The 72,089-nt window shown below is 42.0% G+C and overlaps 1 protein-coding gene across 1 annotated transcript; it reads left to right on the top strand.

Moving 5' to 3' along the window:
- Nucleotides 1-35,796: 35,796 nt before the first annotated feature.
- Kcnmb2 (potassium calcium-activated channel subfamily M regulatory beta subunit 2) lies at nucleotides 35,797-68,202 on the top strand. The gene is made up of 4 exons (XM_027391820.2): nucleotides 35,797-35,852; nucleotides 46,883-47,053; nucleotides 49,824-50,019; nucleotides 67,918-68,202. Exons 1-4 carry the CDS (start codon nucleotides 35,797-35,799, stop codon nucleotides 68,200-68,202), a joined length of 708 nt encoding a protein of 235 aa, XP_027247621.1.
- Nucleotides 68,203-72,089: the final 3,887 nt, after the last annotated feature.

Here is a 72,089-nt window from a genome sequence, read left to right as displayed (position 1 = left end):
CTGCCTTGCTTTTTCATTTTTCTTCTGTTTCCTTCCCCCCTCATCCCTTACTCTCTCTGCATTCTGCACATCTGTTTCTTTGAATGTCTCTTCCAGTTTTATTTGGGGATCTTCTCATTGAGCAGCTACTCTTGAGGACTCATTTCACTATACCAGTGAAGAGTAAGCAAGCATTAAAACGATAAAACAGCACCATCATCAAGCCACACTTAAGATCAGCTGAAGGTCACCTGTAACTTGCAGTGATCAACGAGACCCTTGTAGAAAATACACTGTGGTGTTGATGATTATTATGCTACTGTGAAAATAGCAAATAAATAATATGAAAGAAGGGACTGGGGATACTAGAAAAATAAGGCTAATAAATGAAAAGAGAAAGGAATGAATAATGTTATTGAGAAGGAAGGCAAGGTGTTAGAAAAAAGTAACAAAAAGCTTCTCAGCAATGACTCAGGCAAATTTTTAAAAGGTGGACTAAAAACTAAAAGCAGTATTAATGTCTTTTCCTGAAATCTGTCTTGCCTTCAAAGAGGCCGAACTTTTTCCAGTCCTTGCAGCCATGCAAGGTATGCCTACATGCTTAACCTGCTGTCCTACTGTGGCTTGGCCTATTTAAACTTAAGTTGACATTAAGAAAACAATGCAATCAACCTTATTATGCCTTGAATTTCTCACTTGCTTTTACATCAGAAGCTAAATGTGTTAACAACCCTTAAACTATGTGTCCATTCATGCCCAGACCCAGAATAATGTACCTCTGTGAATATGCTATGATAATCGTGTGTTAAAAGCAACCAACAAGTTGCAAGCAACCTTAAACAACAATTATCCCATAAATGTTGACAGCATTTACATAGATTGGTAACATCTATGTGCAGTTCTGAGTTCTATGATGATTTGAATAGGAATGGCTCCCATAGACTCATGAGTTTGAATGCTTGGCGCATAGGGAGTGGCGCTATTAGGAGATGAGGCCATGTTGGCATAGTTCTGGCCTTGCTGGAGGAAGTGTGGGGGCTGGCTTTAAGCTACTCCCAGTACAGAGTCTCTCTGCTGTCTGTGGATCAAAATGTAGAACTCTTAGCTCCTTCTCCAACACCATGTCTGCCTGCGCACTACCAAGCTTCCCTCCATGATGATAATGAACCAAACCTCTGAAACTGTAAGCTAGCCTCAATTAAATGTTTTTCTTTATAAGAGTTGCTGTGCTCATGGTGTCTCTTCACGGCAATAGAAACACTAAGACACCTACCATGGTGATTTTCTGAATTTTTTTTTCTTTCCATCCTGTGACTCTTCTACCAGCCAGCCCCTAACTGCTCAGACCCTGCCCCAGTGACTTATAATGCCTATATAAACAATTAGACTCTAATTCCTAATGCACTCTGACTCCTCATCCCAAATTTACAACACTGGATGGTAATCTTGAACTCATGAGATCTATTCTTATAAGACTTAACACCAATGGCCCTGTCGACAAGGCCAGGTAACTTCTCTTAACTACTACAAAGAATCCCATCTCTCTCTGGAGCAATTTTCCCTCTAAGAATTCACCTGCTGTGTTTCTGTCCATCATGCCTCTCACCTAAAATTCTTACAGCATGATTTTGACTGCCACACTGTAGGCTCATCATTCTCATTGGGACACTAAGGCTTATGCTGTGTTGATATGTATTGGACAAGGATCTGATGGCTACCAGGTCTGTCTTCACTAGTAGCTTCCCTTCTTGCATGTGAGGGGCCTCTGCTGGCCATACTTAGCTTTGCCATCTGTGGGCTAGCAAATTCTCTTCCTTTCCAAGACTAAGGAGCTTATACTCTTTGAGGTTGTGAGTAGTTGTAGCTGGGGTTTGACTGTTAAGTCTGGGAAGCAACCACAGCACTAAGTCTGGGAGGGAGGCAGATGACCTACCTGTCTTCAAAGCTTTGGGGCTGTCTGAAGTGTTAATCACCCCCTATGAAGGCATGGACTTCCCAGTTCTCCAGCTCTAAGGCAGAGAACAGCAGCCAGGTGGCTCCAGAGGTTGATTCACCCACCGACTTTAGGTTCAAGGCTATCAAATGCCAGTGTTATTCTTAGTCAAGGAGATCTGTTCCAGTCATCAAGGGCAAAGTCACACATTTGCTGCCAGAGCAGAGCCTCATGCAGCTTGTTTTCTTTCAGGCTTATCGGAGTCCAGGCTTCCTGTTCTCTGTATCTGTCTCCAGGGCCGTGTCTTAACCTGGGGGCTGCAGCAGATTAAACTCAGACTCCCTAACCATGATCTCAGGCCACAGGAACAGTTCAGTTTCTGACAATGCATTCCTCCTCAAGAGGGAGCCTGCCCACTGCCCTCCAAGTCAGAGAGAGTGGTAAACTGGGATTCCCCTCCATTGCTGAGCCATCCGCTGAGGAATCCACTGGCTCACCAAACACAGCCACATTGGTCTTGTCCTGAAGGGAGGATACCAGACTCTTCATGAGAGCAAGCCAGCTTGCCTTTGGATGAGGACTTTGCTTTCCCTCCAGCACCAGGCAGCCATGAAGCTAGAGCTTTGTCACACTTGGAATCACTCTTTTCAGGGCATCCTGTGTCTTTTTCTCTGCACTGTTAGGAACCTCATCCCTACTGTCTTAGTTAGGGTTTCTGTGCCTGTGAAGAGACACCATGACCACAGCAACTCATATAAAGGAAAACATTTAATGGGGGTGGCTCACCTACAGTTTCAGTGGTCCAGTCCATTATCATCATGGCATGGAGCATGGTGGCCTGCAGACAGACATGGTGCTGGAGCTCAGAGTGCTACATCTTGCAGGAAACAGGAAGAAACCACTAGCCACACTGAGGGAAGCTTAAGCAAAGGAGACCCCAAAACTCACCCCTACAGTGACATGCTTCCTCCAAGAAGGTCACACCTCCTAATAGTAAGAAATGACCCCTTTGGTGTCATTTTCTTACAAACCACCACACCTACCATGGCGATTTCTGTCCTCCTTATACTATGACTCTTCCTCTGTGCCCAGTCATGTGGGCAGTGTCTGACCCACCATCTTACCTGAAAGTCAGGTTGATTCTTCCTCCCAGCTCTTGTGCATTGTGCTGTAATGCACAATGAAATGGCAGCTTCTCCTTGACACACGGCTTATAATTCATCTTTTTGTTGTTATTGTTTCCAAACAAAACCTCAAAATTTGGTGAAATCTTGGTAGCAAGTCCCATCCCGTCCTCTCCACCACTTCTGAAATACTTAGAATAGTGCCTGGGATTAAGCAGGCATATCTAATAACTGGTGTCTGTGTGTGTGTGTGTGTGTGTGTGTGTGTGTGTGTGTGTGTGTGTGTGCGCGCGCGTGTGCGCACGCGCGCACGCGCGCACGCGCGTGTGCGCACATGCGTGCACATGCACACGAGATTTTTTGTTTGTAGTTTTTTTTGTTTGTTTGTTTGTTTGTTTGAGACAGGGTTTCTCTATATTGCTTTGGAGGTTGTCCTGGAACTCTCACTGTCGATCAGGCTGGCCTCAAATTTACAGAGATCTGCTTGCCTCTGCTTCCCGAGTACTGGGATTAAAGGGGTGCACCACCAACACCCAACATCCCTAATAACTGTTTGCTAATATGGTTATCATGGGTCCAAACAGTGGCATTAATAAAGCCATGAAGTTCAAAGGGTTAGATTCAGCTGGGGAGTCAGAGATCTGAATCTCTGAAATCAGTGAGTATGGATGCTATGTCATGTGTCTAGAGTCAGAGAGAGAATTTACACGTGACTTTTGGCTATGAGAAAGTGGAGTGACTTTTCAAGGTCATATGACTTGTAGCAATGTCAGTACGATAGAGAGGAGTGCACCCAGCTCTATCCGGCTGGAACTGCTTAGTCCCTACAGCTTCAAAGACAGCCTGTTTATCATGCTTGGCCTTTTCTGGGTTGCAGTCTGTAAAAAGGATAACTAAAGCTGCTCTCCCATTTATGCATCACACACCCACCTTCCCAACAAAGAGCAGATGGGCCATGTCCCAGTTATCAGGCCAGCAGCAGGGAAGGGAGGCATGACCAGCACCTCACAGGGTGCCTTCTCTTCATTGGGCCTGTCAGCAACACTGCCATCTGGGGTGCAGCCACAGGACTCAAGCCTCAGCACCCACATAGCATGGGCCCCTGTAACCCTCCATGAAACACCTGGTGAGTTCAGAGCAGTCACTGTGAGAAAGCAGCATAGTGCGAGATGCCCATGCTTTCATTACAGCTTAGCATTACCTTTATTTTCTATTACATATTGGAGGGAAACATTCTAAAAGTTGAATGCTCAATCTTGTTTAAAGTTTAATATAGAACGTACTTCTAGTTAGGTTTGAGGGCTTTTCCTGGTTTTTGTTGTTGTTTCCTTTTTTGAGACAGGGTCTCATGTAGCCCAGGTTGATCTCAAATTCACTATAAGAGCAGAGGATGACCTTGAACTTCTGATACTCCTGCCTCCACCTCCCGAGTGACAGGTGTCAGGTATATACTGCCATGCCTGGTTTAATATGTTGTTGGGATCGTTCATGCTAGGCAAGCACTTTACCAAATGACTACATCCCTAGCCCACAGATAAAATCATTTGAAGACCAAGATTTAATCCCAAAGTGATTCTAGCATGTTTTTTTTTGTTTGTTTTGTTTTTCTTTTGTCAACAAGCAGAAAAGCAAGATGTCAATTATACTATTATGGTATTTTGAGGTTTACACAAACTGTTTTGAAAGTAACTAACTAGGGGTAGGAAATAAGACTAAGTGGGATGGGCTTGATATTCTCCAGGCTCCTACAGGAGCCTCTCTGCACCACCAATCCTTCCCCTTTGTCAGCCTTTAGGAGTTGGGAGATTTGGAAATCTAACTCCTGGACTTTGCTACACCATCTACAATATCCCCTAATTCTGAATCCCACCTAACACTATCATCAAAGCTAATGGCAAGTCTCAAAATTATCTTCATTCCTAAATGGTTTCAGGTTCCTCAAGGCGGGAATGGGGAAAGAATATTCACCAAAGACAGACTTGGAAACACAATAAGGAAGCATAAAATCCAGTATCAAGACAATATTCTACCAGGCTCTAGCACTGAGAACACAAAGTTTCTCACTTAGAATTTGAGGCAGTCAATCAACACAGAATCTAAGTTTTTAAATAATTTTTTTATTTTAAAAAATTTTGCATATATGAGTGTGCCTGTGTGTAAGTGTGGGCATGTGAGCTCAATGCTGGAGGAGGCTATAGGAGGGCATCCAATCTCCTAGAGCTGGAGTTACAGGGCTGTGATCCACCTAATGTGGGCAAGGCCTACGGAATGAACTCAGGTCCTTTGGAAAAGCTGTAAGCACACTTACCTGCTGAGCCATGTCTGCAACACTGAACCTTGTTCAATATCTAAAAATTGGTCCAACATTTTCTTGGTCATGGGTAATGAATGAAAACCTCTTCAGTTCTCAACAGCAAGGCAGTACTGTCCACACATTTTTCTTCCTTTTAATTGGTTGTCATCTCACAAATTCAACCACACTCCCAAACTGTTCATAATGTCATCGCAGACCACAGGTGACCTTTTAACCCTTCCTGTGTTGGTCATTTTAGTCACTTCTCTAAGTATGACAAATGACTAAAGAAGCAACTTAAGGCAGAGAAGACTCACAGTTTCAGAGCATTTTGAGCTCTGTGTGGCAGGGCAGGCATGGTCCCAGGAGCAGCTCTGCCTATTGTGGGAGAAGTAGAAGATGGTAGCTTGTTCACTTGGTATAGATCAGAAATAAAAAAAAAAAAAGGCTACCATTGGGAGCAACAAAATCATACCTTATGTGCCTGCTTCTGCCACAGAGGCCCCAACTCCTAAAACACTGCACCACAACCTGGGACAGTGCATTCCAAACCTGACTCTGTGGGGGAACATCTCAGATTCAGGCCATAACACTAACATGGAGTTTACAACCAACACCACTGTGACCTTTGCCTGAGTGGAGCTTTTGTAGCTTCTAGGTAACTACTCATTGGGGATGCTGCCCTTATAAAGGATTGATGTAGTTCCCAAGAGAGGGGTTGTGGTTGCTTCCCCGCTCTCTCTGGCATCCTGCCTGATCATGGGACCACTTCCTCCTACATGCATTGCCACCACAATGTCATCCGCCAAGAGGAGCACTCACCAAAGCATAACATACCTCACAATCACATTCTTGAGCTTCCCAATCTGTAATTCAAGTAAACCTCGCTCCTTTATATGTTGTGTTTTCTAGCAATGAAAAATGCCTAACAACACACTAACACTTGTGTTTACTCTGTGTTATGTCACCACTATACCTTCTGTGTGTGGGGTGTGCGGAATATTTGAGAAGGTATTGTACTATGTAACTCAAGGTAGTCTCACATTCAGAATCCACCTGCATCAGCCCCTCATGTGCTGGGATTATAGGGATGTATCACCAGGCTCTACCATCACAATCTTCAGAAGTAAGCAGCACTGAGTCATATCAAGATTTTTTTTACCAGCCCCCAAATCATAACACAGAGATTTACTATTATGAAAGTTTGGTCTTATCTTTGGCTTGTTTCTAACTAGCTCTTATAACTTAAAATTCCCCATTTCTATTAATTCACGGGCTGCCATGTGGCTCATGGTTTTTACCTCTCCTTCTGCATGTCCTGCTTCCTCTGCATCCAGCTGATGACTCTGCCTTTCTTCTTCCCTGAAACCTCTCTGACCTCAGAAGTCCTGCCTAACCTCTTCCTGCCTAGCTATTGGCCATTCAGTTCTTTATTAAACCATTCACAGTAATAGATCTTGGCACAGTGTAAAGGAATATTCTGCAACACTGAGTAGCATAACAGCACTATACTTGAAGGCCATGTGAAATAGTGAAATCACCCATAAAAAAAAACAAACAAAAAATGTAGCATTAAATAGATCACAAAAAAACTTTTGGATATAGAAATAATTTTAACTGCAATTTATTTTTAGGAGTAACTTTTTGCTTAACTTTTGTAACTTTCAGTATTTGCTAACTTTCCTTTTTCCATAAATCAATTTAATAAAAAGAAAAATAATAACACCGGGTAGGAGCCATACAGAAGTTACTCAACGATAGCTATTGTGAGATCAGACTTTGAAAATCAGCTCAAAAATCAGATTTAAATAACTAAATAGATACTCTGACTAAAAATTTCACAAATCTATCATTTCCTTATAGACACATAACATGTAGAAAAGATACACAAGTACTACCCATTCAAAGAAACATCACAGAAAGCATAGTTAAAGTTTACTTTATCACTATGCGAAGTGTTTCCTGATTCTAAGAGGAGCTGGGGCAACAGCTCAGCCAATGGAGAATGTGTCCTTCAAGCCTAAGAATCTGATTTTAATTCCCAGATCTATATGAATTCCCAGATCTATATGAAAAATCCAATATGGTGGCATACACTTGCAATCTTGGTTCTGGGAGGCAGAGACAAAAGGATTCTGATAGTTCATTGGTTAGCTAGTCTAGACAAATTGACAAACTCTAAATTTTAATCAGTGATAAATAAGGTGAAGAGCTACTGAGGAAGACACTTGAGGGTGACCTCTGACCTCTGAACACACACACATAATTATATAAATGCACACACAAAGAGCATACAGGAACTTAAGTTATAATGAGGATGTGCACCTGTTTGGATTCTGCCCGAGTGGCTCTGCATTAAGAAATCAGATGATTCCTTTAATCCCTTGGGTTCAGTACAAAAAGAAGATGCCAGGCCCTCAATGGGAATCCGTAACTGCTGACAGGCTTAGATGTAGACATAGGTCTGCATTAACTCTCATTGGAATAAGCTGTAATGTAAAGAAAATCTCCAAGTGTAAAAAAACAATCTAGAAAAAGCTCATACTGAACTGAACACTGGCTTCTATCCCTTGCTTCATGATGTGCATGTTTGAAGACCACTCCTCATGGCCCCAGAACCATAGCGCTATTGCATATTCTGCTCAGGACATCATCAAGAATAAGCAGTAGAAATACAATGTTGTTTCTGCAAACACAGAAGGAATGAAATTATATTAATCTTATGTAATGCCATTTCCTCATAAATCTCTCTAAACAGATACTAGTTATCTGAGTCAATATTTCCTGTGTTCCACCTACAGTCTGCCCTATTAGTTCTAATTCTGATTCTATGAAACAAAAGACAAATCTTCACGTGGAATAAATGTGGTTGTATAGAAATTTCATCTTTGGCCAGTTTTTAGGTCAATGGCAGAAAGCAGTCATATTCTTTGTGAAAATATCACAAAGTCTCTAGGCCACTTACTAATAGTCTCCTCTGAAGACTTTGAGCTGGGCTGCTATAGTTCAAATCACTCTCAGCTTCCATGCTCCTGCTGGTATGACCCATCAAACCCTGCTTAAAGCATTCAACTGCTTTCCTAATCCAAAGTCCACATTCCACCAACAAACAGCATGGTCAAGCCTGTCACAGCAATACCCACTCCTGGTACCACAGGCAGCAGGAAGAGAGAGACCCTGAGTTTAGAGTGAGATTTTGAAACCCCAAACCCACCCACAGTGATGTGCCTCCTCCAACAAGGCCACACCTCTTAATCCTTTCAAATAGTTCCACTCCCTGGTGACCAAGTATTCAAATCTATGAGCCTCTAGGGGCCATTCTCATTCAAACTACCACAAGCAGCAAAGGTTGGTAGTGGGAGAGTAGTAGACAGCTAAAGAAGATACGTCTTTAAAAGATGGAAGGAGCCACTTATTGTGCCACACACCTGTAATTCCCACACTGGAGAGGTCACAGCAGGAAGACTGTATGCTCGAGACCAACCTAGCCTATAGGCTACATAGCCAGACCCTATCTTTAAAAACTCAGAAATAAATAATAAAAAGATGAGAAAGAACAGAATCTTGAGTGAGGCTAAGAGAAAGCAGTTGATCAAGCAGGGGTGCACATTTCATGAGGAAAACACAGGAGAGATGAGGGAGGCCAGCAGCTGTGCAGATGTGGGGGAAGGCAAGATCTCACACTAGGGATCAGGGAGTTCTGAGAGTAACAACTAGAAGTGAGTGCTTAAACTGCTCCAAAGGGAAAGACACTGAAGCCACCAGTGACCTCAGAATGAGTGCTGCAACTTACAGTCATTCTTTAATATAAACTACTGCAGTAATCAGGGTTGTGACTCCCTTCTGTGCCATGACTACTACTATAGAAGCAAGAGAGAGAGCTGTTTTCACACAAGGTCAGTTAGTCAGATGAGGATAATGAAGAGAAAAATGAAGGCAAGGGGTTAAAGGGTGTATTTGAGGGGCGAAAGACTATGAAATGAATTCAGGAGAGCAGCAAATACAGGAAGCAGAAGCTCACAGATCTTTTTTAAAAAAGCAGTGTGATTGAGTAGGAGAAGTTGCATCTTAATCTTCAATGACTGCCTTTAAGAAAATGAAGCCAAGTACATCACTTTGGAGTGGTAGGTCAATTACTCAAGTTGGAAATCAAAAGTCATTGGTCATGTTATATAGACTTCTGCATCATCCAAGGAGTGTATTTTGGAAAACCCTTTAGTGTATGTTTCACTGCCTTATAAAAGAGGGATCCCTGATAAGGAGGGCAATGGTCACAAGATGATGGTCATTTTTCAGGCAGGATGATGTGAATTCAACAAATTCACTTCCAAGTAGGAAACCACAGGAAAATGCAAGCTCTGATAAACACTACTTTATAGGGAAGGACACAAGGCTCAAGAAAACTGAGTGGCCAAGGTAAGCTAGAGAGTGATGAAGCTGGAATTAAATGATTTATTAACAGCCTGTTCTTTCCATCACTACCAATTTATCATTTTCCCAAACAAACAGAAAATCTACATCCTATTTGTCAGAAACACATGACTTTGCATATTTCCATCTTTGCAAAATAAACTCAAGGATCATGGCAGCACACTTAATTATCAACTGATTTGTTACAAATGAAGCAGTTATTCTTAATCTATTATGAAATAAGATTTATTGAGTCAAAGAATGGAGTTTGAAGACTGGCAGCGTAGCTCAGTTGGTGGGATGCTTGCCTTGCATGTACAGAACCCCATGTTTGGTATGAAGTACTATATAAACTAAGCACAGTGGTACACATGTGTAATTCCAGCATGTAGAAGGTAGAAGTAGGGGGATTCTTAGTCACATAGCTGGGATTCATGAGACTCTGTCTTTAAAACACCATCGACAAAAAGATTGGCTATCAGGATGACTCTGCCTTGAGTATAAATGTCCATATGAATCCTCTGACACTGGTGTAGCTGCAAAAGCAATCCATGCTGTGAATGCTGGGAGTTCTGCATCATTCTACCTAACTCAAAGTGACATTTTCATGTATTAATACTACCAAAGGAGAATGCTTCTGTCTGCCCCAGACCATGTGTTCAAGACAAGAGAAGGCAGAGATAGAAGCAAAGGTTTCAATAGTCATTAACTTGGGTGGATAACTGTGCCAACACCAGCAAGCTGTAGCACTCCATGTGACCTTAGGAAAAGCAAATCAATAAGAGCAATATTAAATTTAGGACAACAAGAAAAGGAGGAATTATATGTTTATCTTTCCCCATTCACATCTTGAGTAGAAATGTAGTGGGGGAATGGCTGACTGAATTAGTGTTAAGACACTCTACCTAAATTGCACTCTGCTATTCACAAATTATGCTATACTAATCAGGTAATGGCAATTGTATTGTCCTCTTGTGAAATGACAACATCATGGACAGTAACACCCAGAACTCACTGTCCTTTCTAGGGGCATTGCTGCTGCCACTAGGCACTTTCTACTGGTTATCGCTCTACTGTTATGGACTAGCCACGCTAGCTCTTCTCTGCTATAGGAGGGCTGAATGATTGAGGGGAAACTTCTCCCAGCCTTGTTCATTTTCTCTTTTATAAAGTGAAACCACCTCCTATCTCTCTATGGCTTTCCTGTTCTCTCCTTTTCCTTTATTTTCCTAAGAGAGCCTAAGAGGAGACAAACAGGGGCCATTCCCCGCAGCAAATGTGATTCAACTTGCCTCCTACACAATCTGTCATGGAGTCACCTCCCAAAACCCCACCCAAATACTCAGACAGTGGCCAAGGCCATCTTTTCATCAGCTTCTAGAATGTGTGTTGGGGGGGGGGGCTCTGAGTGTGTCTATATATGGGTATAATTCTCTCTGAATGTGTCTGTGTAATCTGTATGTGTGTACCTGCATGTGAGTGGTGGGGGAGGTGTAAAGGTCTCAAAGCTATTTTGGCTCATGGTTTGAGAGGATACAGACATGGCGGCAGGACAGTGGAGCAGCTGGTCACATTGTGTCCACATTAGGAGGCAGAGAGGGATAGATGCTGAGGATAAGTGGTCTCCTCCCACCCCACCTCCACCTGCCTCTTTTTCATTCAGTTCAAGACCTGAGCCCAATGGGATGATGCCACCCACACTGAGGACAAGTCTTCCCTGCTCATAACATTGAAGCTTTTTACCTTCTCTGTCTTCACCTACAAAGTCTCATTCAGTATCAACTAGGCAACAACAGTATGAGCCCAGAGAGACATAAACAGTGTCATGACCCTTGCTCTGTGAGATGGTACATCACCTATCTACATATACCCTCTACATCATACCAATTCATTGCACAGGATATGGTCAACGTGCTTTCTCCTTTAGTCTAGTCACTTGCAAACATCATGCAGCATCTGCATTTACCTGGCTGTTATCCAGACAAGCTCCTTCTGAGTCTGTTTTCCCAGAAATATCTTCACTCATTTCCCATGGCAAGGAGGTGGAAATTTAATCATGGGTATATGCACTAGAGAAATTTATTCAAAGATTCCTGCAGTAACCACTAAGCATTGTTCCTGGTGTTCAAATCTTGATACCTGGATTACCTGCTACAACATCTCCTCTAAGCTGTTCCCGTGCTGTTCTATTTCCACTCTTACTTCACAAACCCCAGGATACTGAACTCTTCACTTCATGCCCACCCCAGCTCAGTCCAGCACACCCAGCATCGTAGTTTGCATCTTGCAAATTATGTCAAAAACTGCAAAATCTTGACAGCAATGTGAAGATGGCAGTCTGCATTCTAAATGCTGGTTTTCAATCAAACAAACGACTTGGGGATGAGATGTAAATGCTGTATGTTTTTTTGTTTTCTGTGCTGTGGATTTTAGAAAGAAAATTTCAACATCTTGGCTGGCAAAAAATAGAATGAACAGCACAGTGGGAGGTATGGATTTTCAAAGGTCAAGAAGCCTTGCTATCAGGACACCAGCTTTGCCATTTCACTTCCCTAGAGGGGCCCTGCCTGTCCTGTGGAGAGACAATGAGTCTCCTCAGGCAGCAGCTCTGCACTTTCTCTTCACATATCCCAGTGACCTGTGTCTTACTTCCCCTCACATAACACTAAGAGTAATGGAAGAGCAGTGCTACTGTCTCACAGAGCAAAGGAAAGGGGAGCCTACTCATCCATTTGGAGCTTCTAATTTTTCATGTACGGCCTTTTTGCATGAGTAAAACCAAACAAACAGAAACAGATGCCCCACCCAAAAAAGGGAGGAAAGGAAGAATGGTTGTCAATGATGCCCTGACATAGTATGCACGGCTACCCAGGAACTAGTTCAACAAAACAAATCCAATGAACACTCCCAAGCTGCTTACGTTTCTGCCACTGTGCACCTGCCAGCCAGCCTCAGAATGATGCTGAGAGTTAACCTTCCATTTGTAGTGCAAGACATTGTCAGTTTTCCAAACCAGCCTGCCCCAGTGACCTTATCAATATGCTTTCCACTCCTGCTGTGTATACAGTCCCTGATCTATCTAGAGCTCGATAGAACCATTCCTATGCTGGCCAATATTTTCCCATTAAGGTGTACATGAAATAATGTACTTTCAGGTTCAGTGAGAGTCCTAAAAGCTCATGTGACCTCATGAAAGTACATTTTGTAATTCCCAGTGGCTTATAATATGAGACAAGTTTTTGTACCATGAGAAGGTAAAATGGAAAACAGCCACACCTGTCTGCTTGGTGAGGCCTGACCCAGCTAAAAGCACCGAGAGATGAGATGTCTCCCTAAGTCAAACACCAGGTAAGAATGCGTGAAAGTGTTGCAGAGGACTGCCAGTCATTTCAAGAATGCCCTATGTGGTTTACTCATGCTGAAATTTGCATAAAACCTTTGTTGCTAGGCACCTGTCATGCATCATCTCCTTTTACCACAGCCACACTCCAAGTACTTAGCTGGCTTCCTCTCTACCAGTGGAAACTGGGGCTTCCAGAAACTGCAAGTGCATCATAGCACCACAGAGCCCACCCTGGAACCTCAGTTTGTATGTCTTTGCTGGCACTGGGATAACACTGTGGTCAAATACAGATACTTGCAGACACAGGAGAAGTCTAACAGACACCCATAAAAATAATTGCATAAAACCCAGTCCACTCTGCTTCCATTTTAAAGCATGTATCTAATTACTCACTCATGATTGTCCATGTCTACTTGCTGCATTAGCTATTGTCCTCATGGCTGTGACAAAATACCTGGTAGAAGCAACTTAAGGAAAGAAAGGTTATTTAGGACAGATCAAGGATCCTGTCCACTATATTGGGGAAGCCATGGTGTCAAGGAGCTGCCCATGCACATCCATGGTTAGGAAGCAGAGATGAGCACTGATGTTCAGCTCCCGTCCTTTTTATTCAGTTCAGGAACCATCCCAAGTGATTTAGGGCAGGTCATCCTGCCTCAGTTAACCTTATCTATATTGTTCCTCAAAGACATGGCTCCAGCCTCATCTCCTTGGTGACCCTAGGCACTGTCAGGCTGGCTGCCAGGATTACCCACCACACCTGCTAACAACAGAGTCATCTTCCTTTCTGCTTTATCTCATATACCCTGCAGTCACTTCTCAGTAAATCCCATCAGCTGACCTTCAAGGTGAAGGTGGTGCCTCCATTGTTCTCTGCTGCCTGAGCCTGGCCATCTCTTGATTGTGTCAGCAGTCTTAGAAAAGGATTCTTGCTCCCAACCTTTTCCCATCTAGTCATTCTCCACACACCAGCCACGGGCGTCCACTGCAGGCAATACCCACAGCGTCCTTCTGATGCTCAAGATCCTCCCTAGAAATCCTGGCACTGGTCTGCTGTCTTTTGTCACCTCACTTCCTGTAATGCTTGAACCCTTCTAGCAACTTCCACATGAGTCCCTTTGCTCCAGCCATATTAGCCTCTGTGCTGTTCCTCAAAAATAACAGGTAAAATTTCACTTCGGTTTTCAGATTAACTGACCTGCCTTAACAAGGATTCCTGCTCTTCATCATTTCATAGCTGAACTCTCCCTCCCTCCCTATACCCTCCTTCCTTCCTTATGGATAAATCTTCCCACTCCCCTTCCTCTGGCTAAATCCTCCATCCCTTCTCCTGACTAAACCCTCTCTCCTTGTAGCTAAGCCCTCTCTCCCTCTCTCTGGCTAAGTCTCCCTCCCTCTGACTAAGTCCTCATTCTGACTAATCCTCCCTCCCTCTAACTAACCCTCTGTGGTAGTTTGAATGTAATTGGCCCCCATAAGCTCACAGGTAGTGGAATTATTAGTTGTGCCCTTGCTGGAGGAATTGTGTCACGGTGTGAGTGGGCTCAAGCTATGGTCAGTGTACAGACAGCTCACTTTCTGTTGGTTGCACATCAAGATGTAGAACTCTCAGCTCCTCTCCAGCACCATATCTGCCTGCATGATGACGATGGAATAAATCTCTGAACTGTAAGCCAGCTCCTGTTAACTGTTTTCCTTTATGAGTAGCTGTGGTCATGGTGTCTCTGCACAGCAATAGAAACCCTAACTGAGACACCCTCCTTCCCTCCCTCTCTTTGTCCCTCCTTCTAGCTAAGTTCCTCCTTCTTTCTTTTCTCTTTTCCCTTCTTTGCTTCCTTCAGGTTCTTAAAAAAATGTCAGTTTATTAGCGAGGCCACTAGTACATCAACTATCCACAATCCCAACACTTGAGTAATATTTTCCAAATCACAGTGGCCAGTTGACAAGATAGACTTACAGGTTTTGCCTTCTCTTTATCTCTCTCCCTATTTAAACGTACTAGGTTGAGCCATACAAAACTTCTATTAAGTAAGTCAAAGCCACCAAATGTCTACAATTCCGAGTTGTTTGGTAGCTCTCTGAGGATCTGTGATTTTCTCTGCTGTATGTCCTATCCAGGTAATAAATGCTCCATATACCACATGAGTTTGATGTGGGCTTGATAACACCAGTGTTGAGGCATGTCTTAATGAACTGTGCATAGAGCATTGAGGAGGTACCTTACCTGCTGGACAGTAATCACTTTCCCTCTGGACCTAATTTAACCTAGCTACCCAGGTTTTACTCAGGACTAGGAATTAGCCAGCCTGTACTATCCTTGAGGTTTCCTGAGACTCAAAGCCAACTGTGTTCATAATTCTTATTTCTGGCACTTCGAAGACTTCAAGCCTTTGCACTTCATTGACAGTTTCAGAAGAGAAAGTATTGATGGCTTTATGCTTGTAAATCCCTTAGATACTCCACACCGGGCTGGGAAATCTGTGGACCAAGCCTGTTGAGATGCCACACAGGCTCTTTGCAGAGTGAGGAGTAGGAAGAAAGAGAGGGAACCTGCATCTGTCCTGCAACTGCCTCAGAGAGACCTAACCAATCTCAGAACATATTGGATATATTTTATTTCCCATTTATTATTCTCTTGTAATTTTATGCTTTTGATGCTTTCTTGGTGATCAATACGATGATTTATGTATTTGCAGAAAATTATTTCTTTACTGGAGTAAATGCTCAATGATTTCATGCTTGTTTTCTCTGAATCTGGGTCCAGTATAACAAAGAGGATGAACCCCTTTGTTCAGAGCAATGGATTTTTAACAGAGTGGGTTACTCACCACAGGGACACAGTCACTTCTTCCCCCACTCCTCCTGCAACCATTACCAGATCCACATTGCTCTGGCACCCTAGGAGTTCACTGGGGCATTCTTTCAGAGGGTTACAACAGCTTGCTGTTCTCTTCCTGATCATCTACCAAGCTGCATAAAGTTAGGAATTCCATTCTCTGGTTCTCATCTGCAGACTGGAAGCCATAATATCTCCATTTCACCAATGAGTTCACATTCAGAAGTATCAATTCAGGGTCAGCAAGATAGCTCAGCAGGTAGAGGTGCCTGCTGCCAACCCTGGAGACCTGAGTTCACTCCCTGGTACTCATATGGTGAAGGGTGAAAGCTAACCCCCCAGTTGTCCTCTGGCATCCATGTGCATACTCACACACATAGACACAGGTAGAGAACTGTAATATTTCACATTTGTGTACTGATTCAAGGTCATTGCAGTACAGGGCTTTCTGTTTCTTTTGCTGCCTTAGTCTGTTCCTAGTACTACAACAAAATGTCACATGCTGGGTGGTTTACAAAGAGGAGTTTACTTTCTCACTGCCCTGGAGCTGAGAAGCCCATGGTTCAGATGCTAAACTGGCGTCAGATGAGGGTGGGTTTCCCATGGATGGCATCTTCTCAGGGCCTGGCATGTTACAGGAAACTCTCTGGCTTCCTCAGGTCTCTGCAGCAACCTCTGTTCTTGAGCTTTTCAAATTCAGATGGGACACACAGTGGAAGTGTGAGCAGTCAAGAGTTAGAGCAAGCCAAGCAGCAACAGCCCCAGTCCTCACAGGAGTGGGCTTGTATTTCTCTTCATCCTGTTGCCCTTTCCTTGTGCATAGGATTGTGAAGTGGGATTTAGGTTCCCTGAAGGCTGAAAGATCACTAGGGGAAAGAGTACTAGCACTCTGCTCATGCTTCCCTGGCCAGGTGTTAGGAAGACAGTCTAAACTGACCCAGGTTCAAGCACCACCACCCATTGTTCTTCATTTCCCACTTCATGCCCCCACTAATTTTCTTCATATCTCATCTTTGAGGCCTCAAGCAGCCCCATCTAAAGAGACCACTGCCATCTGTTGTTCTTTGTGTCCTGTTTCAGGTGGCCCCTTGGTCCATCTTTCACAGAGCCAACCTCCTCCTGTTTAACGGGGGGGGGGGGGGGATAAAAGCCCAGAATAGGCTAAAACTGTGGTGCCCCCTTATGGCAGCGTTAATCTTGTTCATAAAATCTCTGCTCTAGGACTGGGCCGTCCTGTGAAGCCCCACCTCTAAAGTTCCCATGAATTTGAAATGACATTCAGACCACAGCTGAGGATGTAGCTCAGAGAGAATGCTTGCCTGTCATGCATGAAGCCCTGGTTTCCACCCCAGACTGTATGAACCAGTGTGGTAGTGCACACCTGTAATCCTAGGACCAAGGAAAACTAAACAGGGAGATCAGAAGCTCTAGGTCATCCTAGGCTACATATTAAATTTGAGGCCTATCTGCGAAAGAAGGGTGAGAGCAGAGAGAAATAACCTAATGCTTATACACTAAATAAAATGGATTTTTAATAATTATTTTTGCACTAGAAAACATTAGGTTCTTAAATTGGAAATAACTTTCTTGACAGATAATCACCTGCCATCATCAGACATATTAAGCAAAACATGAACATTTTGTAGCAAACAAGCACACGGCAGAGAATGTGGGCAATGTGACTCTTGTCAGGCAGGCTGTTCCTGACATAAACACAAATTCATTTACAAATGACAAGACAAAAAATAAAATTAGACCATTTGGCTTGAGTTTTGACACAGGAAAACATCAAAGACAGCTCAAGGACTATCCTTCCAGACCAGGCTCCAAGGAACATAAGACAAACTGTAGCGTGGTGTGTAGAGCCAGAGGAAGATGTGGTAAAGTCATGACCTTCCCTCCACCAGGAATCCTCCAAGCATCACTTGATACTTTTCTCCAGTGTGCTCAGTATAAGCACATTTGCCCTTCTCAGCACACACAAATACCTGAAAAATTCTTCCATGTGCACAAGAGAGTCTGGCCTGCTGGAACTTCCTTCTCAGTCCCAGCAGGCATCTGTGACCTGCAGCACTCTCTGTACAATGCTTCCACCATCATTCTCCCAACATCTTCCATATTCCACCGCAGCTCTGTTCCTAAGCACCTTTCATTTTACTGTATTCCCCTAGTCGGTGGGTGACACAACTCTCTACCTAGCTCCCAGGGAGAAGCTTGGAAAGCAGTTCAATTCCTCTATTCCCTTTAACCCAATTAGTTATCCAGTCCTGACCCACACCTTCCAAATACTACCTGATCTCTTCATCATCTTTCATTCTCCCCATAAGATCCTCCTTGGATTACTTCTGTGACATCTAATTCTCTGTTTCTTTTTTCATCCTTATCTACCTCATCTTCAGCACTGTCTTCAGACATATATATATATATATATATATATATAATATATATATGTCACATGACTTACTTCTTTGACTAAAAGTATGAATATATGTGATTAACTTATTTGTAAAAATTAGGATCCAGAGAGATTGCCCAATTGATAGTGTCCCCTGGGCAAGAATGAGGAGGACTTGAGTTCCACCACTAGTACCTTCCTAATAAGCTGGGTATGGTGGCGTGCATTTGTAATCTCAGTAGCTGGAGGTAGAGATAGGATAACCCTTACGTCTCACTAGCCAGTTGGCCAAGCCAAATCCATGAGCCTCAGATCCAAGTAAGAAGCTTTGTCTCAAAAATAAAATGGAACCACATCCAAGGTTAACATCTGACTTCCACATGAACACATACAGTCACACACAGGCACCTGTACACACACATACACACATAATGAGGAGGAGGAGGAGGAAGATGAGGAGGAGGATGAGGATGAGTAAGAGGAGGAGGAGGAGGAGGAGGAGGAGGAGGAGGAGGAGAAGAAGAAGAAGAAGAAGAAGAAGAAGAAGAAGAAGAAGAAGAAGAAGAAGAAGAAGAAGAAGACACACATAGATCATACCTTTGATCCCAGCTATGTAGAAATCTCAAGATCTGATTGAGATCAGAATTCTGAAGCCAGCCTGGACAAGACCCAATCACAGAAAGCAAAAGTCAAAAAAATGAGCATTTAAAAGAGTTAATGTGTAATAGGACTCTACCTTCTTTAAGATGAAATGTAGGACCTCTGCCTACCCTTTGTGAAGCTGATGGAGTTTCTAGAGTCAACTCACTTTTCAATCCCCTTTATGAACCTAGCTTCTATACAGGCCAGAAACATGAACATCATCTCAAGATGCCTAAAGAGAAGACAAAATAGCACTGTCATCCTTGGCATCAATCCAATGACAGTAGAAGAACCATATTCAGAAAAACAAAATTGCAAAGGCTGCACGTCAGCTGCTGGGTGAACATCCCACTTACTCTTCTCACCAGCCTTGAGGAGACAGATAACTTCTCCATGCTTTAGCTTCCTCATCAGTGGATGAAGGTTGTAACAGTTTATAACGACTACAATAATTAAAATACAAAGAGTACCAGTAAATAGCAGATACTATAGTCCCCATAGTATCTTAGGAGAGAGAAATTAAGCAGCAGAGCAGGGTCTGAGGAAGTGACCAGAATAAGAAGAGAAACTAAGATCACACCATGGGGAGAGCAGATGGAGTACTGCAGTTCATAGAGAGGCAGTGTAGCCAAGATTGAACAGCTGCTTTAAAACATCCAAAAAAAAATCCACAGTATAGATGGAGGAGGAAGAGGGATGGGACTCAAGACAGATTCCAGCTCAGAGTAGATAAACATTTTCAACTAAATACAATGTCTAACAATGGGATGGATTGTATCTATGAGTTCCCTACCTCAAGAGGCATTTAGCCAGTGTCTGGGCAACTCCTCATTTAGCATATTCCAAGGAGATTATGCAACTAATACAGTGGAGAAAGGAGAGTCTCAGGTGACAAAAGGCTTCTGTGTCACTAACAGCAAAAAGCTGTTAAGTTATAGTTTGGAATGAGTCCTACCAAGCACGAGCATCACATTCACCTTCTAGTTGATATGCTCTCTTGTTTTTCCAGCTTACCTACTGTCCCAATGCTGAGTTAATTCCTTCGAAATGAGGTCCTGGCTGGGCACTCAGGGTGGACATCCACAACATGTCCTCAGGTGGCAGCTACTTCTCCCACATTTTCTTTTCATTGGTAGACATCTGTTGTGGAATATTTCTTCACACGTGTGAAGATATGTTGCTGTGATTGGCCTAATAATGAGATGAACTGCCAATAGTGGGGCAGATGGCATAGGCAGGACTTCTGGGCAGAGAGAGGATGCTGGGAAGAAGGAAGGTGAAGTGGACAGCCAGACTCAAAGGAAGCAGGATGGGCAGTACAGAGATGAGGTAATGCCACATGGCAGAACATAGATTAATATAAATGGGTTAATCTAAGTTATAAGCGTTAGTTGAGAACAAGCCTAAACTAAGGCCAAGCTTTTATAATTAATAATAAGTCTGCATGCCATTATTTGTAAGTCACATCATTTGACAGCCTATGTGTGTTCTGCAAGATGTGCGTACTCGTCATTTCAAGCACATATGTGTACACACATACACACAAGCAACACTGTGAAACCATGGTTTAAATACATTTGCTCTATATCCGCCCAATTTAATTGTCCCAACTGACTTTCAGGTGGGCCTGTCTTGCGTCATTTTCACACTGGGCTTTGAGTCCTTTGCAAATAATTGAGAAAGTCATTCTCAGAAGGCTTGATACCTAGTGTGATTCATCTTGCATTGTCCTTGCCCTACATCTATGATGAGTCTTTCTCATAAAATCTCATTCCTTTTGGGGATATTTTTCCCAATAGTTTTTTCCTTAAATTATCTTATTTTTAAATTGGCATATAATAATTATATGTATCTATAGAGTGTGATAATTCAATAACTAGTATTCAGTATGTAATGATCAAACCAGCACAGAACATTTCTACCTCCTTTAACAGTGATCATTAGCTTAGATTGGATTCTTGGGACTCTCTTCTTCCCATTCTTTACATAACAAGTTATGTAAACCCTAGTAATTCAGTGTCTTTTTTCATTCCTAACCACATACTTTCAGTTCAGACTCAAGATGAAATGAGTGGTTCAAAGTTCCTCGTGGATGTGATGAAAGAACAGTGCAGATTAAATTTCTGCAGAAGCTTAAGAACGTCTGGGGTGGGAGTAGACAACTCAGTTGGTAAAGTGCTTGCCTTCCAAACATGAGGATGAGTTCCATCTCCAGAACCCATGTCAAAAAGCCAGACATCGTAGCCTGCCCTTGCAGTCTCAGTATGAAAGAGAAAAAGACAGGCAGGTCCCTAGTGTTCACTGGCCTACCAGTCTAGCCTTCTTGGTGAGTTCCAAGAAGATTAGTGAGACTCTTTTTAAAATAATTAAGATGAACAATGGCTGAGAAATAACACCTAAGGTTCACCTCTGGCTTACACACACACACACACACACACACACACACACACACACACACGAAGAATGGCTACAATTTAAGTTGTTTGGTAATAATAATAAAATAAACACAAATAATGAAATTTAAAGTGGCTATTTTGGCATAGTTGTATCAAGACATAGATCTTGATAAGCAAGCCAACCAGTCAGGAAACTATCAAGTAACCAGAGAGTGGCTGTGTGATGGGAGTTAGAGTCAAACTGAACTAGCTTTTCTACTTAGAAACTTGAGCAGAGGTTGTCTCTGACTCTTTTGCCTACTTATGGGTCCCTTTGCCTCCTACCAGGTTGCCTCCACCAGCCGTGATGTGATGGTATGCACCTGCTATGCCCTGTTTGGTTGATGTCCCTGGGAGGCTGCTCTTTTCTGAAGGGAGGCAGAGGAGGGTGGATCTGAGGGAGAGTGGAGATGGGAGGGAGGGGAGACTGCAGTCGGGATGTAATATATGAGAGAAGAATAAAAGTTTTTTTAATGACTAATTAGAAAAAGACTTGAATGATCTTGATCAAGCTACTTAATCCCTCCTAACTTCAGCCTCCTCTTCCAAAAAAATGAGGGTGTACTAACATATACCTGACAGGGTTATTAGCCTTCATGTAGTTGTGACAGACCACCTGATAACAGCAACTTAAGGAAGGAAGGGTTTACCTTGGCTCACAGCTCCAGGGTATAGTCCACCAAGGCAGGGGAGTCATGGTGGCAGGAATTTGAGGCATCTGCCCGAATGGCATCCACAGTTAGGAAACAGGGAGTAATGGATGCTGACCAAATGGCCAGGTAGCATCCACAGTTAGGAAGCAAGGAGAGATGGACGCTGATGCTCAGCTCCAGTCCTGCTTTTCATTCAATCAGGCACCCCAGGCTATGGAATGATCGAGCCCATATTTATGGTTGGTCTTTCCACCTCAGTAACCTAATCCAGAAAGCCCATCAAAAACATGCCTAGACCTTTATCTCCAGGACGCTTTTAAACCCCATGAAGGTGACAATCAAGTTCATGATGGCATTCATGTAAAACATGGGACCTATTGCAAAAGTAGAAAGAATGGAGAGTTTATTGCTGTTGTTAAAAGCGATACAGTTGTGACTGCAGACACTATAACAACCCCAGGCGGTAGCCACTGGTGTTTCAAAGTGCTGAGTCTTCAGCACAGTATTTACAGGTGTAAAATCACAGTAAACCTCAAACCATTCTTTAAAGGGTACACTGTGCAGAAAGTAATTTTATTGCATGTTGAAATGTTAATACTTAGGGAACATTAGGCCAAATAATATAAAATATAACACACTATCTAAATTTATCTCCCCCATTTATCTGCATTCTGAAAGTAGCTACTAGAGATCTTAAAATGATGACCATGGCTCTCATGCTCTAATTGGTCAGTTGCTTCTCTCATATATGATGAGGATATATGGACAAAAGGCTGGCTGATTGACCAGACAGTGTACGAGGAGGCGGGCAGGATGGGTGCCTCTTGGTTTTCTGTCTGGCTTTGTTCCTCCTTCTGTCCATGCACCTGCCTCCTTCAAACCTGTAAGTGCCTCAGTAACTGCTCCCTGCTAGGTAAAGTCCATTTTCCTCCAAACACCACTCCATGCCCTGACTGCTCTCTGGTTCTAGTTTCTGGCACATGCAGGGCACAATGATCAGCTCTTTTCCTTGGAGGAGGGGGGAATTTACATTCATTCCTGAAAGTCAAATTTCTCAGCTCTCAACACATCTCCCTCAGAAGCAGAGCAATTACTGGAGACAAACATTAGAGCCTTAATTGTCACAGACAAGGAAACTGGGATTCAGAGAGGATGAGTATTTAACACCAGTCACACAGCAAAGAGTGAGGCATGAAAGCAATCTCTTCTCTTTGAAGCCAGCATCCTCTCCCCAAATAGTGGGTTTTGAGGAACAAGTGTAGACAGAGAATTCAGGTCCCACAAGTCACTCTTCTTTGTAGGTGGTTTTTGCTAGTCGTTTGAACAGTAAATTCCTAATTTTTAGCCCAGAACCGTATGTCACAAAGGGTAGACAACTTGAGCTCTTTAGCCAAATTCTTTCAAGTCATTTAGATCATTTGTTGACTCTCTCTTAACTGAATCATCATCTCATTAGCATCTTCCAGACAATTGTGAGGATATGGATTAAAAAAAAAAAAAGGTTAAATGTCTACTACATTTCTCAACAGTCTGTCACCAGAGAATCAAACATTTGAACAGACTTTGCCTTGACCTGGCACCATCAAGGAAGAAACATTCATTTTCCTTTATCTTTGAACACAGTCTCCTTTCACACTGAATCTTAATAGTCTTAAAAATTAAAATGCCCTTTTCTCCAGCTGCCCGCTGCCTCTTGGGCTCCAAAACCCACACTGTTATACTCAGCAAAAGAATGCTTCTACATCTGAACTGATTTGCCTCTGAATGGCTTTTTATCTGTAACCAGAAGAGAAGCAGTCCAATAAAACAAACAAAACAAAACATCCACTCTCAAAATTGGCATCTCTGTGCCTAGAGAGATGGCTCCGCAGTTAAGCGTACTTGGTGCTCTTGCAAAAGACCCAGGTTCAGTTCCCAGCACCCACATTCCAGATTGCAGATGTCTGTAGGCTCCAATTCCTTTTGGGCCTCCTCAGGAACTGCATATATGCTGTGCGCATACAGACACACAGACAAGCATTCATACACATGAAATACAAATAAATATTTTTTTAAAAAAAATTGGAAATCTAGCTCAATATATCTCTGCTATATCTTTTGGCTTTTAAATACCAATAGTCTATGCTGGAGAGACTGCTAAACAGCTGTTAAGGGGGCACACTGCTCTCACAGCAGACCCAAGTTCAGTCACCAGCACACAGCTGTCTATAACTCCAGTTCCAGGGGATTGGACACATTCTTCTGGCCTATGAGAGCAGCCGCATTCATGTGCATGTTACAATAAAATAATACAATGCTAATAATCAGTTATTTTCTGATTTCTAAAATCCCGTCAGTCAGGAAAATGAAATATTAACTAATTAGGCCTGTTATCTATATTAGAATAAGTAAAGAGTTGTGTTTATAGCATAAACACAACCTCTCATATATTTGTAAATAAATAGATATAAACAAAAGATAGCTGCAAATAGTGTTAGCCTTTCACAGTACCTCTCACAATAAATGTAAAAGACCATACTAATAGCTCCATTCTATAGATGCAAATAGACACTGGGAGGAGTTGACTAGCACAAACTCAGATATTCTCCCTCCAAGATCTCCTATGCCCTTACTGCTGCCTCCTCCTCAGCCAAAGGGAATATTCAAAGCAAAGCAGCCTTTGTGCTTCTGGTGGGAACAGAAGCCATCATGACAGACCCAGTTTGAGGCCGAGAACTCTGGCTTCAGAACACTAGGTACAGATCATTACACATCTGAGCATGGTCAGAGGCATTACTAAAAGAGGCTATGGACAAGCTTAATCCCATTGCACTCAGTGACCACTATGGTAGGAAAGGTGTCATCCACAATATGTATTTCCTCAGCCCCAAAGTATCTCTCACTAACTTGCTGTGACATCTAAAACTTCCCACGACCACATTATTAGCTCATCTTTGGAAAGACCTAGGCAAAGTTGTGGAGAAGTGAAAGAGGCTGACAGCAAGACAACATTCACTCTGTCCTACAAATGTCTGTGCAAGTCATTTGCCAAGATCAACAGTGACTTTTATTTGCCTTCCCATTCACTTCCTTGCCATTCCCATCTCCCTTCGCTTGACTTCCCTAGATTTCCCATGAGCATTGCTGAGCACTTTATTGAAAAAATCAACAGAACATAAAATAGAAATTATATTTAACCAAAGACAGTTTCGAAGTCAAGCAACTCACAGGAACAGACCTTGGTGGCAATTTTCCAAACAAGAATTAAACAATATTTTTCAGATGAAAGAAACCCTTGACTCATCTCTTAATTCTTCATGTTATATATGAGGAACAGGAGTGAAAGAGACTCCATTACAGACAAATTCATGGTGAGCCAATGCCAAGTCCACACCTTACTTTTTCTTCCCTCCTTTCTCCTTGAAAAAATAAGATTTATTGTATGTATTTATGCCTTGTCTTCGTTACTGTTCTATTACCCTGAAAAGACACTATGACCATGGCAACACTTATAAAAGAAAGCATTTAGTTGGGGACTTGGTACAGTCTCAGAGGGTTAGTCCATGGTCATCATGGAGGGGGGGCAGACAGGCATGATACTGGAGTGGTAGATGAGAGTTTTGTATCCTGACACTGACACAAGGGAGAGAGGGAGAGGGGCCAGGCATGGGCTTTTGAAACCTCAAACCCCATCTCCAGTGACACACCTCCTCCAACAAGGCCACACTTCCTAATCCTTCCCTAACAGATCAACTAATTAGTGACTAAGCATTCAAGTACATGAGCCTATGGAGCCCATTCTCACTCAAATCATCACATGCCTGTAAATTCCTGTCAGTTTTAGTCAGAGGAACGTCTTCCTGCCGTGGGCAGGAAGTTATAACTATTCACCATGCTAGGGTCCATTGAAAGCTCAAGCCTAAATAGGATATCTGTATTATATTCACCTCTCCTTCAAGACTCAGGGAATACTTTGGAAGATTGAGTAGAAAGGATATAAGAGCTAGAGGAGGGGCAGGTTTTGTGGAACCTGTCTTGTGTCTTGTGGGCAGCTCCAAGATTGAGCCATTCGATCATGGAGACCCTCCCTGAGGATCTGTAGCTTGTACATGGTAGCTAGGAGAAGGAAAAACAGTTTCTTCAGTGGTGTAGCCACTAGCAAGGTGCCCATGCTCCTATAAGTAATCCTAATTTATTGGTTCACAAAAATATTTGCAGATTCATGAATGTCTACTGAACACATTTGACATTTGTTCTAGCTTTCTTCTCTGTTGTTATGATAAACCCCATGACCAAAAGCAACTTAGGGAGAGAAGAGTTTATTTGAGCTTACAGCTTACAGTCCATCACCAGGAGTTGACAGGGAAGGATCTCAAGGCAGAAACCTGGAGGCAGACACTAAAGCAGAAATCATGAAGGAGTGTTGCTTACTGGTTTGTTCCTCCTGGCTTGCTCAGCCTGTTTTTTTTAATGCAACCCAAGACCTCCTACCCAGGTAGGGCACTGTCCACAGTGGGCTGGGCCATCCCACAACAGTCAGTAATCAAGAAAATGTCCCACAGACATGCACACTGGCCAATCTAATGGAGGCAGTCCCTCGGGCAAGTTTCCCTCTCCCCAGGTAACTCCAGATTGCATTCAGTTGACAAAAACTAACTAGCATAATTATCTCTTTTTTTTTTTTGGTTTATTAAGACAAGGTTTCTCTGTGGCTTTGGATACTGTCCTGGAACTAGCTCTTGTAAATCAGGCTGGTCTCAAACTCAGAGAGATCTGCCTGCCTCTGCCTCCAGAGTGCTGGGATTAAAGGTGTGCACCACCGCTGCCTGGCTAACCAGAATAATATTAAACTGTGTCAATTTTTAAACTAAGTTCATTCTCTTGTCAATTTAACATATATTTAACTCACTCTATATTAACACAGTACACATTAACTGGCTTTTTGGAGCCTACTCCCTGTAGTGGGATACCTTGCTCAGCCTTGATATGGGGTGTGTGGGGGGGGTCTTGGTGCTGCCTCAACTTGATATTCCAGACTTTGTTGACTCCCCAAGGAAGGCCTTGCTCCCTCTGAGGAGTGGATGGGAGATGGAAAGGGGGAGAGGTGAGTCGGTGGGAAAGGGGGGTTGGAGAACTGGGGTTGGTATGTAAAAAGAAAACTAAAATTTTAAATAAAGAAAAAAATACAATGCACAATGCTTCGAGGTTGCAGATGTAATTCATACATTAATTCACATACATAATGTCACACTGCTTTCACACATGGAGCTTGCAGATATCCATATCACATATATGCAGTTACCTACATACATATATTACATATAACATGATTTTATCCTATCATCAAGCATGTAACAAATTAACTCATTCACCACAAGAATTGTATGAGGAAAATCCTATTCTTGTTACATTCATTTCATATAAAAAAGAAATGGGAAAATAACAAATTCATCTAATGTCACAAAGATGCTTATGAGTGAAGTATACATGGACCTGCCCACCCTCATTCTGATCACTGTGTTTTATTTCTTGCGGATTGTTTTTGTCGTTGTTGTTGTTGTTTTACCTTCTTTCTCTCAAATTTGATGTGATGAAAAATGTAGTAACTCAGGAAGTAAATAAGAATATAGCCACAACACTAAGCAAACAGCTTTCCTTTCTTTGATCTAGGTTTGGGTATGTGGCTTACTCAAAGACATACAGGATGAAAGGGCTCTGGCTTTGGAGGAGCTGCCTTGGAATAAATTCTGCTTCATGCTGCTTTGTACTATGTGGTCTGGAAAATGTTGCTCTTCTGAATATCAGTATTCTCTTTGGTAAATGGAGAGAGATCTATGAAGAGTCCCTATTGGAAGTGAGTGAATGTGTTAGTTACATAGTTATATAGAAGGACATCATTCTTCATGTCTGTCATTGCCATCTCTGGTTATCTGTAAAGAACTCTTATCAGGACTTGCTCCCTTTGGTTCTCAGCTGAAATAGTTGTGATAGTTAATACAGGCATAGAGAATGAATGATAGTTCCAGCATGAATGTGTCATTTGTACCAATCTAGGCAGCTCACATGAGTCATGAGCAGGTTTTCTTACAGCAGCTGTGTATGTATGATGCCCAATAGAGTGAAATGTTTAACAATTAAGCTGGTTTTAAATATGTAGCATAGAGGGAATCAAAATGAACACCAGTTGTGATTATCCACTTGAAAAGCTCATTAGGAAATGAATTATGGAATAGAGATTAATTAAGATTGTATAGAAATGTATTTTCCACTTCCGAAAAGAACTTTTTAAAGATGATATGAATCACACATAATGGCTTGATATGGCCAGTTTGAACAAAAAAATCTGCCATTTCCTCCAAGTGGAAAAACCTAACATTTACTGAGTTCCTGCTGAATGCCAGACATTACTTCCAATCAGCCCCGTGGCAGTCCTGCCTGATATCTGTTATTACTACCATATTCTTGATGAGGAAAATGAGGCTCAGGGAATTTAACAATATATTTAGGTAACATAATCACTATCCAAGGGCCTGGGGCTTTGACTTGAAACCAATTTCAGAGTTTCCCCACTGAGCCCAGAGATGGCCATTTCTGTTGAGACTGTAGATAGGATACTAGACATACTTTGCTCTTCATGAATATGTTTGGCCATCTCCTCCTAAGGACAACCATTTAATGCAGTGTCTAACATGGCATGTCCCCTCTTCTGGACTGAGAATTCTGTAAGGGGTGTGGTGGTGTCCGATATGTTCATCAGTTCATCCCCAACACCAGACTTGGGGCCTGCCACATAGTTCCATCTTCAAAACACATGTCAGATGAAAAACTGAATGCTGAACTAAATAAAAGAATAGAGGTTGACCAATCCTCTCTTGTAGGTGGTAGAGGCAGAAGGAAAGGAAACATTTTGGCCTTAGTCATACAGAGACAGAATGAACCTACTCCCAGAGCTGCTGAGTAGACACTCATTATGAGCCAAGCAAAGGACTGGTACATTATTTAACTTGGGCTGCCATCTTTCCAAAGCAGAAATCAAACATAATCATATGAACAATAGTTTTCTATATGTCACAGAACAATGATCACCACCCATCTCCAGACTCAAGGCTCCATGAATGGTCTTCCAGCTATTGAAATACCATTTTCAGTAAACACTAGGAAAGTACTTTGACACTCATCTGGCTCTTGTCAAGGAGGCAAGCACATTCAGTTTCCTCATTAACTTTCCATTAACTTTTCATTAACCATCCACTGAAGTGGCAAATGGGCTGGAAAGTTCTTATTCCTGTCATAAGGTACCTCTAAGACTACTCAGTCTTCCAGATCTCCAGATGAAACCCACACTGATGAAAGGGTGGAAAATGGGTATCCATGAGAGAGATGGAAGACACAGCTAGAAAAACCAAGGAAAGACTAGTCACTAAGTCAATTTCCTAAAAAAAGAAAAAAATTAAGCAGAACACAAGCAATGACATAAAATTAAGCAGGCTGAGAGGTCTGGTACAATGTGAAGAGACAATAACTATTTAAGACACATTGAGAAAGTTCAACAACCCCCAGTAAAATGAGGCTCACACGCCAGGAGAGGACAGAGGGGTGCTTGTTCTTCTGACTCCTCTTTGAAGAGTACAGTGCTTAAGGCAGGACTGGTGCTATGGTGTTCACAGCAGGCAGTAGACTGGGGTATGCAAGATAACTTTATAAATGCTTGGCAAGTAGACACCCAAATAAATGGACTAAAATAAAGTATATAGTTGATTTGGGAGGCAAACAGCACAATAGTATTAAAAAATCGTTCCCAATAAATAATGTTTTCTAAACTAAATCACTTGATCTAAAATTACTACCACACATTTGGCTTCTCCTCCAAAGGCCCTGGAGCCAAAACAACTCAACCCTTACAGAGAAAACTTATAATTTGCTGTCTGCAAAGAGAAAGCCTCACACATTAGAAGCAACCCTAAATGCCTGTGGTTAGAGTGACCTTTTGCGTTGCCACTGTGATGTCATTAGTGTGATAATTTTATGCAAGATTAAGCATGTAATTATGTGTTAAATAGTTTCATTGGCTCCTGCTTGCTCACTCAATAAAGCAGAGTGCATTAAGAGTGTCCTATATAGCTCCAGGCCACTGACATTCTAAAACTGCTTCCTCTCTGCTATTTGCCAGCTCCATATCTCACTCACACTTACAGATGTACCCTCAAGGCCCAGCACTGTGAGTTTCTAGCTCCCAGAAGTCACTGTGCAAGAGCTGCCCTTGTAGAGCAACTCCAGCAGAAGCATCAGCTTTTACTTAAGTAAATTCAGAACCCAAGATGTTGCATCAGGGTTTCACACACTGGCTACCCCTCAAATTAGCTGGATAGCAACCTTGGAGATAGCTCACATGCTTCCAAGCATGGCAACCTGAGTTCAGTCCCTAGGACTCATACGACAGAACTAAACTGAATCCTGCAAGTCATCCACTCACCTGCACTAGTGCTGTGGCATTAGCACATAGAATGTATTCATTTATTCACTTACTTATTTGTGTTTTTATTTATTTATTTATCTAGACACAATTTTCTGAGGTGGGGGGGCAACAACATCAGGGACTCAAACCTGGAGCTTGTTCCCCTCCCAAGAAATCATGTCCAACCTGCAGCCCACATGGCATGTGCACCCCAGGATAGCTATGAGGGTGGCCTAACAGAGAATCATAAACTCACTTAAGAAAGAATGAGATTATTGTGCCTGTGTGTTGTCTTGTGATTCAGTTATATGGTCCTTGAATGTGAACACTGCAGACGATAGTGACATGTTGAGTTTTTGACAGTGTCAACAGGTTGGACAGGCCTGAAAGACCAAGCTCTAGAATTTTTTTAAGATTTATTTATTTATATTTGTGTTGCATGTGTATGTACCTGCATGAGTTTATGTCCACCACATGCGTGTGGGTATCCTGGGAGGACAGAGGATATCTGATCCCCTGGATCTGGAAGACAGGTGGTTGTGAGCTACATAATGTGAGTGCTGGAAAGTGCCAAGCTATCTCTGTAGACTACAGAATTCTTCAGTAATTCCCCTAGATGTCTCCAGCATACAACCACACTCAGTGGCACTGCATTCCCTGACCTCTTGCTCAGGACAAATGCCAGAACCTAGTGCTAATGAAGAAGTACTTTGATTTTACCATCTCAATAGTTCTGACCGCCACCAGCCCCATAGGACAGGAAAGAATCAATTCACTCCATGTTTAGGTACAAAGCAACTTAATTGGATTTTCTTCAATCCATTTGTTTAATAGTGAGGCAGCAAAATGATGGAAAGTAATGCTTAGCAAATGCCTATCACACGCAAATATACTTGAGGTCCCCTTGCATATATTGTTTACTTTATCTTCCAAGCCACCAGGTGGCAGGAATTTTTCCTTCCATATTTACACTGAAACTCAGAGCTGTTAATTGGCTTGTACAAAGTCACACAGTTGGTAGATGGTGATGCCAAGAGGCACACAAACAGCTGGACCATCTGCTGTTCGTGTTCATCTTCTTCTTAGGCCATGCTGCCCTTTCTAAAAGTTCCCATATTGAATGAAAACTCAGTCAGCAATCTAAACTTTCTGTCTAAGTTAATGAGAGGAGAGCGGAAACATAGCAGTTAGAAGAGAAGAGAAGCATAGCATAGATGATCACAGGGATGGATGCAGCTCAATTGACAGAGTACTTACCTAGCACACATAAGGCCCTTAGATAATCCCCAGTATCCAAAAGCCAACTGTAGTGATGCACACCTGTCATTCCAGCACTCAGGAGACAGGGGCAGGAGGAGCAGAAGTTCAAGGTTATCTTCTGCTACATAGCTAGTCCAAGGCTAGTATTTGTCTCAAACAAACAAATAAAAACTTGGAAGATGCAGAAAACCCTAAGCTAAGGGAAGGCTTGGGGAGATGCCAGCTCTCATTGTCAGAACATGCGGCCACGGCCAAGGCAACCATCACACTTTCTGATGGTCTCTTGTGCTGTCAGAGCATCACAACCATTTCCTGCCAAGTGTGCACTTGGCATGTCGGGCACAGACCCACACTGCAGATGGTGACAACCTCTCTAGCAGGGAAGAGGGATCACCGTGCCTTGCTTAGTCAGGGGAGTGGAGACAAGGAAGCTGCTCAGGGCCATCAGAGAAAGCTCCATAGGAGGGGATATCTGAGGTGACAACTCAGTAGGGAAGAGAGGCAGAGGGAATGGCAGCAGCTGAAGCAAGGAGGTAGAAACAATGAGGGTGGGCTTGGACATGGAAAGGGCCATCAACCAATTCCTGAGACACCCTTGCTGACTCCCTGATTCATTTGAAGGCTAAGAAATTTGTCTTTGTGTGTAGATGCATGTGTATGGATGTGCTTGCATGTAAGGCCAGCTGTGGTTGTCACCCTCTGAAGCCATCTACCTGTTTTTCAAGCTAGGGCCTCTTGTTTGCCTGGAACTTGCAAGCAGCTCAGCAAGCCCCAGGGATCAGCCTCTCTCCTCCCCAGTGCTGGGCTTACAAACCTACTCCACCATGCCTGGATTTCCTACAGATACTAGAGATCAAGTTCAGGTCACAGGGCAAGCACATTACTGACTGAGCCTTCTCCCTGTCCAAAAGCAGGTCTCTCAGGTCTGTGGGTTTTACTCCACACTCACCTGCAGCCATGATTCACTGCTCTGCAGATGACCCATCTCTGCACCACTCAACAGTGCAGTGGACCCATGTTCTCTCCTGGCCCGCAGTCTAGCACAGACGCTTCACAGGGGATTCAAACCTGCAAACAATTACAAAGATTCCTTATGTTCCTCTGTCATTTGACTGATGAAACTCAAAGGAAATCAATGTTCCAGCCTCAGTGGGGAGAGCTGAGTTCCTTAACTAAAGGGTTAAGAGGGCTGTCTCCAAGTTGCAGGGAGCCTTGCAGCCAGCTTCTGTTGACACAGTTTGAATTCCAGGCATTTCTTTTGAAGCCTAAAAATAGGGTCTGTAGACTGTGGCCTTTAAAAAAAAAAAAAAGAAAAGAAACACCGTTCATATTAATTAATGGTGAACTTAGCAGGTTTTAAATAACGATTTGTCTTCATGAAAGAAAACGGGGATAGAAAACTTCAAATCTGCTTATTGGAATAACCTCAGTAGACAGTAAGTCATACTTTCCAACAGGTTTCAGACAGTTAATTAGAATAAACATGTCTTTCATTTCCTTTCTGCATCAACTTAAAACAACAGAGTCAACGTGCTTACTAGTGACACCCAGTCAGAAAAGTACCCCAGGACAATGGATCACTGCAGCCCCTTCATTTTGAATTATTTCAGAGAACTGGGGATTTCTACGGTGTGTCTATCAAGTCTGGCCAAAAGCCAACAGCGTGGCAGCACAAACTAACTTACCCCGCTCTACTTATCCTTAAACTGGACAGCTTATCTTTGGGGGCTAACGAGAAGAGACACAGGAGTCTACAAGTCTACCATGAAATAACTCTACAAAGTTCAAGTCAGTCTTATTCTTACAATGTAGCATATTCAACTCACACCAAATCACCCTGATCTCCTGGAGGCCACCTAGATAAAGAATGGGTTGAGTCCCTGTGTCATGCCTTCCAGTGGACAACTTTACACTCCTGATCCTTCTGCCTCAAGCTCCAAGTGCTGGGGTTTCAGGTGTACTACACCCAACTTAGATTTAGTTTCTCCCCTTCCACAGCTGTGGAGGAATCTATCCAGGTAGGTCATCAAATCCCTCCATTATCCTAGGAAACCAAGAGAGACCTCCGCATCCCTGCTGGTAACTAACCTCTGTGGCCTTTCTCTCTCTCTCTCTCTCTCTCTCTCTCTCTCTCTCTCTCTCTCTGGTGTTGACTCAGAGATTTCAGAAAAACCCAGTTCCCAGGCCTTTCTTATAAACCCAGCCTGTGAAGTTGGGTTCATTCTTAGATTCATTCTTCAGTGCATTCTTCAGTGTACGGAATGCCAAGATAATGGAACCAAGAAAGATCTTAAATAATTTGTCTTAAATCAAGTAGAGTTGGAAACAGATTTTCTGATAGCACTCAGCTTTAGAAAGGTTAAGTGACTTCATCAAGGTCATACAGACAAAAAGCCAACCCCTTCTTCTCAACCTTTGCTGTTCAATGTTATCTTCAGGGTGATCACACCCTGGAGCTCCATAGTTCTGGGCCCCACTCAGATCCGTTGACTGAGATCTGAGAAGGGATGGGCTCATCACATATCATGGGTCACTACAGAGACAATGAGAACTCAAGGCAAGCAGGAACTTGAAGCATGGCTCACCTTTCCTAAATATAACCAGGGGCTGGGACACAGCTCAGGAGTAAAGCACTGCTCTGGATGTAAGCAGAAATATCATTGGTTATCTTGAAATTACATCACTACCTGCACTTCTTGTTTCCATGGCATTGCCCTAATATAGTTAATAGCTGTGATCCCATGCTTTGTGGATAGATAGTGTATGTGTGGAGTACCAAGCATATAATAGGGACTACAGTATAGTAACTAATACTATTTCCAGACTCATAGTCAACATTAATATCAGTTCCATTAATCATGCACACTGGAGTCACTTTTCAGCCTTTTTTGGTTTTAATGCATTAAGAATCATTTAACTTTCATGTTGGATTGTTATATTTATGATATTTTGTGTTCCTGTCTCTCTAGAAAATTATTAAGTAGAGGGCTGGAGAGATGGCACAAAAAGGACCTACTTTGGTCCCCAGCACCCATATCAGGCAGCTCACAACTGCCCGTAACTCCAGCTCCAGGAGATCTGATGCCTTCTCTAGTCTCTGGCACCTTCTCTCATGTGCACATGCCCCTACACACACACACACACACACAGAGAGAGAGAGAGATGAGAGAGAGAGAGAGAGAGAGAGAGAGAGAGAGAGAGAGAGAGAACGTAGAATCTTTTTTCCTAAAGAAAATGAAGCTAGAAAATGCAGAATAATAGCTTATTTTGGTGCTGTGTTAAGAGACAAGGGAGCCCTTCCTCAAACCCAAACCAAAGAACACCGCATGCCTGCCTTCTCCTTCTAGATCCCAGAAGTCAGGCTGCTAAGAGTCCTAGGCACATGGGCTGATCACATCTCTAGCAGGATTCCTGGCAAGCTCAGCTGCTATGAGCTGAGCCCACACTGGCAACAGCACACACACATTAGGGACAATGCTTTCCTGCAATCTCAGCACTTGGGCAGCTGAAGCAGGAGATTCATGAGTTTGAAGCCAGGCTGGCCTGCAAACTGAGACTGTGACCCAAAACCAAGAGAAAAAAAAGGTATTTGATTCCCAACATATCACATGTGAACTGTAAAGAAAATTTTGAAGAGGAAGAAGTAGCTAATATTTTTAAAGTACATCATACTTGAGATGGAATCTAAACTGATTCTGTGTTGTGAAAAAAGCACTGTGATTTTGACACCAGTGAGAAAACCAAAATTCCATGAGGCAGCGGCACCCCAGCCTGTCAGTGAAGACAGTAAAGGACCAAGCCTTATAAAAATGGATGCAAAGTTCTGGGGAGGGGCCAGTTTTCAGTGTGGTTTCTTCAGGGAACAGACCCAGCACCCCGACAGTGTAAAAGCCCAGGACTGTTTAAGAGAGCTGATCCTCTGAGCTGTTGCTGTTGACACAGAGTTCCAGAAAATCCCAGGGACAGAGTTAACCCCAGTGTGTCCTCTGCAGGTCTTTCTGCCAATCCCCCTGGACTTCCACTGTGAGGAAAGGAGCTACGGGACCAACATCCTCTAAGATGTTTATATGGACCAGTGGCCGGACCTCTTCATCTTACAGACATGATGAGAAAAGGTAAAACACTTGACTCCAGGTGCTCTTGGGCAGACTTTACAGAATAGATGGTCATGGAGGACAATGAGGACTCTGTTGGCTACTCTCTTTGTCACTGTGACCTGAGCAAGGGTTTACTCTGGTGCATGGTTGGAGAATGGGAGACACGGTGGCAGGAATGTGAGGCAGCTGGTCACACTGCACCTGTAGTCAACAAGCGGAGACAGCGCTCCTGCTGTCTCCTGCCCAGGAACCCATCCTCTAAGATGGCACTGCCACATTCAAGGAGAGTCTTCCCTCCTGTGAGCACCAGTTTTATGTCGCCTTGACACAGCTTGAGTCATTTGGGAACAGGGAACCACAACTGAGAAAATGCCCCACCATTTTCTTGATTAATGATTGACATGAGAGAACCCAGCACACTGTGAGTAGGGCCACCCCCAGGCTGGTGGTCCTGAGTACTATGAGAAAGCAGGCTGAGCAAGCCATGAAGAGCAAGCCAGTAGCAGTGCCCTCCATGGCCTCGCAGCAGCTCATTCCCCCAGGTGCCTGCCTGGAGTTCCTGTCCTGACTTCCTTCAGTCACAGAGTGTGATCCCAGGACTGTAAGCTGAAATAAACACTTTCCTCCCCAAGTTGCTTCTGGTTACCTCCTCAGCTAAACTTCTCTGAAAATGACTTCACCATATGCCAGGGGTGTGTTTCCATGGTTGTTATAAATCCTATGGAGATTGACCATCATAGAAACTGAATCTCATGTTTTAAAATGTGGGAGGGGCTCTACCCCACAGGGTGGGCACTCCAGATACTCTGGCCTTTGGCCTCCATTTCCCCTACATGCTCACACACACCCAGTGATGTTGCAAAACTGTTCCCTGTCAGAAATAGCCTCCCTCACTCATGTACCTACGCAACCTTTCCTTCGTTAACCTCAGCTCTGCCTGAAGCTACCCAGTCAGGACTCGAACCCACTCCCACTCTCATCATCCTCTACCCCATCAGACTTTGTTTTGCTGTCTGTGAATTTCCAGAGCCCTGCACTGTGTCCGGAACACAGTAGATACTGAGTAAATTGACTCACGAGATGGACCTGAGTTTCTAGAAACCAGTTATACTGCAGGAGGAAGGCTGGACCTACAAGAGGACTCAGAGAGGGTTGGCAGGTTCATAGATCCTTCAGAGTGCTTGCAGAAACAGCTGATGGGAGGGAACACATGGCATGAGAAAGAAGGCAGGAGGGGAGGGTAAGGTCACACAATGCAAAACCAAATGGTTATGCAGCTCAACCCAGCCACCTCTTTTGTCCTAGTGAGAAGATACACTCATAAAATTACATAACCTCTCTCTCCTTCTCTCTCTCTCTCTCTCTCTCTCTCTCTCTCTCTCTCTCTCTCTCTCTCTCCCTCTCTCTCTCTTTCTCTCTCTCTGTTGTATATGCCCACATGCATACAAAAATGTGGAGGCCAGTGGCTGATACTGGGTGTCTTCCACCTTTCTCCAGCTTAGTTTTTGAGATATGGTTTCTCACTGAACCTGGAGTTCAATTATTGGCTAGACTTGCCAGCCAGTTGCCTGCCTGTCTCCACTCCATACTCCATACTCAGTGCTAGGTTTGTAGGTGAGTCACTGTGCCCTGCTATTCTTATGTGGGTGTTGTTCCTCATGATTGCATAGAAGGCATTCTACCCTTGAACTGTCTCCCCCGGCTCTCTAAAACTGTTTTTAAATATTTATTCCCTCCACTTGTTACCAGTGGCTGGGCCAGAGCCAGGTATTTCCAGGTTCTTGCTTTTTTAATCCAAAGAATTGAAGTAAAGGTTATTTGACTGCAAAATAACAAAGAAGCTTTCTTCAAAAGTAAAGCAATGGCACAGATCAGAAATAAGTGCATTGTGGGTAAACAGAAGACCACATGAGCAACAAAGAGGTCAAAGGCCCTGACTCCTGTCTGAGGCTTCCTTTTATGGACTTGAAGAGGAGGAGAAGCCTGTTCCTAAGAAGTGTAGTTAGAGTGGTTCTCTCTTTTGGTTGATAGATTAGATCATAAAATCATTTTTTCTGCCATGTATGTCCTTCCCATGATGCATCTGATTTGAATCATATGCACACTCATGTCCATAAGTATATGATGCTAATTAGGGGAGTCTCCCTAAAAACTCACTTGAGTAACCAGTTTTTCCTTATTATCATGTACCACAAACCAGTGTAGGTCTGATCAGCCCTCCTACCCTTACACATGAATGGATTGGGAATACATTAACTAGAAACTGTCTATTTGATGGTTGTCAAGAGAAGAAACTTAAATCATTGTTTAAAATAAATACATGCAGCCTTAGGTGTTGCTGGCACAAGCCTCTAATACCAGCACTCGGGAGCCAGAGGCAGGCAGATCTCTGTGAGTTCGAGGCCCGCCTGGTCTACAGAGTGAGTTCTAAGACAGCTTCCAAAGCAATACAGAGAAACCATGTCTTGAAAAAAACAAAACAAACAAACAAATACATGTAGCCTGATGAACCTGGGGAGAGTCAAAGGCTCCACCAGTTTGCTAGGTGCCAGGTTCAGAGACTGCTATGTGCACAGAGTACATGCTGGTGAGGGTCTTAAGTTCCCAATTGCCTTTAGAAGAGGGAGATGCACAGCCCAAGCCAGGTGGAGTCCCAGGTTGCTATGCTATTCCCTATGCTTGCCGATCTCATGTTTGCCTTTTTCCTCCAGGTCTCTTTCTTCCTCGTTAATCTTGTACTATTATTTAAGTAAAGCTAAGTTTTAAACACACCTACTTTACCAGCATTCTGCAGCTTGAGTGACACATCAGGAAGAATATGATAGAAATCAAAATTGAGAATGGTTTTGGGCATGCATAAGACCGGAGGGAGGTTTATTAAATATTGTTTGGGGAGTTTGTTTTCCTCCTTAAAACCTGAATTGTCCTATAGATAAAATTCCTTTGAAAAAATTCAGAAGCAAAATTATTTGTCATAATAAGAAGCTATTTACAGTAGAAATTTGGGGGTCACTTCAATATTAACAATAAAAAAAGCTATTAAGTGATGATATATAATTTATAACTTAGTACTTTACAGTATTTTGACATACCATTGCTGGGGGGGAAAAAAAGCAAGTTAAGAAGTTGCATGCAAGTGATTATTGCAGCCACATACACATTTCTTTATTTCCAATGCTTTGTACATTTTATGTTACCTTCATTATGGGAAAATAATTCCATGTTCAAGTAAGAAACTGTAGCCTAGAAGGCAACAAGCATTTGAACAAATACTCAATGCTCCAAACACATTGTATTCATTACTTCTCTGTTGCTGTGACAATGTAACTGACAAAGGAAACTCAAAGAAGAAAGGGAGAATTGATTTTGTATTTTGGCTTACAGTTTGAGGAGGCCATCCATCATGGCAGGTGATGTCATGGAGACAGGAGCTTAAGGCAGCTGGTCACATCATGTCTGCGGTCAGGAAGCAAGGAGAAATGAACTCTGCTGTTCAGCTTGCTTTCTCACTTTTATTCAGCCTGGGATCCCAGCCCATAGGACAAGTGCCACCCACACTCAGGCAGAGACTCTTTTCCTCACTCCTGAACATGTGTTCCTAAATGCCGCCAAGTTGATAATGAAGATCAGTCATCTCACAGATGAACTGAAGACCTACTTTCTTTGAATTAATCTGGGCTTCTGTGTGTTCTTGCTCAGGCAGGCACTAAAGATGCAGATGCAGTCAAGGAAAGGCCTGGACAAACTAAACACATTCAGCTGGGAATGCCGGCTTGGAGAAGTGGCTGGCACGGTGTCCTTCAGCTGATTCTACTTTCATCTCTTAGCAGTAAATGCCAAGGGCATGCACATTGACAACCTGCACCACAAAAGCATTTTATTACTTTAAATCCCATAATTACTGAAATCATTCTTGAAAAAAATTAAAGCTGTAATTTAAGTGTCAGAGAATTGTATTGATGCCGAATTCTCAAGGATCATCAGTTTACCTGGACTGGTTTTGGGTGAATACCCAATAATCACATAAAACAACAAACAAAAGCAAGGAAATGAGAAAATTACCTTTAAAAGATGTTTTGGGTTTTGTTTGTTTGTTTGTTTGTTTGTTTAATAACACGGGAACTTTTCAAATGTGACAGTCTCTACTGTTAAAAACTATTCAGCTTGAAGGTGATGCTCATTAGTGAATCTGTGATGAAGTCTTTATGTCACCCAGCTTCTTGCTGATTGAACAGGATTCCCTACATTGGCCTCCAGGAAGGGACAGAAAGTAGTCTTTAAAAACAACCATGATTTGGACAAGGTTCTGAGACAAAATATGGATTAGCAAGAGAAAAGCAAGAAAGTTCTTCAAAGAATGCAGCTCCGTCACATGGGGGAGTCCTAACCACCAAAGCAGAAGCTTGCAGGCCATCATATTGGTGTTTCAACAAAGAGTAGTGGATTACAGAATGACTAAGGAGAGGGTAGGAAACTGCAGAAGAATTACTGGGCTAGTGGGTTACTCAGGCTGATAGTAGAGCCTCCTTCTCAACCAGCCAAGGAGGAAGCCAGTGGGAGAGAGACAAAAAGTAGGACTACCCTTTGTTTCACCCATCCTTTCCCAGATTTTAGGTCACCAAAAATGGGCAGCCAAGGCCATAAACTTAAAATATCTTTGGCTCAACAAGGATTCAGGCCTTTTGCTGGCATGTCTCTGTCACCTGGCAGAATGCACTCAGGCAGTATGCTGGTCAGCCCAGGTACAAAGGACCCCTTTAAAAGAAAGACCCCGCCCACTTACACTCTCTTTACCTGAGCCTCTCTTTCCAGTTCTCTTTTCTGCTGTTCTCCAGGGGCAGACAGGACTTTTTTGTCACCCTCTTCTCTTCTGTCCTCTCCCTCTCTCTCTGTCATCGCTGTCATCTCAATCATCTTTACTTCTTTTCTCTTTCTTTCTCCCCCCCCCCCACTTTCCTTTCTAGTAAAACTTCTCACTTAAGCTCTGTCTGTCTGCCTGGCGTGTTTGTCCCTCCCCCTCAGTCACACTTGCTTGCCATGGAATCCGGCAAGGTCCTCCACGCAACATCTCCTCTCAAGCTTTATCATAACACAAAGAGAAATTGTTCTATTTCTTTCACTACAACCTTCTAGACCAAGGAAAACTGCATTTTGTCCCCTTCAGGAAGTCCATTGCACCTCTTTAATGTTCAAATACATTTTACATTTTTGCTATTAGATGGAAAGACTACTGTGTATTATTCACCAATTTTGATTTGATATCTGTGAACTATGTTCTCTCTCTGTCTCTGTTTCTCTCTCTCTCTCTCTCTCTCTCTCTCTCTCTCTCTCTCTCTCTCTCTCGTGTGTGTGTGTGTGTGTGTGTGTGTGTGTGTGTGTGTGCCCTGCTATACCTGTGGAAGTCAGAGGCCAGCAGTAGGGGCAGGTCCTCTCCTTTCACACCTGTATTGGAGATTAAATTGAGGTTGTCAGGGTTGGTGACAAACACCTATCTTTACCTCTCACCAGGCCTCTGCTAAATTTTAACAACAATTTATCTAATCGTTCTTTTGTATTTCCTTCATAACAAATCGGTGGTAAACAATAAGCTTTTGTTTCTTCTATATTAGCAAAGATAGCTTCCTTTGTTATTCTTGCCCAATTATATTAGCTTGTATTTCAGTAAATTAAAATAAAACTGGTGATGGTGGACATTTTCACCCTGACTCGTAAAGTAAGGTTATTCAACATTTCACCACTAGGTAATTGTATCAATTACAGTTCAGGTAGATTTTCTCTCCCTTTTATTACATTGAAGATTATTGTATTTCTAATTTGATAATACCTTTTACCATGAATGGATGTTGATATAGTTCTAGATTGCATAATCACATTATCAGTTTATAATGTTTTTCATATATTGATAAAGAAATCTAATGATGATTTCTAAAATACAACAATAGTAACTTTATCATTGCAGATTTCCTTTTTTTTAAATATAGTTAGATTTGGTGAACTAAGTTCTTTTAGATTTTATACTTGTGGCTACAAATGATGTTGGCCTGTAATTTTCCATCACATTTTCTCTAACTGGTTTTGGTCTCAGAATTTGCCAACCTCATAACCAGGCTGGTTGGCATTCATTTTTGTACTCTGGAATTATCTGTATAATATAGCTTGAGCTCAGCTGTAAGTTGTTAGAGCTTTGTATTTCCATGATTAAAATTCTTTGAATTATTTAAAACATTTAGTTATTCAAATTTTAATAATTGAGTATTATTTAAGTCTTCTGGCTATTTGGGAGTTGGTTTCAATAAGTTACATATTTGTAAAGCCTTACTGTATATTTCAATAAGTTTAATACCTTAAAGTTTCCAAATGTCTCACTGCAAAAGTATTTTAAATGTCCCATTTCTAAAGCATGCTGTACCCACAACTGTGGTTTTTAATTCCTCATTCTTACTTGGACTTTATATGTTTTCTTTGTCAGACTTGTCAAAGATGTATCCATTTCTTTTGTCTTTCAAAACACATTAACCTTTGAATTCATTGCTCCTCTAACAGTTACCTTCTATTTTATTTATTAGTGTTCATGGCCATTTCCTTCCTATTCCTTCTTTGTGAATGTTCCACTTAGTTCATAATTTCCTTAGATGCTGAGTGCACTGATTTTAGGGCTTTCTTATTCTCTAACACATACATTGAAAACATGTGTAATCTTACCTGTTGTTTTAGACACACCCACTGCTGTTTTCCATATCATTCATTTCAACTCTCTTATTTGTCTGATTTCATTCTATGCCTATGAATTCTTTGTACTGTACAGATACACACACACACACACACACACACACACACACACACTTTTTTTGTTTTTGTTAGTTTGTTTTTTGAGGCAGGGTTTCTCTGTACCTTGGAGGTTGTCCTAGAACTCACTCTGGAGACCAGGGTGGCCTCGAACTCATAGAGATTCACCTGCCTCTGCCTCCCGAGTGCTGGGAATAAAGGTGTGTGCCATCAATGCCTGGCCCCACACACGTTGTTTATAAAAACCTTTGAAAAAATTCCCACCCAAAATCAATTATTCTAGGCTTTTTAAATACAGAAAAGGAGCAAACTTTGATTAACTGATAAGGCTGAGAAGTCTGTGGCGGTGATGACAGTTGTGATTTGAAACTAGGACAAAAATTCCAGCAAAGCCAAAATGTCAGAAAAACAGCATCCTATGCTGGCTAGTTTTACATCAACCTGACACAGGTTAGAGTTATCTGAAAGGAGGGAACCTCAATTGAGAAAGTGTCTCCATAAGAATCTGCCATAGGCAAGCTTGGTAGGACATTTTCTTAATTAGTAATTGGTGGGGGAGGACCCAGCACATGGTGGGTAGTGTAATCCCTGGGATGATGATCATGAGTTCTATAAAAGCAGTCTGAGCAAGCCAGTAAGCAGCACTCCTCCATAGCCTCTGCATCAGCTCCTGCCTCCAGGTTTCTGCCTTGTTTGAGTTCCTATCCTGGCCTCCTCCAGTGATGGATCTGAAAGTGCAAGTCAAATACACCCTTTCCTCCCTGACTTGCTCATGATGTTTTATCACAGCAATAGTAACACTAACTAAGACTAACTGAATCCCCAAAAAGGATTTGAAAATAAATCAGTATAAACTAGCCAAGCCCCACAGGAAATGTGAGATTGTTTTTACATCTCTTAGAATGATATATTTATACACATACACATGAATATGCTTATTAGAATATATTTATAAAGGGTCTCAGAAGCCCAGCCTTTAAAAAAATATATCAAGCAATCTTACTGCTGAGGAAAACATCTTCATGGCAACCAATTTCATGATGAAAGATATTAAAATGATCCATTAACACACAGAGGAGAAAAAATCTCCATATCCACTTACTGTACTAAAATAATTCTGCTTAAACAGTCTTTGTGAAATCTGCAGGCTGGTAAAGTAGGTAGGTTCTGTTCACAGTGTGAACTGGTCTTGGGTCCCCTATGCTTCAGTAGTTGTTCCTAGAGTAAGCTAGCTTTCAGGGACCAGCTTGCTTCCCTTCTGGACTGTCCAATCAGCATTATCACCAGATATGCAGTGATGTCTCGCTGCTGTCCAGGTAGACTGTGTCATCTACATTATCCATCTCCAGAATTATAAATTCAGTTTTGACATGAAATTTCCAAAAATTATGTAGACATTGAGGTTGAAATTTTTTAAGTGTACTATTGCTTGGGGCAAAACAGACTTTAATGGAAAACTGAAAATCTGTTTACAAAGCCTTATTTTTTTAATTTACTTATTTTTACTTCATATGTTTGGGTATTTTGCCTGCATGTATATCTGTGCATCAAGTGCATGCCCAGTGTCTGCAGAGGCCAGAAGAGGGCGTCAGCTTCTCTAGAACTGGAGTTATAGATTTGGGTGCTAGGAACTGCACCAGGGTCCTTTGTAATAGCAGCATTGCTCTTAGCCACTGAGCCATCTCTCCAGCCCAAAGACTTTCTAAGTTTATATATGTTTGTTTGTTTATTGGACACATGCCTTCATGTGGAGGTCAGAAGATAACTTGCAGAGTCACTTCTCTCCTACCATATGGGATCCAGGAAAACTCTCAGGTCATTGGGCTTAGGTGCAGGCAGTCTCAACTCCTGAGCTATCTCACCAGCCCCCTCCAAAGATTTCTGTTGTCCTGTAGATTCAACAGTAACTTCCATTCTCCAAAAAGATGTGGACAGAAAAGAGTTGGGCCTTCCCACTCATCACATTTCCCCACCATACACAGCAACACTACAGCACACAGCTCAGCTATCTCCTTCTCCCATTGCCTCCTCATCCTTTCTATGTTCAACCAGCCACTGCATCCTGAGGGTTCATCTCCTGGATGTGCCTCCACAGGTTGCCTGCTGTGCCTTTATCCTATCTTCAGCCAGGATACAGCCCTCATGATCCTCTGCCAACACTACTGGACCATCTCCCAATTCTTCCTCCTCCTTCCCTCCCTGATTTAAGACTTTGCCTGTTTCTAATCTCAACACTGCAGGCACAGCAATCACTCTGAAACTCAATTTTGGCCACATCACCAGCTGACAGCTTCCCTTTAATTACAGGAGGAAGGCTACTCTCTAGAATGGCTTTCAAAACCTTCATGGCACCACATTTGTCATCTGGCTGCCCTGTTGCTATGGTGTGTGACCTAGGGCCCTTAGCATAGTCAATCCTGGTACTTGTTGTGCAACTCCAAGACCCTACACCTTTGCTTCTGTGATCTCTCCATCCAATATCACCAACGCTATGTCCCATTTGCCTAACAGCAATCAATCTTGAAAGCTCTGTTCAAAACATCAGTCTTCCTGGAAGCCTTTCCTAACCTTTACTGACTTCTTGTCCGGGTCCCTTAAGCTGGGGGTAATTGCCAAGACACTGAGTTGATCTACCAGGGAACTCCCAGCCTCAATTAGCACTAATTTTCATGTCTTTCCTCTTATCTTACAGGGACCATGTCCCCAACACATAAAGTTATAGCACCCACAATACATGTGTGGACCAACCTCCTAACTGGGATCTCATTCTTCTGTCATATTAACATTTCTTCATTCATTTATTGGTGGATTTTATAACTACGCAAACCCCCACTCAAGACTTTCATTTTGTTGCGTAATATTCAGATTTCCTAGACACCTGCAAGCTATGGAAGCCATCATTTTGCCTTTTACTTATCCATTCTAGAGCTTACAAAGAACATTTATTTTCCAAATAAGTTTTGAGATGACTCAGTTGGATCATTTTATGTTTCTTGTTTCATTGGCAACTGATAACACCCATTCTATTTTATGGCAGACTGGCATGTTCGACGCTGTGTGGCAGCCTAATAGTCTAGAACGGCACAGATCATCTTTGCTGCCTTCCATCTGCAGAACGCAGATCTCAACGGCAGCCATCAGAGTTAAATACATGTTGATAAATGATATTAGCCAAGTAACAACAGGTTATTATTTTCCTGTGGGTTTTTGAAGCCACTCAGCCTCAGCCTGTCTTCTTGCTTCAGAAGTCTGTCCACCCACTGCCTTTCACAGCTAATGGGCACCAGTTTGTTCTTCAAGTTCACACAAGGTCGGGTTTAAAGAGCTTTGATGTAAATCCTATACTTTCCAAAGAAATCTCAAAAATGAATCATAGAACTGAGAGGGCAGTTGGTTACCAGTCTATAGAAGGCTTTTGTGGGGCAGCCAGAGAGTCTAAAGGCCCCAGGCTTGATCTGGGAAATCAAGAGAAAGTGTCATTCCAGGTCTCTGGTGATAAGAATAAACAGAACTCTGTGATATGTACACACACACACACACACACACACACACACACACACACACACACACACGTGTAAATTCAGAAATTATAAGCAATGATCAGCTTCATTAATATGAAGTCAACAAACCCAAGGCATTTCTTGAGGGGTGAAGGAACTGTTGCCTTTCTTAGAATTGGACAGGAAAAATTACTTTACAGTTAGACATGAATCCTCAAAATACAGAATTGGGGATCATCATGTGTATGTCTGTGCTCTCTTCTTTCCTGGCATATAGGGTGTGTGTGTGTGTGTGTGTGTGTGTGTGTGTGTGTGTGTATTATGTATTCATGTGTGTGTGTGTGTGTGTGTGTGTGTGTATTATGTGTGTGTGTGTGTGTGTGTGTGTGTGTGTGTGTGTGTGTGTATGTGTGTGTGTGTGTGTGTGTGTATGTGTGTGTGTGTGTGTGTGGTGTGTGTGTGTGTGTGTGTGTGTGTGTGTGTGTGTGTGTGTGTGTGTGTGTATTATGTGTGTGTGTGTGTGTGTGTGTGTGTGTGTGTGTGTGTGTGTGTGTGTGTGTGTGTGTGTGTGTGTGTGTGTGTGTGTGTGTGATATGTGTTGGAAGCCATGGCTTATACTGAGATTCAACTTCACTCAGGTGTGTTTGCAGCATTCCTATAGGTCTTTCACCTTAGGAAGGCAGGGGTAGGAAGCTAGCCCCCCTTGAGGGACATGAGTATAACTTTGAGTCTCATGTAAGACTGTATTATTTTTAACTTCAGAAATATTTACCAGAAAATCAGGGACCATGACCTCCTGGACAAGAGGAAAACTGTGACAGCACTGAAGGCTGGAGAGGACCGGGCTATCCTTCTAGGGCTGGCCATGATGGTGTGTTCCATCATGATGTACTTCCTGCTGGGAATCACACTGCTGCGCTCTTACATGCAGAGGTAATGCCATGGGCACCAAGGAATCAGCTGCCCTCCCCGTCTCTGCTCCCCCATTGCCCGTTCACCTCTGACATCATCTTTCTCACCTTTCCTCAGAAGTTTCAGAGGCACCTGGTACACCATGTTTTCTAATGTTATCTGATAATAGTAAATGTAGACTATATGTAAACTGTCCACTGTGAGCTGGCCACTTTTCATATACTGCTGGTATCTTTCCCACAACTACTCCGTAAGGTAAGTGTAGACATACCCAACAATGCAGAGACACCGAGGCCCAGATGATGTGACACAGGGACTTGAGAGATGGTTTTCCATAACAAGCTTGCTGCACAGTCATGAGAACCATAGTTCCAAACCTAGAACCCACATAAAAAGTCCAGGCATGGTGGCATGCACTTGCAATGCCAGCACTGGAGAGGCAAAGACAGGCAATCTCTGAAGCTCAAGGGCCAGCAAGTCTAGCTTAATTGCTGAGCCCCACACCCTGTCTCAAAAAAAAAAAAAAAAAAAGAAAGAAAGAAAAACAATGTGGATGACATCTGAGAAATGACATCTGAGATCATCCTCTGGCCTCAACAAACACACACAGACATATCCTCACATGAACATGTAACATACACATACACACGCACCTACACACACACAAATGTGCAAATGTACAATTGCAAGTGTATCTGCACACACACACACGTATACAAACATGAATGTGCACACATACATGCAAGTGTACATGCGTACACATGTCACACAGTTTAGTGCAGCACAGCACAAACATGTGGCAGTTATGATATCAAAGCCACATTCCACAAATTCAACAGTCATGATTCTTGCTATTCTCTACGTCTGTCATTGCTTCTTTTACCCACCCTACTTCTCCATCACCCAGCTTCTTTGGGAACTTTCATATGTCCTAGCCAAAGAAGGTCAGAATTAAGTGGTTTGAAGACAGAACCAGCACTCGGTATTCTGAAACTAAGAGATTCTAATGTGTTGTGAAGCTTGAGAGGCTGACAGTAATCTCTTAAAGCAACAGATTGTGAGTCCTTTTCACTTCGATGTTTACCTTGGGTTTATTGAGCAAGGAGAAGTTACTAGGTGATGATACAAAAGCATATCCTCCTGCAAAAACCAGATGATGAACCCCAGCAGTGTCTCTCCCTCACTGCCATTTACACACTGAACTGGGAAACTTCCATATGAAAGCAGGAAATTTCAATCCAAGAGAAAATCAAGCCATTTTGTGCCACTTGTTTCTCTAACTGAATTAACGCTTTCATTTTAGAAGCCAAGTAGAGTTGAATGGTAGCAATTCGCTCCTCTTTCATGTCCTAGTAGGCCTGATCTTTTCCTGATGGCCTTCAGTTGTGCTCTCTTCCACACTGAAAGTGCTAGTGTCTCAGGCCACCAGTGTTTGCTGAGTCCAAAACCTCTTTTATATTCTCACACATGCTTAGAACTATCTAGGATGTGTACCCCTCACCCTCTGGTTGTAACAGCAGATTCATGTTCCAGAAAATTCAATCTGCTACACCAGAGGAGACCAAGTCTAGTCATCTGGCATATTCAAAAAAGTACAGGAGCTATCCACGTGTGTCCAGCAAAAGGGCAGGGTTGTTATTCCTTGTGAACACGTGTTTTCTGCTCACTGCAATATAGCTTATATCCAGAGGCAAAGCATCGATTGCTGCTGTTACTTCCTAATTGCAAATGCTCAACTTGATCACAAAATGAAAGTTACTGTAAAAAGAAATTCACCCAGTGGTTAGCTGGAACTCTGGCTGAAATGTCCCAGAGCAACCTGATGGAGCCCTTTATCTGCCCAGAAGGGTTTGTCTTCTGTTTATTTCCTGGGGAGGCACACCATGACAGAATGAAGCAGAGTCTTAGAGAAGGGGAAAGCCACAGTTTCTGTCACTTACCAACTGTGTGCTCTTGACTATGTCACCTGATTTCTGTGGCCCTCAATTCACTCACCTCTCAAAGGGATTAATAACCAATACATATGGTTGCTAAGAGAATAAAAGGGAATAATTTGTGTAAATTGCCAGTTATGGAGAAAGACTATAAGCAGCCATGGCTCTTGACATCTTCAAAAGGCAGTTGTTATCTTATTCCCCAAGTTAGAATGAGTTCATTGCACAGTACTGCTCTCCCTCTATCTTGTCAAGTCCAAACCTGTGCCTCTCTGCCTTTTTGTCACTTTTCCCCAGCCCCTCCCTTAATAAAGCCTTTCATACCTACAAACCAGGCTGAGGTGCAGTTTGGAATGAAAAAGACTGAGCAAGAAGCTGTGCACTGCAGAAATACAGAGTGAATGAAGGTCATGCTAGGCTGGTGATACACTCCTGTCATCCCTCTCTCAGAAGGCTGAGGCAACAGAATTATAATGTTGATGCTAGTCCAGGCTACAGAGCAAGTTCCAGGCCATTCTTGCCTACATGGTGAGACCCTGTCTCAAGAAATAAAAACTAAAAATAAAGCATGTGCTATGCTTACCAGAGAATTCAATAAGGAGAAAATAATCACTTAAAATATTAGTGAATATTCTACACTGTGAATGTCACCAAGAAAGTTCTCAGGCACCAAAGTTTGTGCTGTGTCACGGCAGGCCAAAAGCTGGTCTGTTCAAAGTCATAAACTCTACACAGACAAATGGATCATAGATTTGGGGGAGACTTACGCAGTTCAGTAGCCAAGAGACAGTCCTCCCCAAGCACCCTCTCCTGCACAATAGCCCTACCCCGTGCTCACTCTCGTTCCTTCTCTGCAGTGTGTGGACAGAAGAAGCCCAATGCACCCTGCTGAACGTGTCCATCACAGAAACATTTAACTGTTCCTTCAGCTGTGGGCCAGACTGCTGGAAGCTCTCTCAGTACCCTTGCCTACAGGTGTATGTGAATCTGAGTTCTTCCGGGGAGAAGCTCCTCCTCTACCACACCGAAGAGACCATGAAAATCAATCAGAAGGTACAGACTCTACTTACTGCACCCAGGTGCCCGCAGAACCTACTTGCCTCCCCTCTCTTTCCACTTCTGCTTTGTGAATATTACAAAGAAAACACACCAGAACTGGGCCCTGCTTGTGCCATTCACAGAACTTACTCTCTGGATCTGCCCAGGGAAAGGCTTGCTTTATGGACAAGTCCTTCCCTCATTTCATGGTAGAGCAGATTTAGCTGTGTTTTCTACTGTTTCCATAATGAGCCTAAGTCTTTCAAAACAAGCACAGAATTTAATAAGAGATGTGCGTGCCCAAATACCTATCATGACTTGGGAAACATGAGGTAAAACTGGACTTTGCTTTTCCACATTTAGTTCTGTGACCTTAGGCATATAATTTAACCTCCCTGGTCCTTGGCCTGCTTTTTCAAAAGGAAAATAATAGCCACTTACAAGGTCATTATTATAAGTAAGTAAGAGGATGCTGGGCTAAGAAATTGAACATGTGGTCAACAGTGTGTGTGTGTGTGTGTGTGTGTGTGTGTGTGTGTGTGTGTATGTAAAGGTCTCAAAGAGTTATTTTGGCTCACGGTTTGAAAGGATACAGTCATGGTGGCTGGACAGTGGAGCAGCTGGTCACATTCTTTTTTTATATATGTTATATTCATAGAGGCCTAATTTATAATAGTATTCATATTAGTCACTTTTTTGATGTTATGACAAAACATCATGACCAAGGACATCTTAAAGGAAGACAGGTTTTATTTTACTTCATGGTTCCATCATGGCAGGGAGACATGGCAGCAAGAGCCAGGAGTGAGAGATTGCATAATCAACCACAACCTAGACAAGAAAGGGAATGGGAAATGAGGCGCAGCTATAAGCTCCCAAAGCCTTCCCCCTGCAACACATTTCCTTCAGCTAGGTTTCACCTCCTCATAGTCTTCCCAAACAATGCTGTCAACCAGGGGCCAGGTTGTAACGATAAATCTTTACTCCAAGCTGCCCAAGCCCTGCCGCCATGTGGGCTCTTTCCACTGGGCTGCCCAAGTGCCGCCCACTGCCACATTAGGGTCCCAAGTAACACACAGAGACTTATATTAGGTACAAATGCTGCTTGGCCAATTGACTAGGATTTCTTTTTTTTTTTTTTTTTTTGGTTTTTTTTTTTTTTGAGACAGGGTTTCTCTGTGGCTTTGGAGGCTGTCCTGGAACTAGCTCTTGTAGACCAGGCTGGTCTTGAACTCACAGAGATCCACCTGCCTCTGTCTCCCGAGTGCTGGGATTAAAGGCGTGTGCCACCAATGCCCTGCTTGACTAGGATTTCTTATATGCTAGCTCAATCTTAATTATCAACCATAATCATAAGACTTACCTTATATAGGATACTTTCTGCTCGCGTCCTCTTCCCAGACTCATATGGCGGCTCTAGAGAGAAGAGAGCAGGAGCAGAGAGCAAGAGCAAGAGAAAAGGGGGGACTTCCTGTTTGTCTCTGCTTATATATGAGTCTGCCTGCTATGTCACTTCCTGCCTGTATCACAAGAATTCTTTTTTACTACATTTCCCAGAATCTTCCTCCAACTCCTAGCCCCGCCTAACTTGCTGCCTCATTGGCCAAACAGTACTTTATTCAACAATTAATAAGGTAAACATACACAGAAGGACATTCCCCATCACCAGGTATTCTAATAACTGATCCTATGAGGATGTTTCTCATTCAAAACACCACACTAATATATTAAAGTCCACATGGGTAGACACTTAATGAATGTGCATTACATGGAAGCTATATATAAATTTTACTTTGATGTTGGGCATGGTGGTATCAAGCTTATAGTTCACACTCAAAAAGCTAAAACAGGAGGATTGCCACAAGTTTGAGGCCTACCCAAACTACTAAGCAAGTACCAAGCAAGCCAAAACCATGTAGCAAAATCCTGTCTCCAAAAAATATTTACATTTATAAAGTCTATGAAGGACTATAATGACCGATAAATGTTTTATTTGCACCAATCTGCCAAATCAACTTCAAATTATATGTATATTAGGTTTGAATTTTACACAGGCATCTTAGATGCCCATAATATTCTCGAATAAGCCAAGACAATCTGGTTCCAGCCTCCAACAGCAGCATTGGTGCCTATTTCCAGGAAACTAGCCTCATGAACTCTAATCATTCTTGTAAAATGTTTCATTGCAATGGCCATTCCTTCAGTGATAGCTTACAAGGATTTTAGTAGCTTGGAGGTTCCACATTAGCACATGGGCAGCAAATGCTTTTTGCCACAAAGGAATAAAACCCACATTGCATTTTGGTTACAACAACCTGAAAGAATTCTTGCAAATATCTCTGAGAGCTCTCCTAATGAATATTTCAGAGAATGTTATTTGAACATGTTACTTCTGATGTTCTTTCGTTTGTAGTAGGCAGAAACAATAGCAGTCCTGACATGGCTTAGCCTTTCTCAACTGTCTGTTTTCTCCCCCTAAGTCAGATTCCTAATCAAAGCTGGCTTGTACAGGCAGGTGCCTATAAAACTCTCAGGTCTCCAAGGAACTGGAAAGTCACAAAAGCTGAAGAGGAACCAGATAGTAAGGGCTATTTCCCCTTCCTGGTTTAGACATCTCATCACTGTGGCTCTGGCTGCATTATTTAAGTGACAAACAGGGACTGAGGTTCCCATTATCAACCCCAGGTACATACTTGGAATCAAAATCTTGTCAGCTCTCTGTGTGGTCCAGGCCCAATTTAGTTTCTTTGACCCATTATCTTGTTTTTAAGTGTGAATCATGACACAATACAGAATCATGTGTGCAATACAGAAGGTATAGCTCAACTATTTATTATCAAGATTTCCCCATTAACCACCACAAGAAAAACTAAATGAGACTTTCCTTTTCCCCCAAAGTACCCTTTCTGTGCCCCCCCCTCCATAACCATAGGCATTGCTCCCTCCTGGATAACCACCACCCAAGCTATTACTGCAACTACCTCTGTGTTTTTCTTTGTGGTTTTTATCACCCAAGCACGTATTGGTAAACACTGTCTTGCTTTCCTTCAAGTTAAGCCTCTATATATACAGACTCACACAGAATGTTTCCATCTGTCTGGCTTCCTTCACAGAGCACGGTGGTTGGCATCATTCCACTGGGGTGAAATTCATTCATTTCCATTTCACTTGGAATGTCAGCTTAGATTTTCACTCTACAGTTGATAGACATTGAGTTTTCTACAGCTCAGGGCTATTGTAAATAGCTCTGCCATGGGTGCTCTTATATATAACTCTTTGTGCCCAAACTACAGGCCCACACATTTCTGTCAGTTGTAAATCTGAAGTTGAACTACCTGGGTCATAACATGACATATGTGTACCTTAAAGCTTAGTAAATAATGACAGGGCTTTTCCAATATGCCTGTATCAGCAAGGCTCCCCTCAGCCCTGTTGAGAGGATTCTTAGTGTTCCAAATGCTCATCATGACTTTACAGCTGATGTGGTGAGGTCTCCTTATGGTTTGGGTGGTTTTTCAAGTGTCTGTCACTTGAATTTCTTCTCCTCCTCCCTTCTCCTGGTTGTTCATTTTTCATATCCCTTGTAGGAGTTGTTTAAATATATAGACAAAGTGGCATGTGCCTATAGTCCCAGCTACTCCAAAGACTGAGGTGAGAGGATCATTTGAACCCAGGAGTTCAGGACCTGCCTGGGCAATACAGAAAAGAACTTGACTCAAACAACAAAATCTGTGTGTCCAAGCCTCTTCCCTCCCTCTCTGCAGTATCTTTGTATGGAAGACATTTCCAGTTTTACTGTAACTGTGCCTTGTCATTTTGTTTTCCATTTTGTTAAGTACTTTTGTTGTCCTGTTTATTAAGTTTTTATTTAACCTTTTGTTTAACCTGGTCATTTTCCTTAATTAAGCACTACTTTTCTTCCCCATACACAGTCTTCCTGAAATTGATCTTTATGTAGGGATCAAGTTCATGGGTCTCTTTATTTTTGTTTTTAAGTGTTTGTTTGTGTAAGAACAGCAACTGGCTGTATTTTGGGAAAGACTACCCCTCTTCATGGGGTCACTCACAGGACCCACTTCCTCTTCCTGGAAACTAAACTAGTCTGCTCCTACAATGTCAATGCTTAGCCCAAAGACCACTGTGGCAGTGTTGAGCCCATTTGCATGTTCTTATTACCATTCTGTGCTTACCTAGACTTGGGCACAGATTGTTAAAGTTGCATGCAGTAAATATTAACTCCCATGAGCCCTCAGCTCTGCATTTGCATTGTGTTCAGTCTTTTATTCTTCTCTCCCATCTGCAGCCATTTTCCCACAGCCTGAAAAACAACCTCTCATTAGAGATGATTCAAGAGCAGTGTCTGGTCTGGAGAATTCCCTCAGTCTGTGCTTTCCTGAAAGCGTTTCTCTCTAGCTTTGCTTCTTGGAGGATACATTCACTGAACACAAAACTCTAGGTTCGCCTTTCCTTTGTCCCGTCATCTCTTGATGAGCTCACTGCTCAGCCCTCAGTTTCACGGCTGCATCTGTGGGCAATCTCGCCTTTTTAAAGACTGCTTCCTGTGATTTTCTACAGTTTAGCACACACCCAAGTGTGAAGTTACCCTTATTCAGACTTCTAAGCATTCACAGAGTTCTTCCCTTTCCTGTTACACTTTCTGTTCCAGAAAGCTCCCAGGCTATCTCACTAAACATTGTTCATCTCTCCCTCTCTCCCTCTTTCCCTTCTGGGACTACAGTTGGCTGGATGTTGGCCTTCCTCACCATATCTAGTCTGTTTCTCTCTTTCTTTCTTTTCTCATTTTCCCTTGCATCACTTCATTCTGGATTTATACCCTTCAGCAATTTTTTTCTCAATTCCGAAATGTTTACTGTCAATCTCATCCACTAAGTTCTGAATTTCTCTTACTGTCTTTTCAATTTTCCATGTTAAAAATTTTATTCAATTAATTTATTAGACTTACCATCTAATGTAAACTTATTTTTCCCATACATGTGTGAACTTCTACAAGACAGGCTGAATAACTATAAGTAATACTTTGAAATGTATTTTGTCATATAGATTTAGAGGCAGCTATATTGCTCATTTGCAATGAATTATTTTTGCATTTATTGGACTTACATGACAAACAAATTACAGAAACTCTTTGATGAATTACAGACCATGAAGTCAACAATATATGCTTATCTTCTATCAGGGGGGACAAGTATCAAGTAAATTCTTCTACAACTATACAATAAATATAAACAACATTTGATGTTTTCATGTCACATGGAAAATGCAACCATTACCAATAACTATAATAGTAATAATAAAACAAGTAACATTTATCAAATGGCTATTCTAAACTTGAAGTGGTCCTAAGCACCATACATGGACAATTTCATTTAACTTAATGCTTCTGATACTTATTAATGCGTAGAAAATATCTACCCAGAGATAGAAGCATAAGTATTCCTTCTTTCATCAGACACCATTATAAAATCTTAAGATAACTTTTTGTTGTTGCTGCTGCTGCTATTATTTGTTCTCCGTGCCACTAAGAGCTTGCTCTTTTCTGGAAAATACAAATTTAGTATCATACTGTTTTTGTGTTCCAAATTAAATTTGATAAGTAACTATAGAAAAGAAGTGAAAAATATTACAGTTGATATTTGTATATTTTTTTCTTAAAGTTCAGGATACTATTTTTCAATGTTTTGTTGTTTTTTCTGTTTGGGTTTTTGGCTTATATTGGGTTATCTTCTCTCTAGTCTTCGTTTTCTTCCTCCCCTTAATGTATCTCTTCTTTTTCTCCTTCCTTTTTTGTCTCCTTCATCTCCATTTTTCATCCCCAGCTTTTATTTCTTCCTCTGTTGAAAATCTTTTACTATCAAATAGCATCTGTTTTCCCAATAAGACATTTAGAAATTGAGTATACTCTCAACACAGCTATATCCCATAGCATGAAACACACCATTCTCGGTAAAAATAAAGAAATAAGTACAGTGGACCACACACAAGTGGGCAGGGCACTTCCCAAGATGGATCCCAAAATTGGTAACACGTGGCTTGATCAAGATCTGCATTACACCCCAGCACCCAGTCTGGTAGCAGTCGTGGAGGCAATAGAAATGACAAGAAGAGGAAACCCACACCAAAACTCTGAGGCAGGCAGGTCTTCACCACTTGCTTGACCTGTGGCTTCAAGCCCTCAGGCCAAACTCCTTGCTTTCCTCTTCAGCATATCCACTTGCTTGTTACTTTGGCCCTGGTGCATAATTGCCCCTGAAAAGTGCCGTGTATCTAATATTTCCAGTTCTTGAGCATGGAGAACAGTGCCAGCAGCTTTGTAAGAACTGCCCCAAACAAGCTGAATGTAATGAAACCAGTCATCAATGCAAGTGTCATTTTGAAAACTATAATTTTTCCTTCTTTGCACAAACTTCCGATAGTTATACTTGCAATAAATTCATTTTCAGGACCAATCCACATGTTTTCTCCAATACCAATGCATGGACTTTATCTAAATGAGTATTGCACCGATACACATATTTCCCCTCATGCTCCAAAAGTTGTGATAAAGCCACAGCCCAAGTTCATTGATATATTCTACTTATCTTTGTCGGCATTCAAACTAGAGCCCATCAGAAGCCACAACTCTCACAACTTCTATGCTCCCCCTAGTGTCAAGGGATGAGAGTGAGCGCACCACACCACAGACAAAAGCACACAGACCTTCCTGGTCCTCTTAGTGTATTTTCCATTCTAGAATACTCATTTGGGTGTCCTTTGATCATTTCCAGTTTCTTATTCTACTTCTTGTCCTTGGAATGCATGTGGTTGCTTGAAAGCCTGTTTTGGTCACTTGTTTAAAAGCTGCAGCCCCATGGTCCTGTTCTACTTCTGGTGTTTACATTGTCTTACCTTATCTGAGCAATTTATTACTTTTTAGAAAACATACTTTCAAAGTTATGTTAATATATATTTTACTTAGGTATATTTATGGGGATGGTGGTGTGTGTGCACAGGTATGTAAAGTGGACAGAATTGAAGTTTGAGTTACAGGTTATTGCGAGCCATCCCACTCAAGTCCTGGGAACCAAACTTGGGTCTGTTGCAAGGGCAGTAGATCACTTAACCACTGAGACATCTCCCCAACCTCTTCAAAGTTGTTCATAAAAATCTCTTTCAGCCTTGGTTGATGTCATTTTTTCCAGTGTTTCCACTTGTTTCTGCCAAGTGCTTGTGGATACCTTTCTTTCAACACTATGCCTTGTAACCGTTTTAACTGGGGCAGTCAAACCTTGAACTGCAGTGGGAGCATTGCTCCCAGAAGCATCCATTCAGAGACCCAGCCACAGAGAAGAGAGGGTTTCAATGATAATTTTTGCCACAGTCCTTTTGGGCCCTCAAAAATGCCACACAGGCACCTAGGTTCTCAGGCCCCAGTCAGTTAGCAGATTCACTGGACCTTCCTGACCCAGCTCTTTATTCTTGCATGGGCAGCCTCTGTTTTTAGTCAGCAATATGGTTCTGAGAAAATGGCCATCCACATTGGAAAACTACCTGACCATTTCTGTTCAGCATGAGTATTCTGGTTACCCCTAGCAAAGGAGAAAATAAAATACCCTCAACGTCAGAGAGGGAGGAGAGATTATACAAGCCAGGGGGTCAAGGCCATGATACCGGAACCCACAGAGGCAGCTGATCTGAGCTCTTGGGAGCTCACAGACTCTGGACCAACAGCTAGAGAGCCTGAATGGGACTGACCCGGTCCTCTGCATGTGGATGACAGTTTGTAGCTTGGTCTGTTTGTAGGGCTCCTAGTAGGGGGATCAGAACCTGTCCCTAGCATTTAAGCTGGCTTTTGGGAACCTCTTCCCCACGCTGGGTTGCCTAACACAGCCTTGAAGCAAAGGGATGAGCTTGGTCCTACCTCAGCTTGATGTGCTATGCTTAATCAACTCCCATGGAAGGCCTACCCCTTTCTGAATGGAGAGTAGGGAGTGGATTGGGGGCAGGTAGAGGGAAGATAGGCGGAATGGTAGAGAGGAGGGGAAACTGTAATCTGGATGTAAAATAAATGAAAAATAATTCATAATAAAAAAGCCAAAAAAAAATACCCTCAGTGTCAACTTCACCTTCCTGTTACTTTCCCCAACCTCAAAAGAATAACAGGATTCCACAGGTACTAAGAAATGCCCATGCTTACGTTGGAATTCCAGCTACTGCCGATGGTGTTGGAACTTAAACAGGAGGCAACAGGGATCAACTGAACTGCCTGCATCTTTGTGGGAAAACATTCAAAAGATTTAACTATACATTTTCAGCTTCTCTTTCTCTTTGTTTTCTTTAGTCTTTGAACCCAGTTCACAGCCTCTTGACAGCAGGCAAGCTCAAGCTGTTAAACTGGGGAAGCTGCCATGCTCTCCTGGAGTTCTTAGTTGACTGATGGACTCTAGGAGCTGTGAGTGGCTTAGGGGGACTCAGCCTCCCTCAGCTACCGGCCACTAGGCTGTCACCAGAATGACAAACAGTGGTTGAATATTAATTCAGCATGGTTTGGGACCTTTGCTTCCTTCGGCTGCCTGACTGTGACTAAAGCCATAAACAGGAGCTGAATATTAATTCACCATGGCGGCTGCTCCACAACTCAGTTCTGATCTCCTTCGGGAGTTAAACTTCTCACTAAACACCAGTGACTCTCAACACATACTCATTTAAAGGTGAATTTATAATGAAGTTTGTAGTGAAATAAGAGACTATATCCATTTTGATCCGTGCTAATAAATATATAATAGCTATGATAAATACAAATATGCATGATATTTATATACAACCATCATGAGGACGATGATTGCTTCCATTAATTAGCCATGATTCTCAACTCCAAATTCAGCATTACTCACCCATTCCAAAACATTATGGGTCTCCTAATTTCAGAGACTAACATATCTAGACCAGAGCTTCTTAAATTGGGTGCTTTTGACATTTTGATCATGACACAGAGACCTGCCCTCTACTGACAGACTCTTCCCACCATGTGGCTAGCTAGCATCCTCCCCAATTTAACTGTGACAACTGGACATGTTTCCAGATAATGACAGGGTGGCTGTTTATGTTTTGCTTAGCTTAGCATTTGCATGCTGTAAGATCTGTGTGGTGTCTTCAGCAGAGCTCTGGCAGGCCACAGAAACCAGAGAAGATAAAACTGAAGCACTGAATGGAAAATGGGGTTAACTGAGTTCTCACCATGGAGAACATGCCCACTACTGTACTAACATGTATAAAAAATTATCTTGTTTATTCCTGCTCCTAAAACAATCATAGCCAAATTTTATCAAGAACTCACAATGTGCCGGGCACTGGAGAGTACTGATATTTTACATAAACTGGCTCATTTAGCTGCAGCAGCAATCCCCTGTGTACCACATCATCATCATTCTCACTTTATAACATTGAAGCTGAGTTCAGCAAATGAATTTCCCCAAAGTCAGGCAGTCACCAAGTGACTAGGTCTGAATTAAAATCTCAGACTCTTTGTTGATCTTACCATCTCCTGGAGAAAGAATACCTTCAACGTTGCTCTTGAGAAAGCACAGATGAGTAGTTCAGAAGACTTGTAGCTCAGTCAAGTGCTCACTGCATAAGCATGGGGATCTGACTTTGATCCTCAGAACCCACCCACCCTGTATAAGAAGCAGGACATGGTGTTGCATATCTGTAATTCCAGCAATTGGGAGAAAAAGATGGAGTTCATTGACCAGCCAGTCTACTTTGTAAGTTCTAGCCCAGTGAGAGACCCTATCTCAAAAATAAAGTAGGTGGCTCCCAGGGAATGACATCTGAGGTCATCTTGTCTCCAAACACAGACAAATGTATAGTTAGACTTTCTTTGGACTGCCAGCTCCCAAATAATGACATGGAGACCTTTTTTTTTTTTATTAATTATCAAAGTTTGGCCTTAGCTTAGCCTAGCTCCCAACTAGTTCTTAGAACTTAAATTAACCCATTTATATTAATCTACATTCTACTGTGTGGTTCATTACCTCTCTTCCATACTGTATATCTGACTTATTTCACAGCTTGCTGGTGAATCCCCATCTCTTGGATTCTTTCCTCAAGTTCCTCTCTCTCCCTGGAAGTCTCACCTATCCTTTCCTGCCTAGCTATTGGCCATTCTTCTGGCCCTGCTGGCACCAGCTCTGCTGTGGCCACCAAATGTAGTTTTTAACTAAGTCTCTATCATTCTATTTACCAGTAAAGACTTGGAAGTCAGATGTTGTGGTGGAAATCTGCCAGCTCAGAGAAATTGAGAAGCAACCAGCAGACCTTCCTTTTGTCCAGAGACCAAAAAAACAGAGTCTCTCCAGCCATCCCAAACCAAAAAAATATCGAAACTCCAAATGCCTCCCTACTCCATCCTGTGAATCTCTCTATCTTTATTCCTGGCTCCTCCATCCTCTCTATGACTAAGTCCTGGCTCTGCCCCATGATCCAAGGTTGATTAACACAGTCTCAGGGCTTCACAGTCCAATCAAATATCCCATGACACATTTGCACACTCACAATGCTGTAAACTGACAAAGTTTAGTCCATTCACACCAAAACTGAATTCTGGAACATCTGACAGTAATCAAAGAAAGACTATCTATAAGAACATTGCATAGCCCTTGATGCCTCTGAGTAGCAAGAAGGAAAATGGGGAGAAGGACAGTAACAGGGGTCAAAGTCAGATTATGTGAATCACTCTCAGTCAAATCAGCACACTGTCAGGCTGTGTGGTATGGGTTGCTATGAGTATTGACCAATACCAAGGTTCTAGATGCCTTCTGTCTCAATACATCTCCAGTGTCTTTAAAGTTTGTTTTCAATTTGTGGTAGTTGTTGCTGATTGTCAACAGGATCTAGAATCATCCTAGAGACAGGCCTCTGGACATACCTGTGAGGGGTTCTCTAGATTCAGTTAGACTTTGGGCACATCTGCAAGGAAGTTTCTAGGTTAGGGACTCTGAGATGAGAAGACCTGTCTATTGTGGGCAGCACCATCCCATGGACTAAATAACAAGGAGAAAGCAAGCTGAACACAGACACCAAGCATTTTCTGCCTCTTGGCTGTGGATGCAATACCATCAGCTACCTCAAGTTTTTGCTGTGTTCTTCCCTGCCATAATAGACTGTGCCCCCAGGCTGTGAGCCACAAGAAACCCTTCCTAAGGATGCTTTTGTTGGGAGCTTCACCACATCAACAGGAACAGCAATGAATGCACTGTTCTACACTGGCATAACTGCTGTAATAGAACTTCTAGGCAAGAATGACCAAAATAAACCTCTCTGGAAAGAGCCAAATTAGAGGTGGTGGTCACACTCAGCACATCCTGGATTGTTCTTGCTTTCCTCAAACACTTCAAATGGTCTTGCTTGCCAAATCCAAAGTATGCTGAAAGCACAGGCCAAACACATGTAAACTTCATGTGGGAGGACCTGCTGCTCCAAAGGTGGTCATGAGAGGAGTTGCAGAAAAAGAAAGAAAGGGGGCTTCCTAGTTTATGCTCTCCAACATCTCTGTCCCTCACAAATGTGTAAAACTCAAAAGTCCAGAACAACACAATGCTTCCTGACTTCAAAACCAAGATCATTTATGTTCACCTGAGTGATTTTGTTTGTTTTACTCAGGACTAAGGTACCCTGGGGGCTGATGAGCTTTTTAGAGCAGGAATCTGAAGTGCCTCTGTGATAGTATCATTTTTTCAGAAAGGCTTTTAGGCACATCCCCTCTCCCGTCTCACCAGGCACCCTTGTTGTATTCTCTCCATAACATCTACCCTGCATCATTTATGTTTTTGACACCTGTATATTGCTACCTGGCATATTGGCACCATATTTATTGGACTCAATGAGTATTTGGATTTCATTAAACATCTAACTTTGTCTTATAAAAGAACACATAAAACACAAGACTTCCTTGAAGTCCCAAGGAACTGATGGTGCCTCCCCCATTACTGCAAGAAAGCAGGGGCTGACGGTGAGGTTATTCAGCCAGATCCTGCTCCTGCCATTGGCCCCATCTTTCATCTCCAGGATGACGTCCTGTCACTCTGCTTCACATGTGCCTAGTGAAGCATGTCTAGATACCCAACAGGTAGTTTTTATATAAAAAAACTTCCTGTCTATCATGAAAATGAAAATAACTCTGTTGATATAGAAGGTCCTGAAAGTGGGGCAAATGGAAGGTTAATTCATTGTGATCTGAAGAATTGGAGAGAAGATGCAAGTGCTGGGTCTTCTTTGACCACATAAGGGAAGAAGCAACTAGGAGATGCTGAAGACCAAGTTTCCACAGTGTGTAAAGGAAAGGTTATGCCATGGAGGACCTCTGTGATTTTCATTACTAATGGGAGGTTTCTGCCCTTCTGGGATCAAAGGGGCTAGTGCAAGAAGCCAGTCTTATTAGAAAAATTCAGGTTAAGTAGAGACTGTTATGGGCTAGCGAGATGGCTCAGTGGTTAAAGTCTCTGGCTGCTCTTCCAGAGGTTCTGAGTTCAATTCCCAGCACCCATAGAGCAGCTTGAATTCCAGTGCCCCCTTCTGGTGTAGAGATGTACATGCAGACGAAAGTTTCAAAAATGAATTTCTAAAAAGGGGGTTGTGATGGGAGCAACTGTTAAACAAACTCTTAATGATTTAACCATAGGTTAGTACATATCCCAAACCTCATCAGAGTTCAGCGCTAAATGGGGTATCTTTATCATACCTTGTCCTCCCAAGGCTCAGGGATCTTCATGGAAGAGGAAGTGGAATGATTGTAAGAGTCAGATGTGATGGATGACTACAAGGAAACTCTTTCCTAAACACAACAGGACAGCTGCACATATAAATTCACAGCAGTTGTAACAAGACCTGTTCAAGGTCAAACCAGACAAAATCCCAACATAGAGTCAGGCAGAAGTTCACAAAGTTCCCATCCCCAGATGAAGAACTACAATTGATTGCTGCCAAGAGAGGTAGAGTTAGTTTTCTTTAAGGATGTGGCTCTGGTAGGTTGACTACCAAAGAGTATATACCTAGCACTAATTGAACTTATTTTTTGTTAAATGGGGGCATTGTTGAACTCCATGCACTTCAAACATAAAGGGCCCTGAGCTAGAACTCACCTAAAATCTTCCTCCCTGAGAATTAGCTTCCATGCCATGGGACCAGAAAGCACCATGCAAGCTTCCAAAGGAGAGGAGCAATCAACTGTCTGACCCAGCTATGAACCACAACAATGACCAACATGGCATGATAACCCTAAGAGTGTAGTAGTGGCACACATATATTGGTGGTATCCAAAAGTTCTCTAAATGGACTTAAGACCCACAGAACAAGAAGGAAACCATGTCTGGCACTGGAAACCTAGCCAACAACCCTGGGCTAGTGAAGTCATGGAGCATAATCCATACCTACATTCTAAATATGTGTCCTTGAACCCACAGATAAGTATGTTCCTCCCTTATCATGGGAACTTCCCTTTCCAATAGATGGAAAACCATAACCAATCAAAATGCAGAGTGTTGGATCCCAGTCCCAATGGATACAGTGACAAAACAATTCCTGCACCTAAGACTCAGAAGAGGAGACAGGAAAATTGTAAGAGTCAGAGGATCAGGGAGTTTATTTTGAGATTGTGTTTCCTAGGAATATCAAAATCTACACCCATAAAGTCTCACCAACACAACTGTCCTAAGATGAGATGACCAAGGACAACAATATTCATGCTAACATGGATGGTGAAAGATCATGGGGCCTCAACCTTAAATAAAGAACTATAGGCAGTTTAGGAATGCTGAGAGTGAGACAAATATTTTTCTCCAGGTTAAGAATACACCAATTGGTTATCCAATACTAAATGGTCAGCCCTGAAAACATACATACAAGTAGCTTTACACAGACTGATCAGGTTGTATTTAGTAATATATATGTATGTAATATACATATATGCATGTGACAATAATTAATGAAAAATAAGCCATAAATTTGGAAGAGAGCAAGGAGGGATATATGGGAGAACTTGGTGGGAAGAAGGGGGTGGGGAAATTCTGTAATTATAATCTCAAAACTGAAAGAAGTAATTTAAAAGATGAGGGCTCAAAGTTAAATGGGTATTGCATGGGGAATGAATCTGGGAGGAGTTGGAGGATGGGAGTAAATATGATAAAAATATAATGCATAAAAATCTCAAAAAATTATAAAATATAAATGAAATGAAAAAATTAAGAGATCCTCAAGACTAGGGAGACAGCTCAGTCAGGAAAGTGCTTGATGTGCAAGCATGAGGACCTGAATTCAGATTCCCCCCATACATAAAAGTGGTATGTCTGTATTGCCAGTGTTGGGGCGGTGGAGACAGGAGAATCCCTGGGACTTGATAGCCTACCCATCTAGCCAATCAGTGAGTTCCAGGGTCAGTGAGAGACCCCCTCTCAAAAAAATGTGGAAAGTAATTCAGAAAGACACACATCAACCTTTGGCTTCCACATACAAGGATACACATGTGTGCACAAACCAACACATACACAAATAGATGCATATGTGCAAACACACACACACACACACACACACACAGAGAGAGAGAGAGAGAGAGAGAGAGAGAGAGAGAGAGAGAGAGAGAGGAGATTTCTCAGTTCTCGCTGGAAAATTCATACATCCTTGTGGTAACAGTAATTACATACTTTGATCACTACTAAATATATTGTTTATAAAATATTTTCTTTCTGTTATACATCATTCACAGTTTAAACTTAAATCTTTCCAGTTGCATACTCACTACATAAAGAATTACCTAAAAATGAAGATATCTTCATTTTCTTGATCATGTTGTAATTTCCAAATTAAGTGTAGATTGTGTAGTAGTCAAATATTATTGAACTGTGTTCTGTATATTCTAGACCACTCACATAAAAATACTTCACAAATACACAATGAAAGTAATGAAATAAATCATTACCCCATGTTATATCCACTGGCTTTCAGAGAATGATGAAAACTGGAGCAACAGAAGCAAACACCCACATCCTAAGGTAGAATTTGGCTCAATGAAAATCTCTAAAGACAATAAGGCAAGCTGACCCTGAAAGAGCCCCATAGCTGGCTATCCAGCCCTCTCTAGAGCTTTTGTAACTTAGTGAGTGGCACTTGGCTAAAGATTTTAGAAGAGCATCCGGGGAAATATGATATTCTAGTAGGAAAATGTGCTAATAAAAATTTATGGGGGCCTTATGCATATTCATCATCTAATTCTGAAAGATAGCTGCCGGGAAGTCTCGATTAACCTCATTACAGAGATGAAATTGGTTCTGAGGGCCACAGGCTTATGGCAACCGGATCATATGAACTCAAGTCAGGAACTTGTTGTACGACCTCATTCATTCGTTATCACAAGGGATCTGTCAATAATAAAAAGAAATTAACAGCTGACATATGGTAGAGTTTTCATGGGCAGAAACAGAAAGTGACAGATAACCAGATCAGGAGGGCTCAGAGCACCCCAGATTCTCACCACTACCATCTGCGTGTTGGCCCAGTATGTGCCACAGGCACAGAGTGGCTGAGTATGAGCCTGTATGGAGTGTAGCCAGACCACAGGCACAACTCTCAGGCCCTCTCTGCTTTAAACTCCTGTATCATAACCTTGCCAGATGGCCTCAGAGGTACTTTATATCTTGTTTTGTTTGGAAGAATCTTACCTAGTGAGAGATTATTGCCATTTGCCTGACAGATGTTTCTTTAAAAAAAAAGAAAATGTAAGTTGAACTGATTCGCTATAGCAGGAGAAAATAAAGGGAAACTCTATTTTTTTAATGGAATGCCATTTTTATTGAGATCATTTAAGTAACTTAGCTCTGTTAGCCACCGAACATGCTTCTGTAAGATAACCACAAAAACATACCAATACCTGATGCCTTTATAATCAAGATTGGCTCTACCTGACTTCAGCTATGGAAGACTTGTCTGTGTTTGCTTTGTTCGGCTGTTGTTAAAATTGTTTACTTCAAGAAACATTTCTTTAAAAACATTAATGACATGATCTGTATATGCAGCTGTATAGTGGACAAAAGAGCCCCGTGAGAGCCTGAAAGTTGTTACCCAGCTGGCTGAAACTTTAGCCCATGAAGCCCCCAGGCCCACTATCACACTGAGTTACAACTTTCTCTGAAAACACTTTCAGCCTTCTTCCCCACCCCAGTGCCAAGCGGAGTCCAGCACTCTACTGGGTTCACACATGTGAGTGGATGGGAATTGGCTCAAAGCCGGGCACCTTTTAACATGTGTTGACACAATCTCTGCTACAACAGCATCATGTTAAGCATGATGAGAGGTGTGTCCAACCTTTGTGACATGGTGTTCCATCTACAAAGGTCATGCTTGAGAACCAGGCAATCATGTATCCTTGCATGTGCACACGAACAGTGTTTTGAGTCCGTTTATAGTGTACTGGGCTACATTCAGCACTATCCTTGGCCCCGTTCCAAGCACTGCCAGAATGCTCATCTTCCAATCTTAACTAATCAGAGAGACTTCTGCTGCTTAGAGTCAAATAACCCCGTGGTTACAGCTACACGAGTCCTGGTGCTGCTGCCAAGTCAGCAGAAAATCATTCTAGAAAGGCTCCACCAGCTGAATCTTAACTCATTTCTTTTATATCTTCTCCTTGTGAGATTTACAGATGTAAATCTCTCCCAGATTCCAGGGTCCTACTCCAAATCTCATACCAATGCACACATAATACCCACAATTCACTTCTTATGAATGTGTGGAAAGGAAGAAGAGGGAGAGAGGTAGACGGGACAGAAACCAAAAGATCTAGGTGAGTTGAGCCAATCAAAACTGGTGTCAGGTTCTCAGGTCACAGAGCTCACTCTGCTACTATCCTGCTTTCCCTTCCCTTGGCTGACAGGAAAGGGCACTTCAGCATGCTTAGACCCTCCCATTCCTCACAGACCTCTATTCAGTCTCTCTGAGTTTTCCAAGAGCTGCCAACGGTGTAGCTGGTTTTTGTTTAATTTGATTTGGGTTTTTTGTTTGTTTGTTTATTTTGTTTTGTTTTGATAATAGTAACAAGATGCCCAAGGTAGTTTGGTCGAACGCATGAAATGAAAACAAATATATATTTATAAATCACTCTTTTATACTGATGTGTGCATTAATTATTTTTCCCTGTGTGGTGACAAAACGCCTGACAAAAATAACTTAAGGAAGGCTGGATTTCCAGCCTGTGATGTTTGGATCACAGTTTGAGGAGATGCCATAGTCTGTTGTGGGAAAAAGAGAATAAGTGGCTCATCACATGGTAGCCACAGTCAGGAAGCAGAGAGACTTGCATAGTTATACTCATATCACATTTTTTTTTATCCAGTCTGGCTCACCAGCCAAGGGTCAGGTGCCATTTACATTCCATGTGTTTACTACCTCCTGAGTTAGACCTTTCTGAAAACATAATCATAGACACACCCATAGGTGTGTCTCCATGGTGATTCTAAATCCAATCAAGTTGACAATTAAGATTAACGAACACAGTATGTTATGGTAATATATTATGTATGCAGACAAAACTCAGAAAAATTTGCACTCTGAGCCCCTGGACAAGTATGTCTGAGAGGAGATAGTTAAGACCCACCACTCTTAGAGATAGCAAAAAATACTGCTTACTTTTTCTACATATGTGATGTAATTAGATTTTAATTAACAAGTAATTTATTGGAGAGTTACTAAGGAAAACTTTGTCTGGGAACCCCAAACATTACTCTAATGAGTGTGCAATCTCTCTGGTATTAGGAGGCATTAGTTTGAATATATAAAAGTGAACCACCATGTTTTATCCCACAGATAATATTAGATTGTCTGCTGTCTTCTTAGCTCTTCTCTTGATGATAGTAGTCTTGCTCTTCACAGTGTTCCTATATTCCCAAGTGTGGAAACAACTTTGAAGAGTCCATGTCCCTGGTGAGTGTCGTCATGGAAAACTTCAGGAGACACCAGCACTTCCCCTGCTATTCTGACCCAGAAGGAAACCAGAAGAGTGTCATCCTGACCAAACTCTACAGCTCCAATGTGCTGTTCCATTCGCTCTTCTGGCCAACTTGTATGATGGCTGGGGGCGTGGCAATCGTTGCCATGGTGAAACTCACTCAATACCTCTCTCTGCTCTGTGAGAGGATCCAACGGATCAATAGATAAAAGAAAAAAAAATCATGGATAAGATATTTTTCTTTAAAGCTCAAATACTGTTTTCTTTCATTCTTCACCAAAGAACCTTAAGTTTTGAATGTGCAGTCTGTTATGGGTTCCTTAATGTATTATTCTAAGTAGAGCAATAACGCAAATGCTGTTCTATATGCAAACATGATGTCCTTATTATTCAGGAGAATTAACTGTTCTTTGTCAGTCAGTTGTTTTATTATCTTGTTTTGATGCTGAAACTAGTTCATCCTTCCCTTCCCATCAGAATAGGGCTCGGCTACTCATTGCTAAGTCTTGTGGGGGGGATGGAGGCAGTGTCTGTGACAAGGTTTGTGTTCTGAGTTTCCAGACCTCTTGAAGACCAGATTTTTCTTCATTTGTTGTTTACTAAAGCTACAGCCAAAAACATGTTTTTTCTTTTCTTATTCTACATTGAGCCCTGTAGCAAGTGAAGGGGTGGTTTCCTGACTAAAGTGTGTTAAACATTGTGTGTGTGTGTGTGTGTATTTTTACCATAGTGCTATAATGAAGAGAGGAAGCCAGATAGTTTTATTTCATTGCACAACTTCTGATCTTTTAAATGATCTCCAGTTCTATAATGTCTTCCAAACAGAGCCCCTTTCCATCTATGACCCTGCTACTGTGTGGGAGAAAATGGTGGTGAGTTCATTTCCGGTGAACTAACTGGGAGTGGGTAGGTATTCCATTGCAATGCGGAAAAGTCAATGCTGCAAAGATACTTATGTGAAATCTTAATCCACTTCCACTGGACTGTTAGAGGCAAACATCAATATGCTAAAGACTGGTGAGTTAGTGGCAATGGGTGAGTCTATTATGGCAAATTATCATGTTGGAATATTACTCTGTGGGAATTTGTTTCAGTGAATGAACGTGCAGTCTCTCCTGAAAAATGTTGCCTGTTGGGGTTTTAAAGCTATGTATGCAGAATCTTTGTCTCCTCTACATATTTTATTTTTCTATTCACTATTCCCTTTGTGTTGTTATATTTTATATGCAGAATAGACTTTTTCTTAACACATGTTTGAATTGAATAACAGGTTTAAAGGAAGCCTTTCTTCACATTGATGTTTACTCATTCTATTTGCCAGGGGGATAAGGGGTTGGTTTTAAATAAAGACATTCCATCCTTTATTTAATATCAATATCTAAAGGAGAAGACAAACATCTATCTTTCTCATTTAAGTACCCTTTTGTAATATAGTATTGATGTTTTTTAGGTAATTGCAAAATTTTACAAATCATTTGTGGAATGAACGGTGAAACTAATCCAAGAAAGCAGAATGTTGTAATTCATAGTCTGACTTTTTCATAAACAAATAAATGCCTAGGGTGTAATCAGGACTTCAAATGTGTAATTAAAAATTTTTAAAACTCATTCTATCACAAGATTTGAATACTTCTTGCATTCAGAACATACACACAGTGGTAGTTCAGACAATTCTAATTACTGTATTTGAAGACATTTTCAGAGACTGTAAGAAAAATCCCTCTTTCTCACAGCTAAACAATACATGTAATGTTGTAGACATTGGGAAAATACCACAGAAAATTACTTAATTCTATTCTTTCTTTAAAATGATTTGTCAAGATGGGAGGGGAATCTTTGGGACTATGGGCTGAAGTTTGCAATCTTAAATGTTCCCTAGACTTCCCTTTAAGTCATCCAAGGATGAAACATACATAATGACATTATGAGGTGAATTATTTTTATCTTCTTTAGATTGTTTTCACTAAAAGTTCCCAACTGAGGCCTGGGACTCTATCTCACAAGTAAAGCACTTGTCTCAAGTGCATGATACTCTGGGTTCAATCACCAATGCTGAAAAAAAGAAAGAAACATCCTAACTGTTGGGTTAGATAAGAATGTAGAAAAACTCAAAAACAAATGGCATCAAAAGATGTCAGCTAGTCCTAGTCCTTCATGGATGTCAATCCAACAACAACACCTTTAAACTACCTTAGATGCAAACACAGCTAGATGTTTGCTCTCAGAAAGGAAGACCCAGAACTAATAACATGTTAGATGCCTTGCACATGTTAACTAATTTGCTCTTCATAACATCTCTATTGGACGACCATCATTACCTCAGCCTACACATGTTACATTACTTCCCTTCGAATTATAGTAATCATGGAAAGAAAAGTCTCACCATGTAGTTTCCCCATTATGGAATCTATTACTGTGGCTTTGACATCTTTTAAATTAACCCCAAGGAATTCTAAGGTCTAGAAGGGATTGTAGAAATGACAAAGAAGGAGAATTCAATGGGAAGACTTTGATCAAGAGATGGTGAGGAGGTGGCTACTAAGAAACTCATTTATCCTCTTGGCTATAAATTTAGATGTCAGACCATCAGATGCCTAGTGACCCCTTCTAACATTAGCAGTCTAATGGCCAGTGAGTTGGTTCAGAAGGTTAGACCACTTGCCAGACAGCCTGAAGACCTGGGATCAATACCTGGAACACACATGCCGGAAGAAAAGAAATCTACTCCACAAGCTTTTCTCTGACCTACACACATGAACATCATAGCACGCATGCACTCGCACACATACACACATACACATACACACACACACACACACACACACACACACACACAATTTGTGAACACATAAAATAAAAAAAGTATAATAAGTCTAGAATTCTGTACTATGTGTGGTTAAGAAGACCAACACTGACCTTCAGGACACATTCTGATGCTCAAATAGAATCTATGCATATTAATCTATGGGTTAAGAGAATAACAGCCTCCCTGTAATAGTCCCAATAAGCCACTTAGCACTTTAGGACCCAGAGCCTTATTTACATCGGCAACAGTAGACCGCAGTCTCCACATTATTCAACAAGAATGATTTTCCCAAATGTTACAAATGTCTATGTGTCCAAATCACTTTCATTATCCAATTGGCACATCCCATCTAAAACTTTATTGATTTCAGATTGCCTGAGTTGCAATTGTATTAAAACCCAGAAATGATAAATGCATCAATGACTTGCTTGCAAATAGCTATAATAAAAAGATATGGTTCTGTGGAAAGCTACCAGCAAAGTATCCGCTGATGCTAATGTGTGGGCATCATAAATACCTCTATGTAGGCTGGGTGACAGCCAGAGTTCCAGCATGCTATCCTTCTCCCGTTGATGCAAATGACCAAAGAATACTTACACATGACATTTATAAAACAAACATTGTTTCCACAATGCTGGGCTATAAACAGCTCACTGCAATCCTGTGGGTAAAACATGTTGACTGTAATTGTTATGTTGACATTAACAGAGAGAAAAGTGAGATGAGCAATTGACTGAACTGAGTTTAGACAATAACTTTCACTACAAGTATAGTTACAATGCTCACTTCCTCACAAAAACAGCCAACTAAACAATGCTCCAAAAGGTTTGCTAACTCTCACTGTCCTGGTGAGAAAGAAAACATGATTAAAAGTTGAATGCTATTCCTTTTCTTAAACTCCAGGTTGTATTACTTATTTATTTTTATTTTGTTCATATGGGTGTTTTTCTTCCATGTATGTCTGTGTGCCTTATGTGTACCTGGTACCCAAGGAAGTAGAGGAAGGAATCAGATCCTCTAGGACTGGATTACAGATGGTTGTGAGCTGCTATGTACATCCTGGGAATTGAACCTGGGTCCTCTGGAAGAGCAGCCAGTGATGTAAACTACTGAGCCTTCTCTCTAGGCCCTCTTTCTTTCTCACTTCTTTCCCCTCTCCCCTACGTGGCACTTTGACTTGAAGGACTATGCTTCAGGATTCTTCTGAAAAGGTATCAGTATGGCAGGACCAAGGAGACAGCTTCTAAGGTGAGTCTGTTCTACTTTCTCTGCATCTACAGTGATTGTAGA

Source organism: Cricetulus griseus (assembly GCF_003668045.3).
Source record: "Cricetulus griseus strain 17A/GY chromosome 1 unlocalized genomic scaffold, alternate assembly CriGri-PICRH-1.0 chr1_0, whole genome shotgun sequence".
Taxonomy (NCBI): domain Eukaryota; kingdom Metazoa; phylum Chordata; class Mammalia; order Rodentia; family Cricetidae; genus Cricetulus; species Cricetulus griseus.
The sequence above is the reverse complement of the archived record's forward strand: the minus strand, read 5'-3'. Positions and strand labels throughout refer to the sequence as shown.

Bases quoted from the DNA above. Each gene is read 5' to 3' on its own strand.
- Kcnmb2 (XM_027391820.2), top strand. From the start codon at position 35,797: ATGTTTATATGGACCAGTGGCCGGACCTCTTCATCTTACAGACATGAT. The intron at 35,853-46,882 runs GTAAAACACTTG...TTTTAACTTCAG, and splicing joins TACAGACATGATGAGAAAAG to AAATATTTACCAGAAAATCA. The intron at 47,054-49,823 runs GTAATGCCATGG...CCTTCTCTGCAG, and splicing joins CTGCGCTCTTACATGCAGAG to TGTGTGGACAGAAGAAGCCC.